At 43.2% G+C, this 72,089-nt stretch overlaps 1 protein-coding gene across 1 annotated transcript; it reads left to right on the forward strand.

Annotated features, from left to right (window-relative positions):
* Nucleotides 1-21,253: 21,253 nt before the first annotated feature.
* On the forward strand, nucleotides 21,254-50,169 carry LOC124802576 (protein tiptop). Its single transcript, XM_047263488.1, has 5 exons — nucleotides 21,254-21,293; nucleotides 27,155-27,263; nucleotides 37,772-38,036; nucleotides 39,593-40,017; nucleotides 45,772-50,169. The coding sequence occupies exons 1-5, from the start codon at nucleotides 21,254-21,256 to the stop codon at nucleotides 48,293-48,295; spliced, it is 3,363 nt and encodes a 1,120-aa protein (XP_047119444.1). The 3' UTR covers nucleotides 48,296-50,169.
* Nucleotides 50,170-72,089: the final 21,920 nt, after the last annotated feature.

Genomic DNA, 72,089 nt, shown 5'->3' on the forward strand with positions numbered 1-72,089 from the left:
ATAAAAATGCCGACCGGGGGAAAGGAATGTGGCGCCCGGATCCGACAACGTCGCCACAAGCGATGTCGGATGGTTTACCGTATCGATACGTGGAGGGGGTCCTGGGTCTCTAGCCTCGAGGGGAACGAACGTCGCCTAAAAAGGAGCAGAGGGAAGGAAAAGTGGTCCGCGTGTACAGTGGTGTGTGAGGCGGCGTGGTGTCGCGTTGACAAGCTAATCTCGCCGCGTCCATACATCACAGCACGCCGCCGCCCGGAAAATCGCAAGCACTACCCACTGCCTCATTGCGCGTGGAAGCCGAATGCCAACACACGCACACCGTCTACTGTGCAACCGCTTTCATCCCAGACTTGTCACGCCAGCTACTACGACGATGATACCACCCTCGTGCTGTGTCGAACCGTTCGTCTTTTCTCAGTAATCAACAGCCTGCAGCGATTGATTATTTGGGGGTGGGGTGAGGGGGATTATGCCGATATACCGAGGCACTATTCGTAGTCAACTCGAGACGGAATGAAAAAGCATTCCTTGCCCCCTTTTGATCAGCACCCAGTTGTCTCATTATTTCCGAAACTCAGTAATGCCAAAACGTTGGCATTGATACAGTGTTTTTTGTTCGCCTTTTGCGCAGTTGCTGGCTAAGCTTAGCATCGAAAGGCGGAAGAAGCAATACTTATGTTCTCAGTGTAACTCGTTTGCTAAGTTGATATTTGTTTACAGAGAAACGACGAGAATGTGTAACGTATTGATATTTTAATCTGATCAGATCTGTTTAGATCTCGATGCACAACATCATCAGCTTACGCTTTTACAATTCTAGACAGTTCGGAATGTTCAGCGACAGTATGGTGTGACATTTTTGCATCTTCCTACGATTAAATAAACGAATGAAGTCCTTAAATTTTGCGGTAGAATAATTCTGGACTAGTAACATTGTAAGCCAGTAACAATGGGATTTCGCGTTGTATATGACTGAAGGAATAACATCATCAGTTACAATGTGAGCATATTGACTTTCGATTGTCCGTGACTGTGCTTTATGTTTATAATCGCAACCATCACATAAAAGTATTAATTCATGTATGTTCAGTGTATATATAGGCTATCAGAACGTATTTCAGATTTTCGTCCATCATCTGGAGCCTTGTCTGCTTAGCTCAGGACACTTCTAGATGCTATAAAATAAAATAACACCAGTAGGTTGCAGCCGTAAACATATCCGTTTCGTAATTGATTGCTGTAAATATCATACCAGATAATCCAAAAAACAGTCGCTGTCTTCCATCTGCCCCAATGGATAAAGCCACATTTACAACAGCGTTTATGAGCCTGCTATGAAACGGATCGCAAAACAAATGTCGTGATATGGAACTTCTGTTAACGTCCTTCTAAATCAATGTTCTAAGAAAAGTTTTGTTATCCAATTTCATGCAAATGGCTAAGCTTCTGTAACAAGTCGTGGCGTAATGAATACAAATTAGAGACCCTACTAAGATTTATATGTTCAAACAGACGTAGACAGCTTGGTAGTCAAAAGTAAACACGTAAGAAACATTATTTCTGAAAATATAGCTTAGGTCTCTAGAAGAAAGGAAGGATGATTAATGTTTAAACGTATCGTCGTCAGGTGGCTCCAGGGAAGTGTGATAGGACCGCTATTATTTTCTGTATACATAATGATCTGTCAGCCATGGTGGGCAGCAACATATCGTTGTTTACTGATGATGCTGTGGGGTACGGGAAAGGCTGAGTGACTGTAGGAAGATACAAGATGACTTCGACAAATTTTCTAGTTTGTGTCACGAATGGCAGGTAGCTCAAAAAGTACAAAAATATAAGTTAATAAGTAAAACAAACTCGTAATATTTGGATGCTGCGTTAGTAGTTTGCTGCTTGAAAAAGTCACGTCGTTTAAATATCTGGGCGTAACGCTGAAAAGCAGTATGAAATGGAACCAGCGTGTGAGTATTATGGTGGGAAGGCGAACGGTGGACTTCGGTTTATTGTGAAAATTTTGGGAAAAAGTGTAGTTCGTCATCAAAGGAGACCACGTAAGGATGATACTGCGACCTGTTATTGAATGGAAGTCGAGTGTTTGGAGTCCGTGCCAAGTCGAAACAATTCAGATGCGAGTTGCTAATTTGTTACCTGTAGGTTCGTACAACATGCAAGTGTTACGAAGATGTTTCGGGAACTCAACTGGAAAACACCGGTGGGAAAGCGAAGTTCTTTTCGAGGAACACTACTAAGAAAATTTAGTGAACCGATATCTGAAGCCGAATGCAGAATGATCCCACTGCCGCCAACATACTCGTGTAATTCGCGTAAGTACCACGAAGATACGATATACGATACCGTAAAGAAATTATGGCTTATACGAGTGTAACAGGAAAGGAAATGGCTGGCACAGGGTACCCCCCGCCACGTACCATAAGGTGGATTGCGGAGATGTAGATGTAGGTGTAGATGCAGACAACGAGATCGTTAGAGACGGAGTACAAGTTCGGATTGTTTTAAGCATGAGGAAGGAAAGCTACTGTGCCCTTCCAAAGAACTGACCGGCATTTGCCTGAAGCGATTTACGGAAATCACGGAAAACATAAATATGGATGGTAGCATGGGGATGTGAACCGTTGTCTTCCCGAACGCGAGTCTAGTGTGCTAACCACTGCGCAACCTCGTTCTGTTTTAGCCGTCTAGAGGTTACATTTTTTGCTACGGATCACCTGGTACCATCAGATCGATATCAGTCGTCGTCGATTCGTTAATTAGCGCACTGCTTTATGTTGTCAAGACATATCATTGTACATCTCACGATTCATCCTCACAGCAGTTATTTGACCAGCGTTGTTTCGCCCATTAGGCTATTCGTTTCGTATATTTCTTAATTCTCCCGACAGCTGTTCCCTCCAACTCATTCAGCTGTTGACAGCTGGCACTGCAAGTTGAACACAAAACCCGACGTGGAACTCCATCAAGGCATGAAGGAAGGGAAACGTGTCTTGCCTTTAAAACTGGCAGTTTCTGCACGCTATGGGCCTTTACAAGGAGTCCGAAAGCCAGTACTGTGCATGTACTGAAAGAAATCACGACTCTCCGTCACGTATTACTCAGAGAACAGGGATAGCAAAGCGTGGGTGGCTTTTTGCAGTGTCTGGCGCTGTTGTGCGCTCACGGATCCTTTTTATCTCGTGTGGCGGCTGTCAGTCCGCTTACTGCTGCCGATACAAGAGGTTTATCCGCTGGGCCGAGGACGGGGGTACGCTCTTCACACCGCTGGCTCAAGTCATGAAAGCGCGGGTATCATTCGTCTTTCACACGCGTGTTATTTGCTAAACTTCCCTACCACGATCTTTTCCGAGCTGGTATCCTTTCCTTGTTGCTTATAGAGTTCTGAGCAAAAGATGAAAATAATATTTGATGTTAGATAAGTTCGGAATAATTATCTAGTTTACTAGAACAAATCTTGAATTAAAAATAGAGAACTCAGTTTTTCTATTTACTTTACAAAATGATCAAAGATACTGGATTTTATACTTGTTGCATTGCTAAATTGCGAATTGCATTATTTTGAATATCATGCGCGTTTTAGCCGGCCGCCGTGGCCAGGCGGATCTAGGCGCTTCAGTCTGGAACCGCGCGACTGCTACGGTCGCGGTTTCGAATCCTGCCTGGGGCATGGATGTGTGTGATGTCCTTAGGTTAGTTAGGTTTAAGTAGTTCTAAGTTCTAGGAGACAGATGACCTCAGATGTTAAGTCCCATAGGCTCAGAGCCATTTGAACTATGCGCGTTTAACTGATGGAAAACCGAATACGAGAGATGTAAGACAAAGACGTAGTCAGTGAAGTTTGGTTGAATGTGGAGAACTTGAGGTCAGTTATGATAGTAATGTCCTCTTTCATTCATTCATTCTTTTGTTCTTTCATTCTGCATATTGCCTCTGAGAGACTGAAATGGATAGGGACTGCTTACAATAGAACGCAGAACCAAAGATGTGTAAGAGATTTTTCTCCATTCTTAACATCAGGAAATACTGCTTGTAATAAGGAAAATAATTTAAGCCTTACTACGTAAGAGACAATTTATTTTTCCCTTACCATTAGATGCTTCAGCACTTGATATACTATCTTCAGTTCCTTTTTTCAAATTATCATTCTGCCTTTTGTTTCACCATCAGTTACTTTGTGCTGGTAGTATCGTGCAACATACTTTATACAGCGTGTCATAGCTTCTGGTGCTGGCATCTTGTTCACCGTTGTATTATACATATTATTTTTTTCACTATTTTATTACACGAGCTTTTTATTTTATTTCACCGTGATAACACATTGTTTCCGTTATCAGCTCATGTGTTATTATGCTACAACATGTAAGGATAAAGGAAAACTAAATTAAATGTGTCTTGTATAAACAGGAAATTCTTTTCAACGTTTCGTACCAAGCACGGAAACGAAGAAGTGCTTCAGTGCCGAGACAACGAATATGTGTTGTAATAATTTTACCTCAGTGCAATGGCTACTGGCATAGAAAGTTGCAAATGCGTAAGAGACATGGGTAACAATTTGGGTTCCATCTACATAGATAAGAAAAATTTGGAAATTTACTTGTTAACTGAGTTACGAAACTTCCATATGAAGCTGCTTGGTCCCTTATCGGCAGAAATATTGTCTGTTAACCACTGGCATCGAGTGACACATTTCACAAAATTTGAACTGTCTACCATTAATTGGTAATTAAAATTCTGAATAGTTGCCAGCCATCCTTCCTCTTCTTACCATGTACCTAATAGAAATTTCCATTTCGACTTGTATATATTGACGACTATATATTCGACGCAGGGGAAGCCGTGTTGTTCACGTAGCATCTCTGTATTGAAGAACCTGATTTATGAAGTCGCAGACCTTGTTCGGCGGGAAGTGGTGATTGAAAATTCTCAGCTCCTGATTTATTGGCGATTCCTGCAATCATAAACGAGAATACGGAGTAGTCACGAGTCGGCACTCCAAGGCTGCGGTTAATTGAAACGTGGAGCTCAGTGTTTCCTGCTGATGATTGCGGAGCTTTATTGAACAACGACCATCTCAGTATTTATTAATTCTGACAGGTAATGCTTTCAAGCTGGACAGCCATCGAAGCTAAGCATGCGTTATAGTCAACTGGCGAACAGCTGTGACCTGTATTGACGCCTGGGAAGTTCCTGAACTTTATGTCGCTGTGGTATATTTTTGAAGGATACTGTTTTTTTTACGTTAGCAGCTTGCTCAATTTATTTGATTTTCAGATCGCAGAGATGGCATATTGCACACTTCTGATAGAGGATATCAGTCCCTTTATTAATAGAAATTTTCATTCCAAACATATCATTAAAATTGTTGGTATAATATTAATAACGTGCGATGATTGACAGGACAACAATATTAGAAATGTTGTCTTAGAAATACTTCTAAGACAATATTTCTTATACAGATTGCTTTTTAGGTCATTAGAAGACACTGTTTACAATATTACGCGTAATATTCACGCATCTTCAGATTAAGGGGCTCCGGAAAGGCTCAAAATCATGAAAAGTTCAATTTTTACTTTTTTGCGTTTTCTGAATCTGCAGACTATTACCTTGTAATAGATGTATAATTTATTCAATTCCGAAGACTACAACTATTTTTAAATTTTTTTTGAAATGTGTTCTACATGGGTGTGACCCACTGTGGCGCTGTTAAACTGCTGTCAAATGGTGTTATTATTAACGTCCGTGTTCATCAGGTACATTTTAGTGATTTGAGATAAAGTATGTGTTGTGGCTAACCTGTGATGGTTCAATATATATATCGCTGGTGTGATTGTCGATTGTCTCATGTTTATTTACTCTGTCGTTATCTCGAAAATATTCGTAATTAATTCTGTTTCTTGAGTCTCTGTTTTGTTGAAGTATAATAATGAGTAAAAGTAAAGTTATTAGAAATCCTCTGAAGGCTTTTAAGAAAAGGAGAAATGTTGGAAAGCCAAAGGTATGTGTTATTACTGTAAACAATAAAGACGATAACCAAGTGAGTGAACCTAACCTCTCAAGTACACCTGCCCATAGCAGTCAAAGTGGGAAAGAAAATACTTCACAGAAGAAGCTTGGTTCAATGAGTGAAAACTATGAATGTTTTATGGGCGAATCGGATGTGAATGAAATATTTGATATGTCGGTTCTCAAAGGAATTTTTTCAAACTGTGTAAGATGTATTCATTGTAGTGAAGTTGGTCTGGAACTCTCCATAATAAAGCACGTAGGACTTGCTGATGAAATACAACTGAAATGTGACAAGTGTTCATACATGACCACCTTTTGGAACAGTGTTGCGGTAACTGCAACTGAAGAAAATGGTAGCAAAATCTACGAACACAACAACGAGCGATGCTTGCTTTAGACAAGGAGCGCCTTCGGGCTGCAGGCAGGGCTGTAAAGAGTCTAGAAATACAAGCAAGAGTAAACAGGAGGAGGAACAAGAGGAAGCTGGAGGAGGAGTTTGCAGAGGATGAAGATAACCCATCCTATGGACCTGGAATGCACTAAAAAGTTAATCCAATCTTTGTCGCTCGATTCCCAAAGCTTTTATTTTCTCATACTAATTACATGTTTTCTAAGGATCTTCCAAACATATTTGTTTCAAACTTTCAGTAAATGTTACACAGTACCTTCTGCATAATTTAACACAGCCTTTTTCCAAAAAACTGTATATTTTTGAATATATAAATGAAAAATTGCAAAAAAATGTTGTGAATTTTCATTACAATTGAAAAAAAATCATCTTTAATAACTGAACTAAAATTTTGTAAAATCCCTGTGTTAAGTTGTAGCCCATATTCCAATAAATAATCTGTAAAAAGTTCAACTTCCTACCTCAAATACTTTGTGAGGAAAGATGTTATTTATAAGCGTTATTTTAACATTGCAAGTATCGGGCGTTCCGGAGCCCCTTAAAGTAAAATCTACTAATAATAGCAAAATCGTCTTGTAAAGATCGTTAATGTATTCATTTATTAATGTGAATCGCACATGAATCATGATTTAGTCCATGATCTAACGATTATATTAAAATGTAGAATTTAGTTTCAAGTCCTACAGGTCATTTCAACCACTCTTTTATCGAAATTATGAAGAACTAGTCAGTTTACAGGATATGTACAAGTATGCATGCTTACTGTTAACATTTATGAAAACATTAACAGTTTTAGTCCTTCTTTTACTGGCTACCAATTTTTAAGTGTAAATTCGTCAATGGGTTAGAAGGAGTTGTGCAGGAGAAATGATTTTAAATTCGATTTAAAATCCGTTTCGCCGGCTATGAGACATATAAGTTATTGGGCAAATGATCAAAAATTTTTGTTGCTGCATATTGAACTACGTTCTGAGCCAGTGACTGCTTTAACAAAGGTAGTAAATATTGTTTTCTCCTCTAGTGTTGTAGGTATGAACATCATTGTCCTTCCTTAATTTCGTTAGCGAAAATATGTATTGTGACGGCGCATTTGAAGTGCCTAGCTTCTTGAAGAGGTTGCTACATGACGTCCGTGGATGAACACCACATATAACTCTTACTGCTCGCTTTTGCGCAGTCAGTACTTTCTTTCTAATTGATGAGTTACCACAGAAAAATGATGTTCATATTATTTTCTGTGAGTTGATGGTACGAATTCCCGTGTGCTGGAAATAGGTAAAATGCCGTTACTGTGCTCTTGCAGTATCAACTCAAAGCCTAAGGATTCCCTTATGTGAGTTTACGTGAAATATTTCTTAGCTTTTTTTGTGAGGCACATGCCCCCAACATACACCCAAATGTTTTGTGCGCACCCTGTGTATACTGTACCTACAAAGAAGAAGCTGATGTGACTTGGATCCATTTCTTCGATGTCCAACGGGCAGCCGACGTTTCCTTGGCCGCTGCCGGCCTCCTAGGAAATCAACGGAGCCGGCCACCAGTTAGGCCGTCAATTAAGCGATGCCCCAGGGTACGGGCCCAAAGAAGGCAGCACGCGTCACGGCCGGAACGGCAGCTGAATACTGCACGAGCGCTTTCTACCACACGTCGCCACGCGTTTTCGGGAAACAGCAGGAAGAGCTGCGGCTCTGTCGTCCACGTATACCAGATTTATATTCTCTCGCGCCAGTTTGCTCAGTGCTTTTTACGTTTTCTAGCATTCGAGTGATCACACCATGGACATGAATGTGGGAAAATGACTAGAACCTGCTCACAATTTCGACATTTCATTTACAGCACAAAGTGCTGAATTTTGCAATTATGCGTACGAAGTCCCAACTGTTTTCAAAAGTATTCGTCCACGTCGCTCAACCGTAGAGGGCTTGTTAGAACATTCCGGCAAATAATTCATTCAAATTTTGGTGAAGCAAACTGCAGTACGTGCTGGAGGTATACAAAAACAGCTGTTTATCTTTTAGTATCTGTTAAGGTTTGTATGTTTATCTGTCCACATTGTGCGCAGCAGATCAAACATTTTTATGCATGTTGGTAAAGATCAGTGAGGGCAGCGCTTGTAGCTCGACAGATATCTAAATGGCACTCCACTTCTAGCCGCATGTTCATAAGCACGACAGGTGTTGTGGCCTCTACTGCGACGTAGGTCCCATGTCTAAAATGTACCAGATCTCGAACCTTTGTCCTGTAAACAACGTCGCCGGCCGAAGTGGCCGTGCGGTTAAAGGCGCTGCAGTCTGGAACCGCAGGACCGCTAAGGTCGCAGGTTCGAATCCTGCCTCGGGCATGGATGTTTCTGATGTCCTTAGGTTAGTTAGGTTTAACTAGTTCTAAGTTCTAGGGGACTAATGACCTCAGCAGTTGAGTCCCATAGTGCTCAGAGCCATTTGAACCATTTTTTTTGGTAAACAACGTCCTTGGTAAGCCCTCACGAACTGAAATCCAAAAAAATGGTTCAAATGGCTCTGAGCACTATGGGACTTAACAGCTGTGGTCATCAGTCCCCTAGAACTTAGAACTACTTAAACCTAACTAACCTAAGGACATCACACACATCCATGCCCGAGGCAGGATTCGAACCTGCGACCGTAGCAGTCGAACTGAAATCCAGCGGAGTCAGATCGGGAGACGGAGGGGCCCAAGCAATAGGACTGCACCCCATTCCAATTCAACGCTCAGAATATGTCTCATGGAGAAATGCGCTATAAACGCTGTGGTAGAAGGAAGTTGGGAGGGGGCACCGTCCGCTGGAAAATGACGTCAGAAGGCGTCAGTGGAACTGCATAGTGAGCCAACGTGTCGTGACAGATACGCCCTGTCACTAGCGCCATGCGCCATGCCGCTCAGCGTTGTTCATTAAGTGGCGAGGATCAAATCTCGGAAAGTTTCTCTGCCGATTTCGTATGTGCTTAACAACATAAAACATCGAATCTTTTGTTATAAGAATTTGTCTGTGTATGTCTCTAGCCCGGACACGCTGCATTTTAATGTCAACTATACGCCCAGGATAGATGCGACAGCTTGTATTTTATGATAAGCTTATTGTGTGCCTATGTCTTACGTCTTTTCACGATCCTGTGGTTCGAAAGCTTGACTCTGTTCATAATCAGTCCGACATATGACACATTTAAATGTATTCTATGCGTTTTCAACCCCATTCTTCCCCATTTATACAATCTGTAATAGTAAGCATTTTACATGACACTGACAATTTTGGGTTGGGTTACCAGTGTCGGTAATTTAATGATAGCGAAGGAAAGCCTCCCAAACCATCGGCCACAGCAATTTTGTCGTTTTTCTGGATCCCAGACAAAAATGTGTGTGAGAGGGGAGAGGGGTTTGGCTAGGTGTACCCTGTTGTACTTATTTTTCTAATACCTTTTCTACCCTACTCCGTAGAGAACCGACCAACTGAAGAGCTCATTTCTTTCCAGCCAACCACCACTCGAGAAAGAGGCAAAGGGGCACCCAAATAGGATTACCTGGAAGGGGATTACCAGTTCCAGTATCTGCCTTACAACCAACGGCAACCTCGCATAAACCTTGGTAAGAATGAGGGGATGGGAATTAAATTTATTTCCGGTTAAATGCGCCCCAAATACAAAAATACAATGATTAGTGTCTCTTTGAGTATCTGTTACAGCACTCAGCGGAGTGAACTCGATGAGTTCCTCGACGTGTGCGGTGTGCCGCCGTCACATTGCATTTTTTGTACCTTCTAAGGAGAGCAGGGCGGGATACTGAACAACTTGGTTCAAAAATGTTTCAAATGGCTCTAAGCACTACGGGACTTAACATCTGAGGTGATCAGTCCCCTAGACATAGAACTACTTATACCTAACTAACCTAAGGACATCAGACACATCCATGCCCGAGACAGGATTCGAACCTGCAAGCGTAGCAGGAGCGCGGTTCCGGGTTGAAGCGCCTAGAACCGCTCGGCCACAGCGGCCGGCTACAGCTTGGTTGTTTCCAGTCCAGATATCTTGTTGTGACCTTAGACAGGTCATTGGCACACAAAATCCATCTCCAGAATGTGACCGTGAACATCAAAACACGAAAAAATAAGCTACAGAAGTCAACAGAAACCGCCTGGGGAGCCATTGCAACAGTCTTCAGATCGTCAACTTAAGCTGTATTATGCTCAGTTGCAGAATACTGTCGTTACACCTAACTAAACAATTCTCACACTGAAATAACTGACACTCAATGAAGTAACGCGCCTCATCGCAGAATGCATTCGTCCCACAAATACGCACAGGCTATCGGTTTTTAATGATATTCCACTATATCCATAAGAAGATCACAGTCATTGCTGGACACGTGGACAGCTCAGAATCACCGATCCATTCAGGATTTTCATTATTAGGCCCCCAGCGACCGAGGTCTACCAACAAAAACATCGTGGCCACGACAGCTAGCTTGCAGAACAGCCATTTCAACATGCAAGACGCCTGGAACAATAGCTGGCAAGAATAATCTTACTTGGTTCATCAACAACTAACTAAAACTCCTTGAGCGATAGCAGGTTTCCGTGTACCCCGACGACCCTCGTGCATACTGAATCGGATCAGAACTGACCGTGCCAGCATTGCAACACCATTGACAATGAAAGTCCTCTCCTCAACATGACTGTGGCGAAGAGCAGAAAACTGTTCATCTCTTCATCATATAGCATTTGCATGTTCCCTCAGAGCATTCAAAGGGGCAATGGGAGACCTACACAATTAGTCTGAAGGATCTTCTCACTGTATTTAAAAACTGGGCTTATGGTTATGAACCTATTACGGACCTCAGATTGTGTGTATCCGTGTTAAAATGTACATGTTTGTTATAGATAGTTGTTTATTATTTTCACCTGTCGTCATAAGATAAATAAATAAACCTAGCAGTGGGGCAGAGGAGTTCCCAATCGAAACATTTGGGAGGGGATACCCAGTCCCAGCATTCGTCTAGTGACGAAGGGAAACTTCCCGAAATCTTTATCAAAGTCGGCGGATTGGACCTCTTTTTAAGATATTCGTTTGACCAAGTTGTCCACTGCCGCATGCCTAGTTAAAACAAGGAAGAAGGGAAAAAATGCATGTGACTGTTTGTCAGATGGGAAAACGGCACTGAAGTTATTGCGAGTGAGAGAAGTTCATGTTCATTAGGTCAGTACATGATGTACACACTCTCAAGTGAGCGGGAAAAACTTACTCTACAGTGACAGCCAGGGCGTATTGTCCTGTGAGCTGCAATTTCATATTGTCAAGGCAGTTTAAAAAAAAATAAATAAATTTTGCAGACAGGATTTATCGATCTGAACAGAACCTAGGTGGAATACCAGTGATATGTAGCGATACGCTGATACAGAGAATAACAGACTCTGTGAATCAAATTAGCTGTTGAGACGATCTGGCATCTCAATCCGTGTACACGGTACCGGTGTTTACACCTAAAACATTGTGAAAAAGTTCATGACGAAGTCTTCGAGGGTTTTCTTTTTTTTTTCGAGAAGGCATGAGAGAGTGCGCAAAGTAGGGTACAGACAGCCGACCGCAGAGTCGAGTCAGACCGTATCGGCGCGGTAATAGGCAGCTAATGAAAGTAAAGCGAGCCCGCGATGGGTGGCGAGCAGCTGAATGAAGATGGAGTAGCTGCTCTTGATGGGCTTGTCAGTTAATAGAGCGCAGACTCAACTTCGCCTCCGTGAGGCGGCCGTGGAACTTTCCAATTGCGCCCTTGTCTTAACCGGCTGATTGCTCATTTGGATTTCAGCTCACGGGTTTACGGAACCATAGCTAATCTTTCACTCACTTGGTTGAATATTCGAAAATATACTGCGGAGCGTATGCCTGGGATAGCTGGAATTCCGTCAGCTGAGAGAGGAAGGAGAGTTTGTGTCAAGAATGGCTGTGACTAATGTTATGTGCTCATAACGCTCCTGTTGAGATTCCTTAGTGGCTCAGTTATGCACCGTCGGTCTATGTCGAACTGATAGGATCGACAAATGTTTTACAAGACTGAAGGTCCAATTAGGAGTATGCCGGAACGAAAAGGCAGGGGCCTGCTTTCTAATTTTCATGTAGAAAGTGTAGAAGGGAAGGTCCTACAGCCCAGAACGGATCTTTAATCTCTTGAGCCTTTTTGAACTGCACACTACTTCAGAACCACGCGTTATAAGCGCACGGCTCGACAGCCAAGAAGTTCAGAGCATGCTGCCCTATAATTAAAGGAATCTGAAGGGATACGAGCTTTCTGGTAATTACAAGGTCCCATCTCGCTGGTTTTCGTCGATAGGACAAGACGCCAAACGATTTCAGCTTTTAATGTGGATTTTGCGCGCCATGGCGACATGTTGTCCTTGTCTTCTCAAAGAAAACATTTCCGTTCTGTTTACACAGCAGGGCATTTACAAGACCTAAGAGATAAAACTTCCTAGCTGCAGAAGGCTGAGGATCGTATGGGGGAGGGGGGAAGTGGATACTGGGAAATGGGAAAGTACAGCTTCCCTGCGAAAGTATTCGTTTACCTAGTCGAAAAAGCAAAACTGCACTTATTAAGCGATGAATAAGATTTTTTCACAGATAACTAGCTCCCTTTCATCTATTTTTACAGCGCAGGCCCTCCAGATTGTCGCATACAATAGTCGTAAATCGATATTGAATTCCCTAACAATTTCCGAAATGGAATGTCCCATGCGTCTAGCTCCACTACCATTCGGCGTGCAAATTCTTTTGATTCCTCTCGTGCCTCCATAATTACGTCGGAAACCTTTTCACACGAATCACCTGATTGCAAATGACAGCTCCGCCAATCGCTCTTTTACACCATGCGTACGCGATACCATAGGCATCTGTATATGTGCATATCGCTATCCCATAACTTCTGCCACCTCACAGGTATATTTACGTTCTTGGTTTTGAATTTTTGTTCATAGTAGTTCAAGACAGGACCACATCGGGTTATTTATTATGTCTATTTTTTTCTGTGCTTGTAGGAAAATCGTGGAAAACATAACGTTGTTCTCGATGGTGAGTGTTCATAGGAGGTGAGGTTATCACCTGGAGTGCCCCAGGGAAGCGTGGTAGGTCCGCTGTTGTTTTCTATCTACATAAATGATCTTTTGGATAGGGTGGATAGCAATGTGCGGTTGTTTGCTGATGATGGTGTGGTGTACGAGAAGGTGCCGTCGTTGAGTGACTGTAGGAGGATACAAGATGACTTGGACAGGATTTGTGATTAGTGTAAAGAATGGCAGCTAACTCTAAATATAGATAAATGTAAATTAACGCAGACGAATAGGAGAAAGAATCCCGTAATGTTTGAATACTCCATTAGTAGTGTAGCGCTTGACACAGTCACGTCGATTAAATATTTGGGCGTAACATTGCAGAGCGATATGAGGTGGGACAAGCATGTAATGGCAGTTGTGGGGAAGGCGGATAGTCGTCTCCGGTTCATTGATAGAATTTTGGAAAGATGTGGTTCATCTGTAAAGGAGACCGCTTATAGAACGCTGTTGCGACCTATTCTTGAGTACTGCTCGAGCGTTTGGGATCCCTATCAGGTCGGACTGAGGGAGGATTCAGAGGCGGGCTGCTAGATTTGTTACTGGTAGGTTTGATCATCACGCGAGTGTTACGGAAATGCTTCAGGAACTCGGGTGGGAGTCTCTAGAGGAAAGGAGGCGTTCTGTCCGTGAATCGCTACTGAGGAAATTTAGAGAACCAGCATTTGAGGCTGACTGCACTACAATTTTACTGCCGCCAACTTATATTTCGCGGAAAGACCACAAAGATAAGATAAGAGAGATTAGGGCTCGTACAGAGGCATATAGGCAATCATTTTTCCCTCGTTCTGTTTGGGAGTGGAACAGGGAGAGAAGATGCTGGTTGTTCAAATGGTTCAAATGGCTCTGAGCACTATGGGACTTAACATCTATGGTCATCAGTCCCCTAGAACTTAGAACTACTTAAACCTAACTAACCTAAGGACGTCACACAACACCCAGTCATCACGAGGCAGAGAAAATCCCTGACCCCGCCGGGAATCGAAGCCATGCTAGTTGTGGTACGAGGTACCCTCCGCCACGCACCGTATGGTGGATTGCGGAGTATGTATGTAGATGCAGTGTAGACTGCGTGCTTGTCCTCTAGAATGCGACTTCAGCGTGTTACCAGCTCATCACCCCTTTCGTGTAACAGCATTCGAATCGACTCTCTTCGGAGCAGTAACAGCTGCACTAGAGTGTTTAGCATCTTACCAACGAGGTGGCCTGACGTAACAGGGGCTCCAATATTTCTTTGGCAGGCACATTCGCACGGCTCTTTTCTTTACCTCCGGGCAGGCGGGTGATTACGCCGGGCAGAGGTTACGCTCTTCTCGTTTATTTGTTACTCGATGCCTCGGGAACCCTGGGACGGACGGGATTAATAGAGAAGCGTCAGCCACCTGTAGCTGTCACGGCGTGAAAGAGAGCCTCACTTAAACAGCGCTGGGCCCTTCTGGAAGGCGCCGGCTGCAGGGGCCTCGTTAAGGTGTTTTGGCGGCAGCCGCTGCGCGTGTCCGCCTGCTCGCCGGCCACTTAGCCGCTCCTTTGAGCCGCGCCGGCCAGGGGTCAGCGTTAACGCGCCGATGCACTTTTTTACCCCCTTTTCCCCGGCTGCCAGAGCGCGCTTCTTGTCGCTAATTACCGCGAGGGTGTCGCGGCCGGATCCGCTGAATGGGGCGGCCGGGCAAAAAGCGAGCTTCCGCCTGTGTTTCGGCGGACGATTTGCCGCGCTCGCGGCCCCGTCTGGCCGCGTAGCGATGCCCTGCGGACGTGACAGCGCTATGCCGCAGTGGGTCGCTAACGCGCCGTGCCTGGCCAGCTCTCGCAGCGGGGGGCGCCTCCCGACTACGCCTCGCACCTGAGTACCCAGTACGAGAGTCGCCTACCTCATCGCGTCGGCCGCTGTGAACATACCATACCGGCCTCACTTTTTATCCAGATTTCACCTTCGAAAAGCTGCGGTGCGGCTTACATCCGCTACCACCTCTTTTTACATATCCTTGCTCTAAAACAAAGCCGGCCGGGATGGCCGATCGGTTCTAGGCGCTACAGTCTGGAGCCGCGCGACCGCTACGGCCGCAGGTTCGAATCATGCCTCGGGCATGGATGTGTGTGATGTCCTTAGGTTGGTTAGGTTTAAGTAATTCTAAGTTCTAGGGGACTGGTGACCTGAGAAGTTAAGTCCCATAGTGCTCAGAGCCATTTGAATTTCTAAAACAAATTGCGCTCATTAGAAAAAATTCAGTTAGCATCTGTAACCGAAACTGGCGGCAAGGGATTTTACTACGCAAAACTGCAAACTTTTACCGGTATTTTATTGGCGTAAATATTGTATGGGTCTACTAATATTGTTTCGTTACCCTGTAATCAGTTCCAGTTTGGTACTGGTACTGTTACTGATTTCTGCCGATATGAACGACAATTTAGAGTTAAAAGCATCAACGAACCAAGGAATTTGACGCAGATACGATGCAAGCTTCAAACATACGTTATACCAAAACCTCAATCTACAGAGAGGCCGAAGAAAGTATGGACTGGACGAATCTAAAGTGCGATTTTGGGCTGCTTCAGAGGAAAAACGGGCGAGGCATTGTCAACGAGAAAATCGTTCAGGGGACCGAAATGTGTCAAATGTCCGGACCTCGAAGCTAAGATTCTTTGCTCTGTGCAGGGTAAGAGGAAAGATGGGATGCGTATTCATCCGAAGGCCTTGGAAATCGCGAGTCTTGAACGTGCGACAAGGAGAACTTCGCGGGAGTATTTTGTTGGTGTCGTCAGTTTATGCGGACAAATGGTGTGTGTGTGAAATCTTATGGGACTTAACTGCTAAGGTCATCAGTCCCTAAGCTTACACATTACTTAACGTAAATTATCCTAAGGACAAACACACACACACACACACACACACATGCCCGAGGGAGGACTCGAACCTCCGCCCGGACCAGCCGCACAGTCGGACAAATGCACTTACTACCCGGTGAAGTACCATACTAGCATAGAGAATGCCAGCAGATTTCGAAATAAAACGTAAAACGTCACTCATACCCTTTGCAGTAGATTCACAATGCTGACGAAACGCCAGTATTTTTTGACTTGCAGAGCAAAACGACACTAGACCTGAAAGAAGGTACAAAGTATTCCAATAAGAGGAACCGGGAATGACAAAGTAAAATAAATGTGATATTTGCCGTTACAGCCATTGGGGGAAAGTTACTGCCCTTATGTCATACTGAAAACGAAAAGGAAATTTTTCCAAAGGCTTAGCGATTTGTTGCCGAGAAAAGAGCTGGCTGACAATGCAACTGATTGTCGACTGGCTGTCTACTGTTTTGAATGGCAGACGTGGAGCACTCCTTGATAAGAGAGTGAAGCTAGTGTTGGATGCTTTTAAGGAAAATGTAACTGCTCAACTAAAAGATAAAATTGTTGCACAAAAGACGAACCTCGTCCTAATATCCGGAGGAATAACTTCAAAGCTACAGGTGCTAGATGTGGCAATAAATGAGCCTTTCAAGGACAACCTCTGAAAAATTTATTCAGATTGGTTCCTGGAAGAAGATCCTGTCCTTACAGAGCCTGGTAAGTTTAAGAGGTCGTCATTCATCCTTCTGTGAGACTGGATTCTTGCTTCATGGTTCTCGATATCTTAAGTCGTCGATAAGATACTCAAGAAATGCTGCGTATCAAATGTGCTGGACGGTAGTGAGGATGGCTTACTGTGGCATACGAACGAAGAAAGTGATGGCAGTGAGTGATTAAGTTCATACCGATACTGCTTGTGATTAGAGTGCTGAGAGTGAATAAGACAAAATATGTTACCCATATTTTAGGTCCAACTGTGTTATATCATTCGTTAAAACAAATATCTGCGGTACATACTAACGTTTTACATTTAATTACAAGCAGTTTTCCGGTATTTTTCTCCTCTCAGTCGGTGTTCGGCTTATTTTCGCGCATTTTTTTTAAATATCTTCCTCAAACTTTAGGGTGCGGCTTATACGCGGTGGCGAATTACTATCGGATCAATAAGGTAACTGTCGTTCGCGAAACCGAAGAAGCTAAAACATCAGCCGTCTCATTGTCATTGTGGTAAGTGGGCCAAGCTATACAAACCGGCAAACTGCTGCGACCTATTCTCTTTTTGCCATTTACATCGTTGTCCAAAATCGAAGAATCAGATGAATGACAACAAGTACGCAGCGCGTTGATAAGAAGGTCATCTGTTATTAATGAGCCATAATCTTGAAGAGGTAAGTGGGTTTTGCTGCCTCGGAAATAGAGCAGATTAAGAAGGAACATTCACGAAAGGCGTAGTAGCAAGCACAGCGCAAGCATCGTTATTACGTACAAAGAATGGTGGTGACGCCTTTTTACCAGGAAAAAGTTCATGAAAAGCAGTGCTTGGGGGCACAGAATAAAGCATGAACAGTGGCGAAGACAGAAGTGAAACGATTAGAGTGATTTGAAATGTGGTGATAAAGAAGACTGCTAAAGATCACCTGACTTCATGGAGAAAGGAATAAAGACCTACTGATACGAGTCAACGAGAAAAAATTTAGTGATAAAAAACTAAATGAATCAGAAAGAGAGACTAGCGGGTTATATATTACATCCGTTACTACTGAAAATCATATTTACAGGCATGGTGGAAGGTAACAGTCATAGGGTGGGCTTAGATACGAGTACATAAGGGATCATTGATGATGTTGGATGCATGACTATGTTGAATAGACTAAGAAGCAAGCGACACGACCTGAGAACTGAATCAATAACTCCGTCGCTCTCTAAAAAAAATACACTTGGCATCGCTCTGTGACAATAATAGATACTATAGCTGGTATTCTAGGTAATTAAAGCGGAAGCTCAAATTCATCGAGAAACATGTGTGACACGATATCGTAAGAATTCTTTGAAATAGATTCTTCTTCTGGTAACGTTACCAAATACTACGCTGTATTTAGGATTCGGCGTGTACAGCTGTCGTTTCCCTGTTAGTTTTGTCTGCTTACAGTAATGCCTCAAATATTCTCGTCAGGCGTTGATGCCCAGAACAGTGTTGCTGGATATTTACAACCACAATAGTTATTGTTTCATGTAGTGTATCAAGGAGAAACTGGTGGATGCCTTTCTCGGCAGTGTTCGTTCGTCAGTTGCCTGATACTGACAATGCTTAGCAGTATACGCAACCCCCATTACAGTAAACTGCCATTGCACCTGTGGCGCTAAATGTCGTTGAGAGAAGGACAAAATAGCCGTATTGTTTTGTGAACTGATTTATGCACGTCCTTTTTTGGTATGTTTGTGTTCTGATATCGACTGCAATGAACTTACATATCTACATTTTCCGCGAAGACGAGAGCACTTTTTCAGTTTCGTACGAACGACTCCAGACTGATGCGGGACTGAGCGCCCAGTGAAATGCGATGCTACCGGATTTGTCGGATGTAGAGATGACAGAGAGGCGTTGCCTTACAGTGGGATTAGGAGCGTCAGGTCGCAGCGGATCCCGGCGTCGCAGATCGCCGCCTCAGATCTCCTTACCTCTGGGTGCGCCCGGTGACTCATCAGCGCCTTCATTCTGACGTCACTCGGTCTTTTCCCCGAGTCTTCGGCCGAGCGTTCATTAATCTTATTCATGTCTCTGAATGTTTCCTGATTCACCGTGTCCTTCTCCTGTCTGTCACGTAGAACTACGAAACTAATCATTTTGTAGCAAACTCAATGCGAATCTGTCAGATAGTTCTATGCAAAGTTCTTGAAGGAAGTTACTTTGCTACAAATGCTCCTCTCCGATAGCCTGATAGTACTCGAAGAACTGAAATTAGATAATTACTTATATTTTGAAGTAAAACATTTATTTCAAAATAAATAACTGCGTTCAAACGTTTCTTTTTATTTTATTTTCAGACGAAATTCGTTTTATGAATAACACCATTACTATCCACATCATCTTCATGTTGGACCATGCTGCCAGTTTCATTCAAATACGATATCTGAGGTCATTCGCCCATGTGTTCCCCAGCCACAATATCTTCGAAGAGTTAATTTTAGACGGAGTCCTTCTGTCAGCCCTTAGGTATGTGATTCATAAGAACTACTTGCAACAATTGCCTTTTTTCATTCTTGTATTTTTTCAGTTGTTTCGAGAATCTTAAGTTGCTGTCTCTTGTGTTCGTTTCGTATTTTACTCTGAGTAGATCCAGGCCTCCTAAGGAATTTCATTTCCACTGTTTCATTGTTATGTTGTGTTACTGAGACTGAAAACTGGTCTCCTGTTGCTCTCCACAATAATCTATACCGTGCAAGAATCTGCGAAAATTTTGCAACGCACATCCATTTGAGCCTGCTTACGGCAGTGTAATCTTGTCTCCCTCTTCAATACTTAGCCCGTTCCCCCTGTACTGCCCCCCATTAACTAATACTTGACGCCTCAAGACGTTTCCAAACAACGGATCCATAACATCTCTCCCCAGTTCGACTCAGGACTTCCTCATTAGCAATCCAATATACTCACATAATCTTCAGTATTCTTTTGCAGCGCCACATTTAGAAAGGTTGTGTCCTCTTCTACTCTGAACTGTTTATCGCTCACGTTTCACTTCCGTACAAGGCTACACGCCAGAGAAACATACATTTATATTCCACACTCATCAGAGTACACGGCTTCGCCCGTGTACGTATTTTTTCCAGTCTTCTATTAGCCCATCCCTCTGTATATTGTATACCTTGTACCTCACCCTCGCTATCTGACCATCTCCTCCCCCTTCTCTCTCCACGTTATCACGCTCAACCCACAGGAGTCTGTGCGGTTCTCAACACACGTAGTATTTCTTCCCAGGTCGTATTCTAATATGTGTACCAAAGTTGGTTGAAATCGTCCCAAGTGTTTTGGATGAGCCTTTTACCCATGCGAGTTTCGCCCTACAGTTTCATTTTTACACAGCTCAATGCTTATGACGTCATTCTTCCTTAGTTATGTTTCGTGCGATTATATATTTTTGTTGGTACATTCAACGAAATGTGTGGATATTGTCGGCGAAATGAGTTGCGAAGAGAGTTAGTAGTAAGAAAGTAATAATTTTTAACGTCAGCTTTATGATGCAGTTTTACAGCATTCGTGGTGCAGTTTTATTGCGTTAACAGCGAAAATGTAGTAAGCAGTAAACTCTTTTCCTTTCATTAGTTTATGGGAGTTGTCAGCGAGAAAGTGTTTCGTAAAGGTGTTCAATTATGTGTAAAGTTTGTTGCGAGATACTAAGCGCCCTCATTCTCAAATACTGGATGAAGAAATTATGGGTATTCATTCGTCATTGGCTACATTGCTTTTTCACCCCTACCCGCACCCCTTGGATAGTAGATGTTTCGTACTACCACGGCGTTTATTTAGAGACAGTAAGTAAGATGTGTATCACGTTGGGTTGAAATCGGTCAAGTAGTTTGGGAGTAGGTGTCGAACGTACATAAATACACGACAAGCATTTTTGTAGTGTGCATCGACTAAAAAAATTTCTCTTTTTCAGAAACGCTTACCTTCCTGTTACCCTTTCGCATTTGATATGCTCTCTACTCGGCCATCATCAGTTATTTTGCACCCCAATTAACAAAATTCTACTACTTTTAGTTTATTACTTTCCAATCAAGCGCCCTCAGCATCGCCTGATTTAATTCGACTGCATTCTACTCTTGCTTTACTCTTTTTGGTGTCCGTCCTGTAAATGGCAATATTAAGAGTAAAAATGCGTGATACACTTCCAGTTTTAGTGTTGTGTAGTGTTGGTAAGTACAGCGTGGCGCTCGAAATGTGTTACCACTTTGTTTTTGAATATAATCTTTATTGTCAATACAGTTTGAAAGGAACATATACTGCAATGAAGAGCCGTCCATGGACATTTGTTCTAACTCAGCACATGCTCAATATGTCCACCATTTCGTTTCCTAACTTCCTTCAAACGAACACTGAAGTTAGTGATTACCCTACGGCACATGTCTTCCGTAATTTCACTGCAAGCTAGAAGAATAATTCTTCTGAGCTCCATTAAATCACGTGGACGTTTCGGGATATTTTTTTTCCCTTAGGTACCCCCAAAGAAAAAAGTCACATGGATTAAGGTATGGACTATTGGGGGGGGGGGGGGGGGCAATTTTGCCCGTCATTGAAGCAACCTGGAAACCTGAGTGAGGTGATCCGCATGCCGAAATGCTCGTGTAAAAACTCCAACACAGTGTTTGCAGTATGTGGCCTTGCTCCACCTTGCATGAACGACTGCGTGTTGAAGGGCAAGGCAGTAGCAAGAAGCTGTGGAATTTAATGGAGCTCAGAAGACTTATTCCTCAAGCTTGCAGTGAAATTACGGAAGACATGTGCCGTAGGGTAATCACTAACTACAGTGTTCGTTTGAAGGAGGTTAGGAAACGAAACGGTGGACATATTGAGCATGTGCTGAGTTAGAACAAATCTCCATGGACGGCTCTTCATTGTAGTATATGTTCCTTTCAGATTGTATTGACAATAAAGTTTATATTCAAAAACAAAATGGTAACACATTTCGTGCGCCACGCTGTATATTGCTCTTAAGATGGTGTCTAGACTGTGGAAATCGGTATAAGACCACGTTTTGGGAAAAAAAGTTACGTTCTTCAACGTCTCGACGAGAGAATAACACGAAAGTACAGTTAAAACTGTCGTCACCGTGGCCACCGAAAGGGTAGCGAAACGGTCCAACGGCCGAGTATGTGGCGGAACGTACTCGCGCGTGACTTGCAGGTCCCTCCCAGATGAACACTCAGAAATCACAACTCATCACGTTTGATTACCTGCTCGCAGCTGGAGTCATAGTGTCTCCAGAGTGCGGGAGAAAAAGATGCGAAACCCCGGCTGGCTAATTTGCTGACAATGGCGCGCCCACGGAGCGGCCAGTGGCAGCCATCCATGAAGCGTGCACGCGGGGCTGTTTGCCGCGACAACTTGCCCGGAGCTGCCCGCTTTTTCCGACGCTCCACGGCCGCTGTAGAGACATCGGCGCCTCTGTTCGGCGACTGCGGAACGGCACTTTTTTTATGGTTCGGAAGAAACGCGCCACAGTATGCTCGCTAATGCTCGGACAACGGTAGCTGCAGCGCAGGCAATTTCTTTTCCCGTTTTATTCTCGCCGAGCTGCCACTGCATTCTGTACTTCGAGGACGTGCTGTTTGCGCGAAGGACAATGGGGCAGCATAAGCTGCTGTGTTTGCTCCATTTTCGCCTTTGATCACATGCAGTTCTAGCAGTAACATGTAAAGATAGAATTTTATCTGTGTACACAAAAAAGTAACACACAGTGTAAAAATAAAACAAGAAAACAATGGATGAACGGGAACCAGATGTGGGATTAATCTGATGCGTCCTGATTTGTGAATTCCACAACGTCTGGATTGCCATCTCTTCATCTGACTTTACTAATTATAGTTGAGACAGGTAGACTTTTTGTAATTATTAATAGCATCTTAATATGCACTCTTAGGCTGTAGGGCGCTGCCTGTAGATCCGATAAAAGTTCCTTGCATACCTACAATCTAGGTGGTAAACTCTGGTATCGCTTGCGAACGCTTATTGCCAAAAATTCGATCATGTGGGGTATCATCTAAAGTTTGTGAATTGATTTTTTTTTTGAGGGGGGGGGGGGGGGGGGTAGGTGGCAGCATGTTAATTCGGATGGAGAGTAATCGTCAAATGTAGAAGTAACTTCGGCTGTGCCCCAAGGAAGTGTGTTGGGACCATTGCTGTTCATGTTGTATGTTAATGACCTTGCGGACAGCACTAATAGTAACCTCATACTTTTTGCAGATGACGCAGTTACGTGTAATGAAGTACTGTCTGAAAGAAGCGGCTTAAATATTCAATCAGATCTTGATAAGATTTCAAAGTTGTGGAAAGACTGAAAATTTCCTCTAAATGTTCAGAAATGTAAACTTGTGCTCTTCACAAGACGAAAAATCTTTGTATCCTATGCCTACGGTACCAATGAGACACTGTTGGAATTGGCAAACTCGTACAAATGCCTAGACGTAACACTAGAATGATCACATACGAGATGTAGATGAACTTGTGCTCTCAAAACTATGCTTTCATCCATATACTTGTATTTTACGCACATCTGATCAGTCATAAATAAAGATTTGCTGCGGTTATTGTTTCTATCAGGGTCCCATTTTCTGTTTAGTCGTCCGAAGTACGGTGGTTTTGTTTTTCCCTCTGTTTACTGTCGTGCTCTTGAGAGATATTGTGGCAACTATAAGAGAAACCAGCGAAAAAATAACAAAATCGTCTTCATAAATAGGTGTCAAATTTATGCCACAAATGTATCCTACAATGACTATATGGTGTGGCTGTGACTGAAGGAGGCAAACGTAAATTAATTTCTTATTCCTTATCTCCCCATCATTTCGATTTGTATGGATCTCATACATTTCAACAGTATATAATGACAGGCTAAGCGTCAGTTGTGCAAGCAGTAACTTACGACAGTATACAACAGTTCTTCACCACATTTCTCACGAAAGCCTAGCTTTAACTCACTTGGGCTGCAATATTTTTATGACCATTCTACTTCACATTCTTTCACAGAATATACCGAAGAGTATTTCAACTGAAAGCCCGTAGAACCTATTAGCTAGTATACTTCTAGTTGTGCGTGGATGATTGCTTCTGTAGGACGACAATGGATTTTTGGCTGAGACCCTGAGTGAAAAGCGACTACGGGCTACTGAAATTTGTGTCTGAACAACCTAGAAACATCTTGCAGACAACCAAATCAAATACATGCCAGAAGATATAACGATAACGATGTTACAGTATACATGTGTGGCCTTTTACGGTACGAAATCCTGATGATTTAACATACATTCTTGTCTGTTCTGTCCAAAAGCGTGATGTTGCCCTTCCTGGAATCACTTCATATATCAGACTGTTCAACGCGATTTTTTATTTTACTCCACTCTGAAGCTCACTGTACATGTCGGAGATGTGGTGGTGTAGAGTTGTTTCCATTAGATTAGCAGTCCAGGGATGTTGGCGCTGTTGAAATACAGGGTGTACGGAAATTCCCGTTACGAACTGCTAGACTTGTAGAGGAGAGTGATTAGATACTATTTTGAACTGAAACCAATGTGCGGAACCCTTCCATTTTCGTGCTACAAACATTTGAAAGCATGTTGGTAACGTGATCACTTTTACAAGTAATTGATTATACGTGACCCATTACGTCATTTATTTTATAGTTCCACTCATTAATAGCCATATAAATCGCTCGTGTGTCCATGTACGCGAGGGACTCGGTCGTTGTGGAGAGCGATCTTGATGAAGGATCTTCCATTACCGTGAGCTTCGCCATTCAGAAGGATCACGCCTACGTATTCTGCAAACGTGTACTCAACTCTGACTCCTCTCACAGACAGGTGAACGAGAAACGAACGAGGTCAGAGAGGTAGGATGGACGTCAAATGACATCAGCCGACCCGATGTAACCATCCCCCACCACGACTACCGTGTTGCATACCTACCTAGCAACTGTGTTTTCAGATGGCTGCAACATGTAACCATTTCCTGATATGGGTTCCTGTTCAAAGTGTTGCGTACTCACTCCACTCTAAAAGTCCCAGAAGTCTGTAATGGAAATTTCCGAACACCCTGTGTAGTTAGTTACATGAGCTTTGGTCTTCCCCTGGCATTATAATTACCAAGAGCATTATATAACCAATCTAGGGAGCCGTATCTTGATGAAGGCAATGTGGACGGACTCGTACAGTAGTTCATACGTTGCTATGTCGTTGGATGCTAACAGGTTTTGGAGGCTGCTTGGGAACTGATGGCCAAGAGCCTGAAGATTACTGACATGAAAATTGATGTGACACGCTTTCCGAGGACATCGAACAAGTATGCAGCAATAACTTTAATGAATTGCACGCAGCTGCTTTTCAGCCCGTACTGGCGGTTGCTGCATCACAGAGTGCCCATATTTAGCATTTGTATTGCGTCCGCCCCTTGTAAGTGAATGGTAGCCCGGCACACAGTTTTGCCGGCACGGTAGCTCAGCGCGCTCGGTCAGAGGGTTAGCTACCCTCTCTAATAAAAAAAAAAACTGAGTGAATGGATCAACAAAGAGCCTGAACGGCTGTCATCGGACGTGCGCCACGAACATATTCATCGACCAATATAGAGCAAAATGAAATTAAAAAAAAAAAAAAAGAAACACTTGGTCAGCGCGACGGAATGTCGTACCTAACGGCCCGGGTTCGATTCCCGGCTGGTTAGTAGATTTTCTCCGCTCAGGGACTGGGTGTTGTGTTGTCCTTATCATCATCATATCATCCCCATCGACACGCAAGTCGCCGAAGCGGCGTCAACTCGAAAGACTTGTACCAGGCGAACGGTCTATCCGACGAGAGGCCCTAGCCACACGGCATTTCCATTTGTATTTCGAGTTAAAAACTTGGAGAGATGTTCTGTCCATTAATGTGTGTCTGTTTTCCGTATTCCTTATATTTTTCATGCTACCATATTCGTAAACCCCGAAGATACTTATGAATAATTATGTACACTAGGATCGAGAATGCTTAATCTGGCTATGAACTAAATTACTGACAAGGGAACCTCCCCATCGCACCCCCCTCATATTTAGTTATAAGCTGGCACAGTGGATAGGCCTCGAAAAACTGAACACAGATCAATCGAGAAAACAGGAAGAAGTTGTGTGGAACTATGAAAAAAATAAGCAAAATATACAAACTGAGTAGTCCATGAGCAAGATAGGCGACATCAAAGAGAGTGTGAGCTCAGGAGCGCCGTGGTCCCGTGGTTAGCGTGAGCAGCTGCGCAACGGGAGGTCCTTGGTTCAAATCTTCCCTCGAGTGAAAAGTTATGATCTGTCCGTTCATTGACGTCTCTGTTCACTGTAATAAGTTTAGTGTCTGTGTTTTGCGACCGCACCGCAAAACCGTGCGATTAATAGATGAAAGGACGTGCCTCTCGAATGGGAACCGAAAACATTTGATCGCAAGGTCATAGGTCAACCGATTCCTCCACAGGAAAACACGTCTGATATATTCTATACGACACTAGTGAGGGCATGTGCGTCACATGACAGGAATATGTTGTCGACCCACCTAACTTGTACACTTGGTGAATGAGTAAAAAGATTCTTCTACCTTGCCCGATTTAGTGATGAAAACATAACGGAGGGACAGATAATAATTGTCTGAAAATAAAAAATTAAACTCTTCACTCGAGGGAAGGCTTGAACCAAGGATCTCTCGTTCTACAGCTGCTCACGCTAACCACGGGACCATGGCGCTCCTGAGCTCACATACTCCTTGATATTTCCTATCTTACACATGGACTACTCAGTTTGTATATTTTGCTTATTTTTTTCATAGTTCCACACAACTTCTTCCTGTTTTCTCGATTGATCTGTGTTCAGTTCTTCAAGGCCTATGCACTATGCGAACTTATAACTAAATATGAGGGGGCTGCGATGGGGAGGTTCCCTTGTGAATACTAAAATGAGTGTACGTTGGAAATTAAAATAGCGATACTTGCCTCTGCGTTGACTGTGTCTCTCTGATATGGTGAATAATGCGTGTCTGTCGTTGTGCTGTTTCAGGGGAAGGCGGTGAGGGCGTGGTGGGAGGCGCGGGTGCGGCGGGCCCCGACAGCCCCGGAAGCAAGGCCGGCGGGGGCGGCGCCAGCTGCTCCGAGTCCGCGGGCTCCGCGTCGCCAGACCGCGACGCTGACGCCGCCTCCGACTGCTGCAGCCCCGAGCCGGAGGCAGACCAAGAGCCGGAGGCCGAGGTGGACGGCGACGCCGACGCCGACCAGGAGAGGGACTCTGAGCAGGGCGCCGACGCCGACGCCGAGGCGGACGCCGAGCACGAGGCCGACGCCGACGGCGACGGCGACGCCGCCTCGCCAGACCCGCTGCATCTCGCCACAGCGCACAGGTGAGCCTTATCCTCGCGCCATCAGTCTCCTGACTGGTTTGATACGGCCCGCCACGAATTTCTCTCCCGTGCCAATCTCTTCATCTCAGAATACCACCAACACACCAGCGTCGTCAGTTATTTATAGAACAAGTACCAATCTCTGTCGTCTTGCACAGTTTTTACACTAGTACCATGAAGGTACACGTTCCAGTCACACTAATGCGACCACCTGCTACAATGGACGTCCAAGTGCAATAACCACTCACAGGTGGCGGCACTAGCAGTGAAGGGTTCACAAAGTGTGTTGGGGGGACGCAGACGAAAGTGCACGCGTCCCAGTAAAGCGGGAAAAAAATGGTTCAAATGGCTCTGAGCACTATGGGACTCAACTGCTGTGGTCATAAGTCCCCTAGAACTTAGAACTACTTAAACCTAACTAACCTAAGGACATCACACACATCCATGCCCGAGGCAGGATTCGAACCTGCAACCGTAGCGGTCGTGCGGTTCCAGACTGTAGCGCCTTTAACCGCTCGGCCACTCCGGCCGGCGTAAAGCGGAAACTGAGTGATTTATCAGACGTATTAAAAAACTAAAAACCCGCCTCGATTGCGAAAAAAGCACCTAGTGTTAACCCAGGTTTCGGCGTAGATAACCACACCTACTTCAGATCAACAATAAAACCCACTAGTGCCTAAGAAGACCTTTGTCAATGATTAAAAGAACACCATAGCTATATACTTATAAACGAAAAAGAAAAGGAAAATACAAACAGTACATATGTACGAAATCAAAACCATTACTTAATAGTGTACGCTCCACCTCACACCCATTCGGGAGGACGACGGTTCAATCCCGTCTCCAGCCATCCTGATTTATGTTTCCCGTGATTTCCCTAAATCGTTTCAGTCAAATGCCGGGATGGTTCCTTTGAAAGGGCACGGCCGATTTCCTTCCCAATCTTTCCCTAACCCGAGCTTGCGCTCCATCTCTAATGACCTCGTTGTCGACGGGACGTTGAACACTAACCACCACCACCACTCCGCCTCACACCGGCCTATGTTCGATGGGCCATGACCCGCCATAAACTGCAGCTGGGGCTTGTAAGTGAGCGACCATTTGTAGCTGCAGTTTATGGCGGGTCATGGCCCATCGAGCATGGGCCAGTGTGAGGTGGAGCGTACACTATTAAGTAATGGTTTTGACTTCGTATATATGTACTGTTTGTGTTTTCCTTTTCTTTCTCGTTTATAAGTATATAGCTATGGTGTTCTTTTAATCATTGACAAAGGTCTTCTTAGGCAATAGTGGGTTTTATTGTTGTTCTGAAGTAGGTGTAGTTATCTACGCCGAAACCTGGGTTAACACTAGGTGCTTTTTTCGCAATCGAGGCGGGCTTTTAGTTTTTTAATATATTAACCAACGATTGCTGACGCGCTGCGATGTTGAAGGTTCTTAAATTTATCAGACGTCCAAAAGGGGATGGTCATTGTCTTTCGAGCCAAGGGTGGAAGCGTTTCCGAAACGGCTACGTTTGTAAGCTGCTCGCGTGCATGACAAGATGGCGCTATCCAAAACCAGCATCGAGGTAACTTTTGTGATGCCAAGGGTGAGTGACGGCAATAGTGATGTATACGAGAAAATAGACGTGTGACTGTTGAGCAGCTGACCACCCAGATGAACCATGTGGGTAGCAACACTGTCTGCTCAACGACCACTCAGCGAAGGTTGCTGCGCATGGGCCTTTTCGTGCATACAGGCTGACTGCTGTTCATCTACACTACCTGACATCCAGTGAGTGGCGGCAAGTGACCTTTTATAGATGAATCACGTTTTAGGCTCCATCGGACAGACGGCCTTGGGGGTGTACAGCATGAAACATCTGAAAGGAAACACTCTCCGACAATCATCGGACGTGTCCAGTCTGGGGCGGGAGAGCCATGGCCTGCGGAATCTTTTCGTGGCTTTCCTTGGGTGACGTCGTCGCTCCGGAAGGCACAATGGTTCAGTTGTGCTGTTACAGGGGAAGGCGGTGAGGGCGTGGTGGGAGGTGCGGGAGTGGCGGGGATTATGTCCGCCCCTACATGCACTTTATATTACCTCGGCACGAGGACAATGTAGGACTATCCGAAGTGTCACACAGCTCGCAGTGTACGTGCGTGTTTCGAAAATCATCAGGATACGTTTACCGTCCTCACGTGGCCAGCAGACTCCCCGGATTTAAACCCAGTCTAGAATCTGCAGGACCACTTCGATCGCACTGTTCTTGCCATGGATCCTCGACCGAGAATCCTAGCGCAACTGGAAACGATGCTGCAGTCGGCATGGCTCCACATCCTGGTCGGTATGTTTCAGAAACTCATTGACCCTCTTCCTCCACGTCCGCGCTGCCATAGGCGGTTATTCAGGTTTTTGGCAGGTGATCAAAAATGGCTCTGAGCACTATGGGACTTAACTTCTGAGGTCATCAGTCCCATAGAACTTAAACTACTTCAACCTAACTAACGTAAGGACATCACACACATCCATGCCCGAGGCAGGATTCGAACCTGCGACCGTAGAGGTCGCGCGGTTCCAGACTGAAGAGACTAGAACCGCTCGGCCACCTCGGTCGGCGACAGGTGATCACCTGATGCCTCCTCTTCTAATCAATATTTCCCACATATTCCTTTCTTCGCCGATTCTGCGGAGGGAATCGTCATTTCATACCATTTTCAGCATTTTTATGTAACATCGAACCTAAGACGCTTCAATTTCCTCAATTTCCAGATTTCCCACTGTGCATGACTCATCCTATACGACGTTTTGCTCCACACGTATATTTTTAAAAAATTCTTCCTCAAGTTAAAGGCCAATATTTGATTTACTAGACTTCTTTAATCAAAGAATTCCTTCTATTCCCGTGCTAGTGTGCTTCTTATATCATTTCTGATTCGTTCCTTATGCAAGGTACCAGGGTACCTTCACTTCTTCTAGTACCTGGTCCCAAATTTCGATATTAAGTTGATCGTTCGTATCATTTCTGCTACTGTTCATTACTTTCGTCTTTCTTTAGTTTACTCTCAACAAATATTTCGGGTTGATTAGACTGTTAGTTCTGCTCCACAGATTTGTAATTCTTCGTTACTTTTACTCAGGGTGAATATCAGAAACAGCTTGAAAGTAAGAATAAACTGAATAAATAAATGGGTTAGCTGGTTATCGGACGTTAGGATTAGTAAACACGAAATCAAATGTGGCGAGGAGAAGGGCAAACCACAATCACAGAATTAATACAAACTAAAAGTCGAGTATTGGAAGAATGAGTGCGATGATTTTTTATGGAGAAAAATAAATCGTAACCATGGCCGAATAATTGAAGGTTTAAAAATTGAAACTAGTGCAAATGGAAAAAAAAATTATTCAGAAAAGAAATGTGATGTCCTTAAATACTAAGATGAGATGCTGGAATAATATTAATAGGAGAAACATCGGTGGTTCCAAAAGTGGAAAACAGCAGACTGGTGGCTCACGAATGGATGCAGGGTAAGGATACTAAGAGCGTAAGGAGAACCAAATTGTGAAACAGAGAACACTTGTTTACGTCTTGTGATGGAGGTAATTTTGATGAAACGTGGGACGGGTGCTTCTGCCTTCAAGTATTCCTTACGCAACTGAACAGTCTGATTTAAGACTGCGTCGTATTTGCGTACGTCAGGTAAACGATCCCACAAATCTTTCTAACATATCCCGACTATTCTGTCACGGAACCACGAATACAAGCATACAAGCATGTTAAGAAGCGACTTCATAATCGCAGTGAAGCTCGACGATCTTTTGTGGGACAAAAGCATGTACACAAATCATCGAGGGCGTCCAACTAGATCGTTGGTTTTTCTCGTCAGTAGTGATAGCCCCCACTGAGGAGACTATAGAGAGACACGACCTGTTTCGTGCTTCCTATGAGTAACTTCAACTTTCGAACTAAACACAGCTTAAAGGCAGGAAGGAAACATTGGTTGCAGAATGTATCTCCTCAGTATTAGCTTTATTTCAGTCCCTAAGCGAATTCCGTCATCTATGTAGATGTAGAAGGGCTATTCGGAAAGTAAGTTCGCGAAATGGAAACCATTGTGAAAATCAAAAATGTTTTATTTCTAACGGTTAACTACTTCTTCGTTCCACTTCTGTACATGGTCGCCCCTCGAATTCAAACATTTGTTGTAGCATTGTACCAACTTTCCGATACCTTCTTCATATAAGGCAGCCGCGTGTGCTTTCCGTCAGTTCGCTACGCTGACCTTCAGTTGGGTGTTTGCACCAAAATGTTGTCTTCAGAGCCAGCAGTTCAGGTAAGCAGAGATGAAACTCAGTGAGAGTCACTTACGAGCTGTATTGTGGGTGATCAAACACTTCCCATTGAAAACGCTGCAGGAACGTCTTCGTTGCCCCTGCAGAGTGTGCTGGGAATTGCCATGAAGAAGGAAACTCATGACAGCTATGTTATGTGGGCTGCACGACATCAGGCGAAATCTCTCACCAGGCCCTCATACTTGGCGGAAGACACTATCTATCATGGCATCTATATGTGCTCACTGTGCGTTCAGAACTGAAAAGAGTGACATGACGCAACACTAGAGACGCTCCCCAACACATCTGTGCTGCAAAGTTTCATCGCATTTTGCCTGTGGTTTCCATTTCGTCCCCTATCGAATCTTACATTGAGATAGTCCTCATATTATCATACTGTTTCAGAATCGCAGCGGGACAAATTCATTGAAAGTATTTACAGCCTCTGTACTTGAAGCGTAAACTTCTGAGGACACTGAAATGTCTGACGTGTTTTCAATGACAGCAGCTTGCCCACAAGGTCCGACGATGGCGCAGCCCATCCGTCGCGTCAGAAACTCTTTCTGTGCTGGTCGCTCCCGCTTGCCTCGTTCCCTTCTTACCCGCGTGCGTCATCTGATTTATCGCCAGGTCGCCTGTAATTTACAAACCAGTCTGACGATTTTATTACGTCCCGCGACATCAGGCGCAAGTTTCTGTGCTTCCCGCGTATCCGAGACGAAACAGGTTTTGTAATACTCCGCGACAGTCCTCGTCGTCAACTAAGAATTCGCTTTCAAAGCCACCTTAGCTGGAATTTGATGTAAGTAAGTGCACTGTACAGCCATTTGCAGATTTTTTTCTCGCATGTTTACCTGTCTGCTTTGTTACACGATTTTACGGTAGAACAGCCATTGTAAAGCTACTGCAGTTTTCGTTGGAGATGTGGATGCCTAATGCAACATAGTGGTTGTGTTACAGGAGCATTCCAAGGAAGGCTTTGAATTCATATACTGAGTAATTCAGTCTTGTGTACTGGCTTGTCTTTTGAACTCTGACCCTGTCTCGTATTTTTTAAAAGTAGAAATACTGCCTGTAACTACTCACTCAAAGTACCGGAAAGAGTTTTTTCTTTAGTGGAAGTCATAGTTTTCCATGCCAACCTCTTCAAAGGACCGGCTTATTTCTAATTGCACAATTTCTTTGATCTACTTGGATACAGTAGCATCCTTGCTTACGAACGAGGAAGGTTAGAGTGTTATTTAGAATGAGGATTCAGGACGTGTGCGTAATCAGAAGGCAGATATAACCATGGGCAACAGAACTGAGTCTAAAACCGCACTCTACAAATCTGTTATGGCTTCAAAGGAAAGATCAGAGGAATCGTGAAACGCGCATATTGTTTAGTTTACCGTCTAAAATACACAAATGAAGTCTGGGATATGGAATTGCGACTTATTCGCCTGTGTTTTCGTTGTGTACAAACCAGTGACAGGTAGTAGTATTATATATGGAGAATTATCATCATTTATTTTCTCTTGCCTCATTTTCTTTCACTTCGGTGTACTCCTCCTCTTCCTAAGGCCGACTGGTCTCTCTTTCGTGTCATCTTTGACCTGAAGTGTTTTCCTCCAATTTTACTAGCTAAGGGTGAATTATACTTCGTCGAACAGATGCTATGATATTCGACTTATGTTGCTACACTTGATAAATTTGTTACTTAAATGCTTTATGGAATGGCTTTCAGATCCTTGACGTTCGTGAAGCTAGCGGAAAAAAATTGGACGTACTCTCGCTAGCGGGTTCATTTACGATTACTTAAAAACTGATATACCATAGGGAAAGACATAAGCTGTCACCTCTTCTATATGTGTTAATACTGATGCTAAATCGCTTTACTATCAAATTCCTTTACTACCTTTCCCACATTTGCTCTTGTCATGTCATTTTTTTTCATTGTTGTTATTATATACTATTAGATTCTTTTAGTAACACAAGTTTTTGCGTAGTTTTCAAGGACAACTTACTAGTCTTTAATTAAGTTCCATTACTCTCCCAACATAAACAAGTGCAGAACAACGCGCTCTGTCGAGACGATCGTGAAACGGCGGCCGACTGGATGACATTAATACAACGGGTACTATAAGAAATAATAACAAAAATGTATATACATTATGCACAACTTAATTTTAGAAAGTTGTCTATAAAAACCTATGGTACGTTTTGGTTACGTATATGATGGGCATTGAATTGAGATAAATGAGTTAATAAAAAAATGAAATATTTTTCACTAAGTACGCAAATTTGTACTAGAAACGGTGATTTTATAATCAGTACACGATTCTACTTCATTAATGTTTTAGTGTCGATATCCAGTTTCCACGACGCGTTTCGGCAGCATGGTGTGACCGTCACATGCCCGTCTAGTAATTACACATTATTTTTCCATATGTGCGATGTTTTTGCTATTGGTATGTGTTCGAATGACGTTACGTGGCGAACTAGCGTAGGTTCTTCGCACCTCCACCTCATTTCATTGGCTCACGCAATCTAACACCAAAAATGTCGCGTGTGTTCCAAGTGTAATTGTACGAAATTTATTGTACGAAATACTGTATAGTTAATACACGAGCATTTGATAATTGCAGCATACTATCGTACTGAACTAACGTGATTGAGGCAGATAAATGTGTTGCTTATAAGACTCGACAGACTGTCCAAGAGTCATGCAGTTCGATATGACATAAGTTTAGTCGTTTATTTAAGTGTCCGGCAACAGCGACGTAGCAATCTGCTGTCAGGTGCTGTGTTTACAAATTGGGAGTCATCGATACAGGAAGGGGGTTGTAATGCATTCGTTAATGGCACGGCGCTATTCCCGACAGGATTTTGCCCAGGTTTCCTATGGACTTGAGATCTTGCGGGAGGTAGTCATTAAGTAATAATTATTACCTCTAAAAATAAAGTTACGTAATTTCTTTTTATTTGTTAGCAGGTACGCGCCTGCACTCGTGGTACACATTGGAAACCTCGCACTACAGCGCCATAGCTCGCCACTAGATGAACCCTAAAGAATGGGCTGCACCATTTGGTTTAGCTCCTCTAGGGGTAAAAGTGTTTAAAACAGGGAGGTAGTCTTTCGTCCCTACTGTTCAATCTGTTCATCGAAAAAACAAAGTCGGAAGTAACAGAAAGGTTCAAGAGTGAAATTAAAATTGGAGGTGAAGGGATATTGATGATAAGATTCACTGATGAAAATTCTAAAATTCTATCCTCAGTGAAAGTGAAGAAGAATTACAGTGTCTGTTGAACGGAATGAGCAGTCTAATGAACACAGAATATAGATTAACAGCAAATCGAAGCAAGCCCAAAGTAATGATGAGTAACAGAAATGGCAAGAAACTTAATATCAGGATTGGTGATAACGAAGCAGATAAAATTGAGGAATTCTGCTACCTATGCGGGAAAATAAACCATGACAGATGGAGCAAGGAAGACATAAAAGCAGACTAGCACTGGCAGAAAGGGCATTTCTGTGCAAGAGAAGTCTAATACTATAAAACATAGACATTAATTTGAGGACGAAATTTCTGAAATTGTACGTTTGGACCACAGCATTGTATGGCACGGTATTGCAGTGTCTGTGTTATTATGAATTACGAAGCAAAGTATCTTTGGACATGCATGCACGTGCAAAGGAACTTAGCATCGTAATTCAGAATAACAGAGACAATGCAATGTTGTATTTATTCACCGACACCGGGTAAGCGAGTTTGACGTAAAATGTCTCACCTGTACGGGAATATACATAATGTACGAGTGCAGGTTGTAGAAGCCTTGTTGATGGCATGTGGAAGTTCGGGTCTGGTCGTGAGGTGTGCACGGATAGCCAAATGGTAAGGCGACCGCTTGCGGGTTCGAGTCCCGCTCCAACACAAGTTTTCATTGCCATCACTCCATTTTACAGCTTATGGTTGTCCATATTCGCAATTGCGCTTACATTTAATGCACTCTGTGGTAGTGAAACATGGACTCTGGGAAAACCAGAACAGAAGAGAATCGAAGCATTTGAGATAGTGCTACAGGAGAATGTTGAAACTTACATGGACTGATAAGGTAAGGAATAAGGAGATACTCAGGAGAAGCGACAAAGAAAGGAATATGTGGGAAACATTGACTAGAAGAAGGGACGAGATGTTAGGTCATCTGTTAAGACAACATGGAATGACTTCGATGGTATAAGAGGGAGCTATGGCGGGTAAAAAGTGTAGGGAAATACAGAGATTTGAATAGTCAACAAATAATTGAGGACGTAGGCTGCAAGAGCTACTCTGAAATGAAGAGATCGGCACAGAAAGGTGTTGTAAGTAGGCTGTTTAGGTTTTTATATTGGTAACTCCATGTAGCGTTCTATATGAAAATCACTGACTGTGCTGTGTGAAGTCTGTGGCTGGTTTGCATTGTTCGAATATTTGCTATTGTAGTGTTGGGCAGTTGGATGTGAACAGCGCATAGCGTTGCGCAGTTGGAGGTGAGCTGCCAGCAGTGGTGGATGTGGGGAGAGAAATGGCAGAATTTTGAGATCGGACAATCTGGACGTGTGTCCACCAGAAAGAGTAAATTTGTAATACTGTATGTCATGAACTGATATATGTATATATATGATGACTTCTGAATATTATTAAGGTAGATACATTGTTCGTTCTATAACAAAATCTTTCATTTGCTAACTATGCCTATCAGTAGTTAGAATTCATTAAGGGGACATTTCATATAGATCCTGGCAGGGTCGCCATATGAAACGTCCCCTTTGAAAAATTAATGAATTACTGTGCTGATAAACCTCTCACGTTATTTGATTTTCAAACAGCTGATCAAAACTGAATGTTCTCTGACATTTCTCTCTTTACTTATTCTGATCATCACTAAACTGACACACAATATTTTTTTAGCGCAACACAATCTGACTTTTAATAATCCCTACAAAATGATGGCCCTGACTAACAATAACCTATATCTTTGATGAATCACTTACCTCACAAAAATCTTCATTACTCAAACTACTGCAATACAGTGAGCGCCAATACTGCCAGCTAAATAAAAGATTCTAACCACTGAAGGCTCTAACTACTGATAGGCATAGCTAGCAAATGAAAGATTTTGATAGAGAACAAACAATGTATTTACCTTAATAATATTCAAAAGTCATCATATATGTATACATATAACTTCATGACATACAGCATTACAAATTTACTCTTTCTGATGGACATGCATCCAGATCATCCTCTCTCAAAATTCCGCCATCTCTCTCCCCACATCCACCACTGCTGGCGGCTCACCTCCAACTGCGCAACGCTACGCGCTGTACACATCCAACTGCCCAACACTACAATAGCAAATATTCCAACAATGCAAACCAGCCACAGACTTCACACAGCACAGTCAATGATTTTCATATAGAGCGCTATGTGGCTTTATCAAGATAAAAACCTAAACAGCCTACTTACAGTGTGTGTGTAACGGTGCTGTTGTGCGAGACTTTCAGTGTATACTGGGACTGCAAGCGTGAATCGGTTAACAGACAGAAAAAAATTACGTACATTTAAATTTAGAGGTAATAATTAAAAATTCGTGGCTACCCCACGGAGGACGTTTTGCTGTAGCTGTAAGGCGAAGTGCTGGTAATGGACGGAGGTGAGCAGTGTTTTGCGTGCCCGCAGGGAGCCGTCTCCGCGGTGCGAGTCACGCGACTCCCGCGCCTCCTCGGGGCCGCCGCGCTGCGCGTCGCGGGATTCGCTATGCTCGGAGCCGCGCGCGGCAGCCGCCGCTGCAGCCGCCGCGGCCGCGGCCGCCGCCTTCCTGCCGGGCGTGCTGCCCGTGCCGCTGGCCGGCGTGCTCCCCGTGCCGCTGGGGCTGCCGCTGCACCACCACCACCACCTGCAGCACCAGCACCACCAGCCGCTGCACCAGGCGCCGCCCGCCGCCAGCTCGCCGCCGCCCGTCCTCGACTTCAGCACCAAGTCGCGCGGCCCCTCGGCGCTCGACGAGTCGCCGGTGCTCAACCTGAGCAAGCCCGCGACGCCGGAGCTGGCGGCGGGCGCCGGTGCGGCCAGCGCGTCGCAGCCGCTCGACCTGTCCGTGGGCCGCAAGCGCGCCAGCATCGACCGCGACTCTTCGCCCTCCAGGTCGCCGCTGCCGCCCTGCAGCCCGCACCCGCCACCGCGCAAGAACTCCAGGATAGACTATTCACAGGTACGCCACATACGTAGATGAAAAATTGAGTTTCCACGAACACATAAGCCTAACAGGGGCAACGGCCTTGCCGCAGTGGATACGCCGGTTCCCGTGAAATCACCGAAATTAAGCGCTGTCGGGCGTGGCCGGTACTTGGATGGGTGACCGTCCAGCCGCCATGCGCTGTTGCCATTTTTCGGGGTGAACTCAGCCTTCGTGATGCCAATTGAGGAGCTACTCGACCGAATAGTGGTGGCTTCGGTCACGAATACCATCATAACGACCGGGAGAGCGGTGTGCTGACCCCACGCCCCTCGTATCCGCATCCTCCTCTGATGATGACACGGCGGTCGGATGGTCCCGGTAGGCCACACGTGGCCTGAAGACGGACTGCTTTACATAAGGCTAACAAGAGATAAAGCAGAAACAGAAAAATATTAGACAAACTGGCGAGGCTAAATTCAAAACAATACAGACTACCTTTACCAGTCATATGCACATACCACAGTGCGCTCTTCGAATCAGTACTCAGCTTCACAACTAGCACATTGGCACACAGACTGAGCCTAGTCACCAACAAAGCATCGGTCAATCGAGGGCTGAGAAGTACCCTACTTAGGCTATCTGGAGTCTTCAGCAACACCTCAGTGGATGCACTGCGTGTGGTGCTCGGAATATTCTCGATAGATATCACGATCAAATAGAGCTGCAAGGTACTGGTTAAAGATGGGAAGGCTGGGTAAGGTACACACAATAACTAGTGTTCCGATAGAGACGATACGTCACCTTCAAAGTTATGGTTTGGATATACGGCAAGGTCAGTGGCATGTAAGTGATAAGGGACGTAAACTGCACTGCTTCTTCCCACAATTAAACATATTGACAAACAGTAGCGGGCCGGTGTGGCCGAGTGGTTCTAGGCGCTTCATTCTGGAACCGCGCGACCGCTACGGTCCCACGTTCGAATCCTGCCTCGGGCATGGATGTGTGTGATGTTCTTAGGTTAGTTAGGTTTAAGTAGTTCTAACTTCTAGGGGACTGATGACCTCAGATGTTAAGTTCCATAGTGCTCAGAGCCATTTGAACCATTTGAACAGCACATTGTGAGAAACATTTTGATCGGCTACCTACATCCAGTTAATATTCTCTCTTGTTTGGAAAAAAAATGGCTCTGAGCACTATGGGTCATCAGTCCCCTACACTTAGAACTACTTAAACCTAACTAACCTAAGGACAACACACAGATCCATTCCCGAGGCAGGATTCGAACCTGCGACCGTAGCAGCAGCGCGGTTCCGGACTGAAGCGCCTAGAACCGCTCGTCCACAGCGGACGGCTCCTCTTGTTCACTTCGCATGATTCATCAAGGTAACTTTACAGACAGCAGCACACAACTGAAAGGTAGCAGACACCATTAGGACAATTTTACATAGTAATTTGTAGTTTCAGTTGGAATGCGTAACGGTCACGAATTAACCTAACCTGAAATACCCAAATTTGAAACTACATTTGGAGCGTGCGCTGCGCCAGAGAGGTGAGTGCTGTGTTAACGTCGCGCTGTGCTGTGTCGCCAGGCTAAGCCGCCGTCGGTGGTGTCTCCGTGGACGTCGCCGGTGATGGCGCCCCACTTCCCGTATTTCGCGGCGGCCGTGTCTGCCAGCCTGTCGCCCAAGCAGCAGTCGCAGTCGCAGCCGCTGGCGGACGCCGCCAGCGCCACGGTGGCGGCCGCCGCGGCCGTCGCGCTCTGGAACGGCAAGCTGAAGCAGGCGCAGGCGGCGGCCGGCTTCGGGCCCACGCCGTCGCCCAGCGACGCCACCAAGGCGCTCGAGAAGATGAGCGAGCTCTCCAAGCTGGGCGGCGACGAGCTGTTCCGGCCGCAGGGCCAGGCCGCCAACGGCGCCGCCGTCGCCGCCGCCGGCGCCAACCGACACAGCGCCTGGCAGTCCCACTGGCTCAACAAGGGCGCCGACCAGGCCAAGGACGTTCTCAAGTGCGTCTGGTAAGCCTTACTGCTACTGCACTTCTGACGCCTCTCTCTCGCTTCCCATATATTTACTGGGTGCTGTAGTGAGTCCGGACTACTATATCGGGCAGTAACAAGTACGAGGCGTGTTTTTTTAGGTAAGTTGTTGTTGTTGTGGTCTTCAGTCCTGAGACTGGTTTGATGCAGCTCTCCATGCTACTCTATCCTGTGCAAGCTTCTTCACCTCCCAGTACCTACTGCAACCTACATCCTTCTGAATCTGCTTAGTGTATTCATCTCTTGGTCTCCCTCTACGATTTTTACCCTCCACGCTGCCCCCCAATACTAAATTGGTGATCCCTTGATGCCTCAGAACATGTCCTACCAACCGGTCCCTTCTTCTAGTCAAGTTGTGCCACAAACTTCTCTTCTCCCCAATCCTATTCAATACCTTCTCATTAGTTATATGATCTACCCATCTAATCTTCAGCATTCTTCTGTAGCACCACATTTCGAAAGCTTCTATTCTCTTCTTGTCCAAACTAGTTATCGTCCATGTTTCACTTCCATACATGGCTACACTCCATACAAATACTTTCAGACACGACTTCTTTACACTTTAATCCATACTCGATGTTAACAAATTTCTCTTCTTCACAAAACGCTTTCCTTGCCATTGCCAGTTTACATTTTATATCCTCTCTACTTCGACCATCATCAGTTATTTTTCTCCCCAAATAACAAAACTCCTTTACTACTTTAAGTGTCTCATTTCCTAATCTAATTCCCTCAGCATCACCCGAGTTAATTCGACTACATTCCATTATCCTCGTTTTGCTTTTGTTGATGTTCATCTTACATTCTCCTTTCAAGACACTGTCCATTCCGTTCAACTGCTCTTCCAAGTCCTTTGCTGTCTCTGACAGTATTACAATGTCATCGGCGAACCTCAAATTTTTTTTTTCTTCTCCATGGATTTTAATACCTACTCCGAACTTTTCTTTCATTTCCTTTAATGCTTGCTCAAGATACAGATTGAACAGCATCGGAGAGATGCTACAACCCTGTCTCACTCCCTTCCCAACCACTGCTTCCCTTTCATGCCCCTCGACTCTTAAAACTGCCACCTCGTTTCTATACAAATTGTAAATAGCCTTTCGCTCCCTGTATTTTACCCCTGCCACATTCAGAATTTGAAAGAGAGTGTTCCAGTCAACATTGTCAAAAGCTTCTCTAAGTCTACAAATGCTAGAAACGTAGGTTTGCCTTTCCTTAATCTAGCTTCTAAGATGAGTCCTGGGGTCAGTATTGCCTCACGTGTTCCTATATTTCTACGGAATCCAAACTGATCTTCCCCGAGGTCGGCTTCTACCAATTTTTACATTCGTCTGTAAAGAATTCGCGTTGGTATTTTGCATCTGTGACTTATTAAACTGATTGTTCGGTAATTTTCACATCTGTTTACGTAAGTAATTACCATTTTGAAATTAAAATAAGACGTGCTAAGATATCTCAATAATTTTATTTTTACATGAAAGCCTGTACCTTAATCTACTTTTCTACATAATTTCCGTCAATATTGTGACACTTGTCACAACGTTGTCCCAGTTTTTGAATACTCTCCTCATAGAAGTCTGCCGCCTGACTTGTGAACCACTGCATCACCACTGTTTTCACTTCGTCATCGTCTTGCAGACGCTGACCGCCCAGGTGTTTCTTCTAGTGCACGAACAGATGGTAGTCACTGGGCGCAAGATCGGGTCTGTACGGAGGATGATCTAGAGTTTCCCATCGAAAATATGTGATAAGATCTTTGGTCTGATTCGCCACGTGCGGACGGGCTTTGTCTTCCAGCAAAACGATGCCCTTGCTCAACTTCCATGGACTGTTGCTTTGATTCTGGTGTGACGTAGGCCACCCATGTTTCATCGCCCGCAACAATTTGGCTTAAGAAATCATCACCGTCGTCGTGGTACCGCTCAAGGGAAGTCAATGCACTGTGTAAACGTTTGGTTTTGTGCACATCCGTCAACATTTTCGGTACCCAACGTGCGCACAATTTTCGGTAATTCAAGTGCTCGGTCTCAATGCTATACAAAACACTACGAGAAACATTAGGAAAGTAATCCCGCAAGGAGGAAATCGTAAAGCGTCTTTTTCTCTCACATTATTGTCCACTTCCTGCACCAAACTTTCATTAACGACCGAAGGACGCCCACTCCGTTGTTCATCATGCACATTTGTGCGGCCATCTTTAAATGCTATCACCCACTTTCTTACTATTTCATCACTCATAATGTTTTCTCCGTAAACTGCACAGATCTCACGATGAACATCGATCGCTTTTAGGCCTTCAGCACTAAGATATCTTATAACATCCCGTACTTCACAGTCGGCGGGACTCACGATTATCGGAGGCATCTCAAACACTAAGTACACAACTTAAACAAGGAAGAATCAGACTGTAATGGCGTCAGTGCGTAGATTAAGGTACAGGCTTTCAGGTAAAAATAAAATTATTGAGATACCTTAGCACGTATTTTTTTTAAATTTCAAAACGGTACTTACTTAAAAAACACGCCTCGTATATTGAGTTATATGCGACTGCAGGCTTTCTCGTTGTATTTCAGCTATCAAATCTTCACGGGTTATCAGCAGAGTAGCGTCGTCTTCTAGTCGCAACGTTTCAGTGGACTGCGTATCCATCATCTTCAGGCGAAGTTGATGGATACGCAATCCATTGAAACGTTGCGACTACAAGACGACGCCACTCGGCTGATAACCCGCGAAGATTTCATAGCTCAAGTATATTGAGTTCTTACGACGAGACGGTCCACGATTTTACAATAGACACGGAGGGAACAAGGTCAGTGCTATAGAAGTGTCGCACTGGATCTCTTACTCGAAGCACGTTACTGTTCTGGAGAATTTGAAACATCTTTATTGTGTCTGTACTTAAATTGAAGAATGACTGAGAAGATGAAACTTCTATGTTATATGATTCTGAAACAGCTGAGTAAAACTTAACGTACTGAGCCTACTTTCTCTTTACTTTTTCTTAGGATACCAGCACTGGCCCACAATATTCTAGCGCAACGCATTCTGACTGCTCGAAAAAGTTACAACCTGACTTCAAATAATTAATTCAAAAGAATGGCCCTGACTGAAACGAAATCTTAACAATAACCTATAAATTTCATTAAGCACTTACCTCACAAAAATCTTCATTACGCGAACTACTGCAATACAGGCGAGCGTCAATACTGTCAGCTAAATAAAAGATTCTAACTATTAAAGCCACTACTACTAATAGGCATGTGGTTAGCAAAGGAAAGATTTTGTTTCAAACCAAATAATGTATTTTTTTTACCTTAATAATGTGACATCCAGTTCAGACACGAATGTAAATCATCATTGACATTTAGTACAAAGGTATATAATCATGAATAATATTCAATCTCCAAGTCGAACATGTACAGATCGTTAGCCTACGCTAACACTTCAGACTTCTACCCTCCATCAATGCTAATTTGTCACATTTAACATCCATCACTGCTGGGGACTAACTTCCAACTGCCCAACACTACTGACGATTAACTCCCAACGAGTCCAACCATCCACAGCCTCTCTTACAAAGAAAGCGCAGTCAGAGATCCAATGCAGAGCGCTGCCAATGCAGAAGCAGCGCACCGATTTCGATTTCGATTGCTATAAGTATACTAAAGTATACTAAAATAAAAGCCGTAACTGTGTTAGCAAGGCACTGAGGTGTCAAATACACCTGACAGAGCACATCAATTGCTGCCACATGTGTGTATGTTGATAACCAACTTCGTACTGTGTAAGTAGATACCAACTGGTTGTCAACACGCGCACATCTGACAGTAACTGACGTGCTGTATCCGATGTATTTAACACGTCAGTGGCTTGCTAATACAGCTACAGCTTTTGTTTTAGTATACTTAGTGATGCGTGGATGTGTCTTTTTCTATGAGTTTGTCTCCGTGTTTTCAATGATCGGATGGCAATGTGTCACATGTACAATGCCACGTGGTCACTGTGTAAAGTTTAGTTTCGGTTTCATAGCTGCAAGCTTGTTGCTCATGATTCTGATGTGATTCTGCGCTTACTTCGGAAATTAAATTATTTGTTCTTCACAAGTGCCCAGTTTTGAATGTAGAGGCACCGGCAGGTACATGGCTTTAATAATTGCAAAGACGTTCTTTCAATGAGGCATTTACGAGAGGGTGCTGATAATTCCTTGACTTTATAAATAAAAATTGTCGGTGTTGGTTTAAAAGCATCTCAACAGGTGTTGCTTTCTGGGCACATCATTATTGGAACTTTTATTCTAGTTTTGACCGACACTACCTCCTGTAACAGTACGTGATATTTCTTTCAAACACCCTGTATAAAGAGTAAACAAATTGTACACTTGTAAATGGTTATATGGTACATTGGTGGACTTAACAGTTGCTTGAAAGGAAGAGGGTTGTTATTATACGTTCTGCCGATATGTATGCAATTAGAGAAGAGGGTTTAATTCATAGTCACAACAGCGAAGGCTGGCAGTGAAAGTGGACATCACAGTTTTGTATCCATCGCAGTATTCGACTACAGAGTTTTAGGGAAACTAGTGAAAACCCACGTCCGTTGAGTGCCCGGGGTAATAGAGAGTATATACTGTGTGCTGGGAAAAAAGACTGTTTAATCACAAATTGAATATAAAAATAACATTTGTTAATTTTTAAGACACTGTACGAAAGTACACAATGAAATCTACTTGTCCTTTACCAGCGTATTCGTGCCATATTACATAATATTCTCTGCTGTGTACGACGCTGAAATGGAGGCTGATGTTTGCATTATTCAAATGAAGCATAGAAAGTTCTTTTCCTATAGTTTCAATAATAATCAACTCTGTGCAGCTAAATTTCAATAACTGATACCTCTAACGATTAAGCAGCTTGGATGCGTCGCGAACATGACCTTCCTTGCTGTTGTTTTTAGTTCTTTCGCTTAACTCCATTGCGAAATTAACCATTCCTTGATGCCTGAGTATGTGTTCCGTCAACAATATCTCCTTTCAGTGAAATACACTGTATTGCCACATCTGTAAACCCTCTGTTGGCTGTGCTATCTATTGTCCACATTTCACTTTCTTCTAAGGCTACACTCCCGACAAATAGTTTCAGCAAATGAAACTTCCCTGGCAGATTAAAACTGTCTGGCGGACCGAGACTCGAACTCGGGACCTTTGCCTTTCGCGGGCACACACAGTTTCAATCTGCCAGGAAAGTTTTATATCAGCGCACACTCCGCTGCAGAGTGAAAATCTCATTCTGGAAACATCCTCCAGGCTGTGGCTAAGCCATGTCTGCGCAATATCCTGTCTTTCAGGAGTGCTAGTTCTGCAAGGTTCGCAGGAGAGTTTCTGTAAAGTTTGGAAGGTAGGAGACGGGGTACTGGCAGAAGGACGGGCGTGAGTCGTACTTGGGTAGCTCAGATGGTAGAGCCCTTGCCGGCAAAAGGCAAAGGTCTCGAGTTCGAGTCTCGGTCCGGCAAACAGTTTTAATCTGCCAGGAAAGTTTCATATCAGCACACACTCCGCTGCAGAGTGAAAATCTCATTCTAGGTTCAGCACATGGTTCTAGTACGTTAGGAAAAGTTTCGTGCGGATATTCTTTGTGACACCTCACCATTTGGTACTCCACCTCAGCACGTAATTTTTAGATGTCTTCCCCAACACCACGTTGCACACTACAGTTAGCGATGTTGTTTTGCTGACAGGTGCAAGCAGAGTTTCCCGAGCCTGGCAGCCATGACGGCGCACATGAAAGAGGCCAAGCACTGCGGCGTGAACGTGCCCGCGCCGCCGCCTCCGCCCCCACCGCCCCCTACGACGCCACAACAGCCGCCGACGCCGCAGCCGACCACACCGACGTCCAACTCGAGCACGCCCAACTCGTCGTCTGGCGGCAAGCCGACGGCGGCGGACCTCAACCTGCTGATTAAGGAGACGATGCCGCTACCTCGCAAGCTGGTGCGCGGCCAGGACGTCTGGCTCGGCAAGGGCGCCGAGCAGACGCGACAGATTCTCAAGTGCATGTGGTGCGGCCAGAGCTTCCGCTCCCTCGCCGAGATGACGAGCCACATGCAGCAGACGCAGCACTACACCAACATCATCTCGCAGGAGCAGATCATCTCGTGGAAGTCTGCCGACGAGAGCAAAGGCACCGGCGCCGCCAACGCAGGCGGAGGCGCGGGTGCCGCTTCCGGCGCCGGCAACGCCGTCTCCGGCGGCGGGGGTGGCGCGGGCGGCGGCGGAGGCGGCGGCGCCAGTTCGCACGTCAGCGCCGTCCTCACGTGCAAAGTGTGCGACCAGGCCTTCAGCTCGCTCAAGGAGCTCAGCAACCACATGGTGAAGAACTCGCACTACAAGGAGCACATCATGCGCTCGATAACGGAGAGCGGCCGCAGCCGGCGCGCGCCGAGAGAGAAGCGCAAGAAGTCGCTGCCGGTGAGGAAGCTGCTCGAACTGGAGAGGGCGCAGCACGAGCTCAAGAACGGCGAGAAGCTGTCGCTGCCCCGGGACGCCGTGACAGGAGGCAGGATCACATGCGAGAAGTGCGGCGACAAAATCGAAACGGCGCTCTTCGTCGACCACATCCGCCAGTGCATCGGCGGAGGCGCGGCGGCCGCCAATCACGAAAGGAATCTACTGAAGAACCGGTTGCTGTCGACGGGACTCGTGGACGGTCACGATACCTTGATCAAGGACAACGGACGCCACCACAGGCCACCGTCCGGAGGCAGCCTAACCGCCACCGATCTCTCCAAAGATGGAGCACACAACTCTGTCACAACACCTTCACCAGCCGGCAGTGGTGACGTGTCCTCGCCGTCGGTGCTCAACGCCATCGAGAAGCTGATTGAGAAGAGCTTCGACTCCCGGGCGAGGCACGGCGCGGGGATGGCCGGATACGGCGGTGCCGCCGGCGCCGCTCCGATGGGATCGTCGATCCTGAAGAGGCTCGGAATCGACGAGAGCGTCGATTACACCAAACCTCTGGTCGACGCGCAGACCATGAACTTGCTTCGGAGCTACCATCACCATCACCACCAACAGCAAGGCTACATGCACCAGCGCAGCAGAGAGCGGTCGGGCAGCGAATCCAGCTCGGTGTCGGGCCGTGTGACTCCGGCGAATGCGGCGACGACGCCGAGGACGACGCCGGAGAAGCGCGTCCAGACGCCGCCGACCAGCGTCAAGTCGGAACCGCCGTCCACTCCAGTGGCTGCGGACGAGGAGCCACTGCCCGCCGCGCCGCCCGTTAAGAAGGAGGCGCCTCCTACGCCGAACGAGGAAGACCACTCGACGTCGCCGGCCCCGACGATAGTTGTTAAGAAGGAAGCTTCCGAGCCGGAGGAGGAGCAGGAGGAGGATCGGCAGCAGAGAGAGAGGAGGTCTGAGGATCGCGAGGAGGAGAATGTGGCGCGGTCTCCGGGGACTGCGAGCAGTCCCTGCCGGAGCAGCCCCGCCAGCAGCGAGCGTTCCAACACACCGCACAAGAAGTCCAGCCTCGGCGCGCTGTCTTCCATGTTCGACAGCCTGAGCGGCGGCGGTGGCCCCGGAGGGTCAGCGGGGGCGGACGGCCCCGGCTCGGCGGGCTCCAGCGCTGGTGGCGGCAGCCGAACGTCGAGCAGTCATCCTCTGGCGGCGCTGCAGAAGCTGTGCGACAAGACTGAGCGCCACGGCGGGGGCCGCAGCAGCAGCAGCGGCAGCAGCAGCGCCGCGGGGATTCCCCCCGGGCCTGCGGGCGCCGCTGTGCCCAACTCCACCCCGGGCGCCATCCTCGCCTTCAGCTGGGCGTGCAATGACGCCGTCGTCACCGCCGACTCCATCATGAAGTGCGCCTTCTGTGATACGCCCTTCATCTCCAAGGGCGCCTACCGGCACCACCTGTCCAAAATGCACTTCGTCAAGGACGGCGTCATCCCGGACCCGGTGGCGCTCAAGGCGGCGCAGCAGCAGGCGGCGGCCGCGGCCGGTGCGGCCTCCGGCGCGGGCCCGGCTTCGACGCCCGGCGCGGGGGCTTCCGGCGCGCCCACAGTCGTCAAAGGATCTCCATCCGGCAGCTCTGCGAGTGGCGTCAACAGCGGCGGCGGCTCCTCCACGCCGTCCGGCAGCGGAGGCAACGGCGGCAGCGGCGCCAAGAGCCCGCAGACTCCGTCTAGTTTTGAAGAGAGCCCCCACTCCAAGTTTCTCAAGTATACCGAGCTCGCCAAGCAGTTGTCTAGTAAATACGTATAGTCAGCGACGCGGGACTCTTGTTTGGTTATTCGTGCGGCACGGCCGATAGCCTGTTTGTACATAGTGTAAGTGATGGAAGGCGAAGTTCGGTCGGCCGTGCTCCTCCGGGACAGGCGCGCAGTTACACGTTTACGACAGCCCTGGGTACTACTTGTAGCCCCTGCCTCACATTACCCCTTTCTTTCCGTAAAGTCGTCATTCCAATGCCCACTGTTCTTAGTAGAATACGTAAAATGATGGAAAATTAGAAAAAAAAGAAACTTGTCCTCTTCCTGTACTCGCTGTTGGTGTTTTAAAAGAAGTAACGAGAGAAGAAATAATAATTTATGAATCTATTAGTATTAAAACTGCGTGGACGATTCTGTTGCCTAGCGACGTATTTTTGTCCGCGCCGAGTACAATGTGATGCTACCATATCCTACAGAGGTGAAAGAGTTCTTTAAAATGTAACAATATTGTCCTAGAGTAGAGTAAGAAACTGTATCTGATGAATTTAAGAAAAAAAAAGAGGAACATACATTTTTCTTCGATGCCACTGGGTTGTATACACCACAAAGAGAAGCATACGAACGAAAGATATCAGAAATGTGGTACCTTCCCGTCGCAACTAACATTCAAATGCCTCCGGAATTCGACGCAGTCTGTTATACGAGATCACAGGAACGATTATACTTACCTGTATTAACGTGATACGCCACAGCTGGGACTTTGAATCTGGCGATTAGTCGTGCTGACCGGAAGTGGGGCTGCAGTCTCAAGTTTTTGAGTTTAACAGGTACTGTGATTTTACGTAATAATTCGGTGTAACTTGCTTCCTGCTCATGTTACTGGCCAGGATTCCTCGTTAGGCTTACTACTGACAACTAGCGGCCGTACAATTACTTAGCGCCCCCCATCTCAACCATCTCCGATTAGAGAGAAATCATTCCTCTAAATCTTGGTATAGCCTACTGAAAAAACACACCGGTTTCGTCATTTCTCAGGTGTCCTCGGTTACATCGTCTTACATATAGCGATTTGTTTTTGTGAGTTAATTTTTCCTTTTCGAATGTAAAGTAAAATTAAACCACATAATTCATGTTTCGCGTAATTATTACCTGGATGAATAATGGTTTATTCTGTGTTACAAATTGCGAAACCACTGGAAGCGGCGGGCATCATGATATGGAAGCAAGTCGAACTTGCCCGTTTCTGTGCACGTGCTCAACGCCTCACTTTCTGGCGTTTTTTGTATGTAAGTTTTTTCCGTCTGAATAAAAGCGGCCCTCAACCTTCAGTAACTTCTTTCAAGCCCATGTTCTTCCTTGATATACAGGCTGGCTCCTACGATCTGAACACGAAGCGAATGATAAAATATTTGGAGATCCAGTTGACTTTATTTTCATTATTCTATTGGTATGGGCTTGGAAAAGTGAGAAGAATACAACGAATGAATTTACACCTTTATGTTTAGTTCTACGATCTTCCTTCAGCATTCAAGTTGGTATACAGATCCAGAAAGTAATAGCATAAAAAATACATTCGTATACGTATCTTAAAATATCCAATTCTTCCTCTTCTGAATAAATGCACTTATTTAATCAGCAACTATGTAAATATTAAGGAGTATTTGCATAAAACAAATGTATACGCTAGCTCGAATAATCAAGCTGAAACTTAATGTACTTCCCCCAACCTTTATTTTGTTAAGACATGTTCTTTTTTTACATAATTAGTTTATTTTGTGTAACAGAATTCGTTGGACTTACGTTGATACATGGTCAGATTCAATATTTGAACATCATGCCTTTTCAGCCTTAAATGCAGAAAACTTTGTAATGGTCACTCTTTATTTATTACGTATAACGTATTCTGTGAATTTGCGCTAATTTAATAAAACGAAATCTCTTTTCTTGTCATTGTATTGTTATTAGTTTTACCTCATCTATCTCCATTCCTTGTCTCACACCCAGTGCAGTCTCTTAAGAATATTACATGAGGAAGTTGAGGACTCATAATTACTGGAAACACTATAGTTCAAAATGAATTTGTATAAATTGTTGTATATTGGAAATCTGTGCGCTTTTTGACCAAATCTGAACTATATATTTTATTTTTGTGCTGGAAGACATTAGAATTTTGCGATGAGCGAGAAATGGTGATTTTGTTGTGAGATGATGCACGAAAAACTATGAAACAAGACACATACATTGTACTAAGACCACACTCCTCGAAACACATAGTGACACTGGCAAAACTTTCTCGCTAATCCTATGAAATATGAAGTAGCACTAAGTAATGTGGAATACATTTAATGAAAGAACACTGCATTCATTTACGCTGAGCTTTTTCGACTAAATTACTAAGAACTTTGATAACGTAAGTAACATGCATGCCAAATCACACAGAAAGTATCAGAAACATAATATTACGCTGACGGAAGCTTGTTTAAGATACGTGTCACGGAAATGCATTATATATGAAACACCCATAGAGTCAGCTGCCATTATGCATAAGACTCTCACCTTCACGGTTCTCTTCCTAGCTCCAAACAAACATTTTCAGGATGTTGTAACATACTTTTTTCTGTTCGCATGTGCAAGAGCGTAAGCTCTGGTATGTGAAGGGAATAATGGAGCACATACAACAAACAAATACACCACAGGAATGGAGAGAACATCCTAAACCGACGCTCGATTTTAACCTGTCGCGTGTCACGTATAAATGGTATGAACGCCACGCTCTTCGAAACATGTAAGAACACTGACGAAACGTTCTCGCCAAGCCTATGAAATCTGAAGAGGAAAGAAGGAATATGGAAGACGTTTAATGAAAGAAGACTACATTCATTTACGCTGAACTTTTTTGACCAAATTACTAAGAATTTTGATAACACAAATAACATTCATGTGAAATCACACAAAGTATTACAAAAATAACGTTTACGCTGACGGAATATTGCTCAAGAGATCGTGTCTCGGAAAATTGTTGTACATAAAACACTCATGAAATCAGCTATCACTTATGCCTAACACTCTCAGATTCTACACAAATATTTTCAAAATTCATCAACAAGCTCAAATGCTATAACCTAGCACTTTGTATTCGTATGTGTAAGCCTCTGGCATATGAAATGAGTCGGGGAACACACACAACAGGCAAACATGCCACAGGTATAAACAATGGAGAGCATCGCACAGAGGCAAGAGTCTGGACACTTAGTTTTAACTTGTATCGTGTAAACATTAAAGGTAAGTACTATGAGGCAGAGCATTCTGTGATGCCAAAAAACATGCAAACATTGCTAATTGCGGGTAGAAGTAAGCAGTATAACTGAAAGATATGTGCCTTCAATAACTTTTCAAAATTTTATAAATTTTCACAATGACACCAATCAACGTTTTATAATACAATCCTTGTGCAACAGCAAAAACTTGACAAAACAGGAAAATTACTAATTGCGCTCGTTATAAATTTCTGATTAATATCCTCTTCGGATGTACTGCTAAAGTTCCTGAAGGTTACGCGTGAAAAGCCAGTTTTTAACTGAAGTGGTCACTTCGCGAACGGCAACTCGTATTTAATATATTTTGATGGATGCAATATGTCATTATCTGGATTCTTACACATTTAGGCGGACAGGTCAATGTTTCATGTACGCTCTCGCAAGTTAGCTGTCAATGAAATAGCAGTCTAATCTGTTAACTGTACTCACTTTTATTGTAGCATACAGCTAGTCACGCTGTTAATAGAGAAATTTTCACAATACTTAGCTGGAGTCACGCTACTGTTGCCGACAATAACATTATTACATCTATTCAGCAGCACGAAGTAACCAAGCAAACTCACATTTAACTTCTGACACTATATTCATTACAGAATGTACAAAATTTCATACGAGGCAACAACGATGAATACGGAGTGAACGGAACAGAAACGTCTCGTTGATCACAAGTTACAGTGGTGATTAAAGGTATGCATTCTCTTATTACAAATTATCTCAGTATCGACACATGCCTTCCTTGATAGCACACATATTGAAATGACAAAATTTTATTCATAACCAATTTGCACAAAAGACATTGATTTCTGATTTAATAAACAGGATTCTGTACGATATTCCTTCAGATTTATTGAAATTGTTGGACGAACCTGGTGTGGAAGATGTATGACAGAGGGGAAAGACACTCAGCATTCCTACTCCAAGAAAACAGGTATTGACAGGAGTGAATATTACCAAGCATCAGTTTCATAAGTTATGCTCTCAAAATTCTGACACAAATTATTTACAGAAGAATGGCATAAAACCGCAGAAGCCAATCTCGGGAAGATCTGTTAGGGTTGTGGGGGTGCTTTTAAATAGTTTTGTATTTAATGAAATTGCTTAATAACGTCTCTCAATTTTGTCGCTTAATTCTCTGTTCCCCTAAAGTGTGCCATGTATTTTGACTAACTTTCGACAAGGCCACAATAAGGATCATTCACACTTGTACTAATTTTGTTGATCAGGCTGTGGGTAATGACGTAGGTTAGTGATTACAAACAATTTGTGATGGATAAATGATGTATTGTTGCACTAAAAGACCTGTTCCTACTCGGATACACCTAACTTTTCGACTCCGTGAATGTAGAAGAGGGTATCAGTGATCATAAGTCAGTGGTTGCATCAATGACTACAAGTGTAATAAGAAATGCCAAGAAAGGAAGGAAAATATATTTGCTTAACAAAAGTGATAGGGCACAAATCGCAGAATATCTGAGTGACCACCATCAAACGTTCATTTCTGAGGAAGAGGATGTGGAACAAAAATGGAAAAAATTCAGAAACATCGTCCAGTACGCCTTAGATAAGTTCGTACCGACTAAGGTCCAAAGCGAGGGGAAAGATCCACCGTGGTATAACAATCATGTACGAAAGGTACTACGGAAACAAAGAAAGCTTCATCATAGGTTTAAGAGTAGTCGAATCATAGCTGATAAGGAAAAGCTGAACGAAGCGAAAAAGAGCGTAAAGAGAGCAATGAGAGAAGCATTCAACGAATTCGAACATAAAACATTGGCAAACAATCTAAACAAGAACCCTAAAAAGTTTTGGTCATATGTAAAATCGGTAAGCGGATCTAAATCCCCTATTCAGTCACTCGTTGACCACGATGGCACCGAAACAGAGGACGACCGAAGAAAGGCAGAAATACTGAATTCAGTGTTCCGAAACTGTTTCACTGCGGAAAATCGTAACACGGTCCCTGACTTCAGCCGTCGCACGGACGCCAAAATGGAAAATATTGAAATAAACGATATCGGAATTGAAAAACAACTGCTATCACTTAGTAGCGGAAAAGCATCCGGACCAGACGAGATACCCTTAAGATTCTACAGTGATTATGCTAAAGAACTTGCCCCCTTTCTATCAGCAATTTATCGTAGATCGCTGGAAGAACGTAAAGTACCTAGCGACTGGAAGAAAGCGCAGGTCGTTCCCATTTTCAAGAAGGGTCATAAATCAGATGCGAATAATTATAGGCCTATTTCGCTTACGTCAATCTGTTGTAGAATAATGGAACATGTTTTGTGTTCTCGTATTATGACGTTCTTAGATAATACAAATCTCCTTCATCATAACCAACGTGGATTCCGCAAACAGAGATCATGTGAAACTCAGCTCGCCCTATTTGCCCAAGAAATTCACAGTGCCGTAGACACTGGCGAGCAGATTGATGCCGTATTCCTGGACTTCAGGAAGGCATTTGATACGGTTCCGCACTTACGTTTAGTGAAAAAAATACGAGCTTACGGAATATCGGACCAGGTTTGTGATTGGATTCAGGATTTCCTAGAAGAAAGAACACAACATGTCATTCTTAACGGTTCAAAATCTGCAGATGTAGAGGTAATTTCGGGAGTACCGCAGGGAAGCGTGATAGGACCTTTATTGTTTACAATATACATAAATGACTTAGTTGACAACATCGGTAGCTCCGTGAGGCTATTTGCAGATGACACGGTTGTCTACAAGAAAGTAGCAACATCAGAAGACTCGTACGTACTCCAGGAGGACCTGCAGAGGATTAATGCATGGTGCGACAGCTGGCAGCTTTCCCTAAACGTAGATAAATGTAATATAATGCGCATACATAGGGGCAGAAATCCATTCCAGTACGATTATGCCATAGGTGGTAAATCATTGGAAGCGGTAACGACCGTAAAATACTTAGGAGTTACTATCCGGAGCGATCTGAAGTGGAATGATCACATAAAACAAATAGTGGGAAAAGCAGGCGCCAGGTTGAGATTCATAGGAAGAATTCTAAGAAAATGTGACTCATCGACGAAAGAAGTAGCTTACAAAACGCTTGTTCGTCCGATTCTTGAGTATTGCTCATCAGTATGGGACCCTTACCAGGTCGGATTAATAGAAGAGATAGACATGATCCAGCGAAAAGCAGCGCGATTCGTCATGGGGACATTTAGTCAGCGCGAGAGCGTTACGGAGATGCTGAACAAGCTCCAGTGGCGGACACTTCAAGAAAGGCGTTACGCAATACGGAGAGGTTTATTATCGAAATTACGAGAGAGCACATTCCGGGAAGAGATGGGCAACATATTACTACCGCCCACATATAACTCGCGTAATGATCACAACGAAAAGATCCGAGAAATTAGAGCAAATACGGAGACTTACAAGCAGTCGTTCTTCCCACGCACAATTCGTGAATGGAACAGGGAAGGGGGGATCAGATAGTGGTACAATAAGTACCCTCCGCCACACACCGTAAGGTGGCTCGCGGAGTGTAGATGTAGATGTAGATGTAATAGACAGTTGTCAAAATTCGAACATACCATCAAGCTAAAAGAATGAAAATTAATAAGAGTTCATAAAATGTTTGCTCGCCATAAAACACTAACAACGATCGTAACTGTCCGAAATACATTAGTGTTGCAAAGCAGTTTTTATAGCACGGAATGGAATACATGCGAAAACGTTCTGATTGCCACACACGGATAATTCATTCAAAACTATTTAAAGTCCCGAATCGATGTAATAGCAGAAAATCCAGCGATTAAAATTATCAACGTAGTTTGCGCTCCAAGTTACTGAGTGTCTCCACAGTGCCACCCTCCAAAAACGAAATTCGGAAAGGGTTTCAAATTTTTGAAGTTCTTTCTCTACACATCATCTCTGTGCCAAAAATATTCTAAGTCGGCAATTTTGTCACTTGGTATGAATCAGAAAATCGAGCGACATGAATTCGGCGTAGCTGTAATGCCTAGTAACTCTCCGGCCTTGGGCCCAGCACCTTATACAACGCAAGGGGAGCGGACCTCGTATAGAAAGCTTGTTAATTTTCCCTGCATACACAGACCCTGAAATGCGGCAAACGTTCTCTTAATGAAACATTTAACAACTCCCCACTATCCCATATCGACCCTTTGAATTTTTCCTCAAAAGGAGATCCTTAGCTTTCTCCTCAATGCTCAGCGTATCTTCCGGAGTATAAAACAGTGAGATTCGGAATTTTTCTACCTGACGAACTATTTGCTTTAGGACATTTGTCCTGGAAAATTCCTAATCTCCGCAAATGTTCATCATTTAAACTGACTTACATAATCCTGTTAGTAATTTTGACCCTCGACTAAAATTGATATTAAATTGTCTATTGTCATATTACTAACAGCGGAAACAAACAAATTTCTCATAAACTACTACTCCTAGCACAACATGGCAGTAACCCAATGAAAAAAAAAATGTAACTCAACACTCACACATACTTTGGTGCTAGTAGCTTTAATCTATAGCTAAACTCAGTTTCAATCAAACATCGATAAAATGCTAATAGATTACGAACTACTCCTCACAAGGGAACGAAACTCCAGCTCCTGTGGTACTTGTACATTCTGAACACAAATTCGTAATCAAAATATTAGGTCATAAAGGAACGTAGTTGCAATAATTGAAATATTTTTAACAATGGTACTCAAGTTAACTACTCGCTGCTCGACTATGGCGACGGGCAGTCCGTACAAAAGATTGAATAGACCTCGAATCCCCACAGATTGCGCAGAAATGTAGTAAAATACGAGGTAATGCTGATTCTACGACTTGTCTTAGACTGGGGAAAGGCTACATTTATTGCATTTGTAGATTTAGAGAAAGCTTTTAACAGTGTTGAATGAAATGCACTCTTTAGTGTTCTGAAGTCAGTAGCGATAAAATACTGCGAACGAAAGGTTAAGTCAGTAGCGATAAAATACTGCGAACGAAAGGTTATCTACAATACGAGAAGATTTTCCAATGATCGCTACCAGTTCACGGATTATTTGACTTACTTCAATTGTTAAATGAAGCACTCTTCAGACTGCAATGACGATACAAAAACGTTTAACAAATCACACAATTACAGTGGTGCCAGGAGCTGCGGTCATCCGGCGGAGAAAACGAAGGAAAACGTGATATGAGGAAATATTCACGTCGTTTGTCGGTCTGCTGTTCACATAAAGAACTGCAAATAAATCCACACTTTGTTCGTATGACATGGTTGTCCCTTCATATTTTGAAATTCACGATCGATTAACAGTCAATATTATTTTGAAGTCGGTGATCTAAGAAGACCTTTACAGACACCATACTACAGTTAGGAGAATTGAAGGCCATGAAAGGAATGCAGTAGCTGAGAAAGAAGTGAGACAGAATTGTGGTCCATCCCCGATGTTACTCAATCTTTAAATTAAGAAAGCAGTAAGGGAAACCAAGGAGAAATTTGGAATAGGAGTTAAACTTCAGGAATAAAAATACTTAGATATGTCCACGACACTGCAGTTCCGTCAAAGACGCCAAAGCACTTGAAATACCATTTGAACGGGTGGATAATATTCTGAAAAGAGGTTATAAGATGTACATCAAAGAATGCAAAACAACAGTCATGGAATGTAGTGGAATGAAACCAGGCAATGATAAGCGTATTTTCTTAGGTGATTTTTGTTATTTGGGTAGAAAAATTACTGACGATGGCTGGAGTAGAGAGGATTAAAAATACAGTCTGGCATAACAAAGGATATATTCCCCTCATTTTGTCATCTTTATGCAGTTTTCGACGCTAGACAACTAAAAAGTTTGTTATGTGGAAGAGCAGAATTCAGACATAACACACATAGAATCGCCGCTTTTCCCGCCTGTTCGACCTTCTCGTTATCAATGATTCCATAAACGAATTCTGATGATTTATTGTTTATTGCAGTTTATACATTTTGTTAACTCCTATAGAAGTTACTAACAGAGTAATTCCCTTCCTTGGTCAAGTTTCTGAATCAAGAGGTTTCAATACAGAGACAGTGTCTGTCACTCTGAAACAATTTACCTTCTGATCAGCATGCACATTAGTACTGACTTTCATCACTTGTTTATTACACAAATTGTGATGTAGTTTGACCGACTATGTTGTACTGTGGAAGAAAATTTTAACGTATAAAGTGCCGTATGGGAAATTCTGGAGCTTCCACTATATCAATAGAAACAGGAGATGTTGATCCAAAATGACAACTCTTAAGTACAAGAGCAGAGCCGAGCAATCGATGCAACGCCATGAAAATCAGAAAATTACTAAGAGCGCTGATTGTTGTAGTCATAAAACAAGGCGAAACGTGAAGTAGCTATTTAAAAAAGAAAGAAAAAGGAAAGAAAAGAAAGAGCGCCATGTTTCTTTCCCTCGAACATTGCTAATACCTAACACATGTGAGCGAACCACGTACACCTAAACAACGAATTAAAATCAACAGAGAGAACGGATTCTGAAGCGCTTGTATCGCAAGAAAATCCATTTCTTCCCACTGCTCGTGATTAAAATCACAACCGGATGTTGCGTAGATTTGGCAGTGTATTAAATAATATATTCACTCCGTCTTACGTTTTCAATTAAGTTAATAGTAATAACGGAATTAATACGCAAGCCTCAACAGTGTTGTTAATAATGATGTTAATGCTTTCACTTTAGAGCGCTCAATAGAGTGACCACCAAACTACAATGATAATATGCGACAGCTATATACTCATGCCCGTAGGTTCTAAGATGGGATCCACGAAATACAGAGACGCACAGCTAAGACTTAATCATTTAAAAGTACTGTGCAAACGTTATGGGCTGTAACAGGCAACGGATTAATACCAGGATACACACAGACACACACACACACACACACACACACACACACACACAGTCTATGGTGTTTTCCCACGATCAACAACTTTTTCTAAAGGCAGAATTTTTATTTTAGTCTGAAATATGTTACCTAATTGAATACATAGGCAATGCCATTAAAAAATTTCAGTATAAAAATCAAATAAAAATCCTATACTAACAAGTTTTCACTATTTTTTCCAAACAGTAACAGATGAACAACAAATGGAACTCATGTGACATTTTTAGCTGTTAGTAACGCGTATAAGATGACGTCACTCATAAATGCAGTAGGTTTTAAATGTTACATGGTAGAATACACCGAAAACGAGGCAGCAAGACAGAAACAGGATACAAGAGCGGCACATTACAAAGTAATGAATAACTCCATAATACTATACAAGAATGAATACTGGATATTGACTATGAACAATAAACGAAGAATTCACTCAGACTAAATGGAACTTTTGGAGACAATAGAGCAATGTGCGAGTACGTTCAGAGATAAGTTACAAAGCAATATTATTCGAGAGTAATTTATTACCTACTATTTTAATGGAAAAATCGAACAAATACGTGCGTATATAACGGAAACGGCAAATCACCACCATGGGGAAAGACAGGCTGGTTAACAAGTAACCAGTAACAAAACAGTAGGAAAGAGAGGCAGAAGTAGGTCACCTAAGACACAGACGGTTTCAATGAAGACGGAGCAGGCCTTATGAATACTACACTAAAACGTGAGGAAGATGTAACGAAGCTGGGGACGGACATTGTTTCAGTATGTGGAGAAACAAGTATGAAGAAGAGCACTCCTATCTCGTCGTTATGGTTCGTCTCCTAATCAGACATTATTACATAACTGTTTCTGGAAACATTGCAAATGGTGTCATGAAATGATCCATTTAATGAATGTTGGAATCTATTAGGACGTATCGTTCGAGACAGTGCTACAGACCAATCATTTGCACTGTACATAATCTGTTATGTACAACAGTTTGCGGGAGGGACAGGTACTTTTACAAATGCTAGTTGTTCTCCCTGCCTTTAACTGATACCAAAGATACTGAATTTTGCTTGCATAACTAAAATTATGCACTCACAGCAAACATCACTTCCACAAAAACTTAACTCAGTTTTCGGTGTCAATTAGTGTTCCCACACTATTATGTCAGAAACATAATTATTGTTGTGTTATACGATTGCATCTCAAACATCCGTTCCCACCAACATATAGACGCAACTACAAAAATTCCATTGCTATATGCTTTTGAAACGTAAGTTGGACATCCGCTGCGAACTGACAATGTAAATGATTTCACTGCCGCCGTATGATCACATAGTTTCAAGAACGCCACATATCTTTAAAAATTTGCTACACACCCGGCGCTTAGCAAAACTCTGTAATTATATTCTTGCAACAACTAAACCGCTGCGAGAATCACTTGTTTTCAACAGATAACGTAATGGCACGTTCCACGGAACTGAAATCTCTTGGCACTGGAATTTTAACAATTCTGTCTTCATTTTAGTCATGTCCATAAAGCTCCTGAGAAGCGTTCAGTATAGAATAATTGTGTACTGAAAGTTATCTGTCACATATGCTTTAGCTTAGAGATTGTGCAGTAAACAAGCGACGGTTTTGTTACCTCTTTTATGAACGATGGCAGACGAATGATGATCTTTGCTCCAGATGATCTGTGTGAATCTTTGTGTTCATCACTGCGAGGGCTAAAATTTTTAATTATCTACAGTGGAACAGTTAGATTTGCTGCACATTCCAGCCAGATTCAGGCAACACATATATTCACTGAAATGGTAAGATAAATGTATGAGTATTGTACCAATCTAATTAGTAAGTTAAACATAATTCACATCCTACAGCTCAATTCTGGGAAGTTCTCAGACGCTCCGTATAAGCTGCGAATGCTACGATGTATATCGTTACATTTACCACCAGAAATTCAGCATTTGCCGAGTTGGAATTAAGCTATCCTATTTTAAACAAATCTCACCTTTCTCACTGTTTTTCCCGTGTCACAAAATTTTCCTCCGTCGAAACAATCGAACGACTATTGATCCTAATAAGTAGTAAACCTTTCTTCTTCCTTGAAAATATTCGTGCCTATTACACTCCCTTATTTTTATCAGAGCACAATTCTTATTAGCAGTCATATGCTGGCGCGTTGCACTACTGAAATTCCACTCCATTCTTTTTCTGTATTTCGAAATTTCGCGCTAACGCAAGTGCTTATAACCTCTCTCTGTCTCTTTTTCATTTGTCTCATAGATAACAACTTTTGCAGTCCTATTACATCTTATGTTTAAGAAGAAAGACACTTCTCCTTAATTACACACATCAAAAAAATTTTGCATCACCTCGGTTTCGAGAGTTACGCAACCTGTAGAGAAAATTGGAATAGAGATCAACATAAACATCATTTCCGCCCCTTTTATTGCTCATGAAAAGCACACATTGCATGTTGTACCACCATACAGCGAGACCTTCAGAGGTGGTGGTCAGTGGCGGATTTAAAAATTTTGCGCCCCTAGGCACACCATATTATATGCGCCCCCCTACAAAAAAAAAAAAATTGAGTATTAACTATTACCCGATCACATCGCAATTGCCGTTTTTGAGTGGGAGCCCTGTGAGCATACTCTGCTACTCGTTGTTCCGATGGACGTGTCAGCAGTCTAGTCGCTCTCAATCAAAATGTAATATGGTTCCTGAACTGTACTTGGCATATGGCAGCTGATAAAATAAACTTAAATTGCATTGTGTTAACACAGTCTTCTGTCGAAAGACAACAGAAACGATCACAAGGGAAATAAAATTATACATTTACTTTTAATATGTTCCTTTACACGAAATCGTTAAAAATGAAAATAAAAAAGTTATGTTACGGTCAAAAAATTGAAGCGAACGTGTCATACATTAGAAATTAATACGCACTTTGCAGAGATGCGCTCAAAATTAAAATTAAACTGTCGTTTTACGATCTAATAACTTGAATGTATAGCATATAAAAAGCACGTTCCGTATTAATACTTTAATCTATAGGAAAGTGTAAGAAATGAAAATGAAATAGAGATTTCGGTGCGCGAACTAATAACTAAATACAGACGAAGAAACACAGAACTGGATTTGCTATTACATAATTTTACAGTCAAGTGTGGAATAATGAAATTTGTTTTATAATCTAACAGTTAACGTGTAAAGCATTAGGGTCTGTGTAGCTAGATGCTGCACAATTAGTGTACACGGTACCTTTAATCCATGTAAGGGCTGAACAGTTTTGTACTGCAGCTACTGCTCTCATCATAGCTCTTTCTGACAGTATTAGAAAGCTTTTATGTATTTAGCGACAGAACTGAACTACGTTATTTATTAACACTTTTTCATCTGAGCGTACTCTCCGATAACGTATATTTCCCCGATAACTATACATTTCAGCAGACGCAAAGAATACGCATAAATTTTACTATACTATAGTATGACTTGACTGTACAGCGCCGAGAGGTCATTGGGGTATTGTCTAGTACTGTCGGACGCCTTCTTTCATGTCTGCACGTAAACGAGGATTAGTTCCTCGCTCTGCCATTGGCAGTTGTAGAATAAACAGGTAATACGTAGTTTGTAAATCCAGTTAATGTGCTCTAAGTTACAACAAAAATCACATTATGATCTTACATTTTTAAAACTAATATGAATAAATAAATAAACTCACCAGTGAGCAAAGTTTTCGTCTGGCTTTGACGGCAGAAAACTAGTTATCATATCTTCATAGTTCAGACGTTATCAGTTAGGAGGTCGGCCTCGATGTGAAGAATGGACAAGGCGTTCAATCTCTCCTCAGACAACGTAGAACGTAGGTACGATTTTAGTCTTTCAAGTACAGAAAACTAGCGTTCTGCTCAACAATTTGTAAGTGCCATACACAGAAATATTCTAAGAGCAATGCCAACATTCGGAAACACGGATTGTAACCTCTCTTTTCGTATAAATTTACTCATTTCGACTGGCACATCACTAATCTCAGAAAATTTCAAAAATTCCTTGAAATGTACACATCTACTAGGGAAGTAAGGTTCTAAATCTGTGTCATATGACGCTGCACATTCATCTGTATCGTCAGGTGAACAGTTCTTAAGGTTACTGAAAACTGTGAAGGAGTCCAACAGTGTTCTATAGCTCTCTTTCCTCTTCGCTAATTCGCCGTACAAGTTGTTGAGTACTGGGAGAAGCGTTTCGACTCTAAATTTTTCCCTTCCTGTCAGAAAAACTTCTTCAGAGTCCGCTTCTTCGTCATCATGAAGTTTGCGTTTTCGTGATCTTTTATAGGTGCATTCATAGTCTATATCAGCCACAATCTCCATGGATTTATTTCCGTAATAATCGAACATGCCACGAATGGATGCAATAAATCCTACAAGTGATTCATATAATTCACGCACTATTTCCGCATCAATATTTAGACTTTGCTATTTCAGATTTACACTATTAAGCCACAGGAGTATGTCCTTCCAAGCTTTCGTCATAAATACTGTTTCTAGTCTGCTGAGTTGATTTAATAAAGCTGAAGCCTCATTTCACAGAAGTGGTTTTTCAAACGTATTATTGGCGATATGTGTGAAGGCCTTGATAACGCCCTCCCAGTTTTTGTGTAGACTTACACGCGCTTCCTCTCTTGTTGACCAACGTGTTTACCGTTTCGCATCCTGGTTTCAAGAAAGAAAGAAGTTTTATCCCAGCGCTGTGTAGAAGCAGCGAAAAAATTATAAAAGTTTTGCGCTACACTAAAAAATGAACATGCTTCCCGACAACAGCTTGCAGCACTAGTGCCGACTAAATTCAAAGAATATGCTGCACAAGGCACATAACGGGCTTTCGGAATTCGTTCTTTAGTGTGAGCCAGCAAACCAGTGTAGGTTTCTGACATATTGCTTGCGTTGTCGTATGACTGGCCTCTACAGTCAGTAATATCAATGGAATTTGTAGACAGGACCTTTATTACGGCCTCAGCTAAGTTTTCGGACTTGTTTACCGGGTTTGGTGAAAATAGGAGCGAACGTTCAACAGGTTCACCATTCACGTATCTTAATATGAAAGATAATTGATCAATATGTGAAATGTCCGCAGTAGAATCTACTATTATACAGCAAAAATTTGGCCTGTTTTATTTCACTTATGATAATTCTTTTTATTTGTTCAGAAAGAAGTTCTATTTCTTCATGACAGATTTTTGAAGAAAGATAACTTATATGTCCCTGCCCTAGATTTCCATATGGTCCAATGAGCTCTGCGAGAAAAGGATCAAACTCAGCTATAAGTTCAAGATACGTAATAAATTGACCATTATGAAATGAATGGAATCTTTTAACGTGTCCACGTACTCGAAGTCCACGACTTGTTAGCTTCTTCACTACTGCAAACACCATTTTCAACACACTGCACCAGTACATTTTTTCTGTCTCAATATATGTCTCGAAATGGTTACCTAGTGTTCCAAGTGACTTCTTTCTTGTTAAGAGTGATAGTTCAGAATTTTTGTGTTCAAGTGAATTTTCATGATGAGATAAAACATTAGAAATATTTTTCCAATCTACAATGCCACTTGTAGCAATCGCTACAATTTACATGGTGCACAAAAAACAGCACCGGTGCTACAGGAGTATACTAGAAAATTAGGCAAAGTTGATTCACCATTTAAAAGTTTACGGTAAAATACATTTTTTGTTCAAATATCTGGTTTTATCGCCTATTGATCTTCTTGAATTAGATAAATGACCGTTACAATTTTGATTAACGCCACGTTGTAAAAGAATGTTGATTCATTCACACACCATTCTGCAGTATCATCATCAACGAGCTTATTTCTTTTCGTGAAAGTCGAAATCAAGAACTATATGCTTTTCTTCATTTTTAACTTTTGTTTCGTCTGTATTTACTTCATTTACAAAATCTGCAGTGCCAGAATATCATCTGCACTAATTGAATTCGAAATCGAACCAGCGACATTTGTTGCGTAAGATTTATCTACTCTACCAAGCGTTTTTAGAACATTGGCTTCTCGTTCTCGCCTTTCCTTCGATAATTTCCGAAATGCCGCCCCACTTAATTTCAGACGTTTGCTTTTTTCACTGTTATTCATGTTTAGGCACATACAAAACTGTCAACCAACAGTCAAAACAAAAGAAAAAAATTAGTAAAAGGAAAGAAAGAAAGACGGTATTCAGTTTCAATGGTGCTACACCGCACATGAGCACAAAGCTTTTCACTTTAAACACGGCACATAAGCACAAAGATTTTTCCTTTAAACACGGAGCGATGAACTGACCAACTCGGATTACTCGACGTGACTGTGCTATGAAAGAACAACAATGCAGCATAATTTAATTTCATTGGCACCTGTTTCTCTGTTGTCAGTGAACAGTAGAAGCACACCTGCCGGCTGGAATTTGTCTCTAAAAGAAAATGGGACAGTCCCTTTTTTGGTTTCTGTTTCCCGCGTCGCCGGAATTTTGGCTGGGACGCAAATATGTTCTGAATGTTTTTGACACGGTCTTTCTAATTTAGAAAAGCAAATAATTTTTGCAGTTTCTTGCAGTGAGGTGTGCTGGATCGACTCTTATCTCACTTATTCTTACAACACTTTATCGGTTTCTGTAGGCAGAGAAGACAGACTACATAGTTTAAGTAGTTGTTGGCAAATGATGTGATGTGTGAACACTGCTGTTGTGTCTACACGTAAATGCACCTTTTGTTCCAACACAAAATAAAAATAGCCTTTCCCCGAAGAAAAAAATCTCAGTTAAGAAGTTTAATACAAAATTTGCAATGCCACGTACTATTCGATTGCACAGAATCGTGCTGGTTGCAGCACAATAAATGAGACAAACGGAAGTTGGTTTCTTCTTCTCTTTTTCCAAAAAAAGTAACTAAGTAAATAAATAAATAAAATTCTTAAATTGTTGTGTAGTGTATTTCACACATTATTAGATATTCTACTTATGTTCTTTTCGTAAAAACATGTGTTTAAAAATGTAAAACATTCCCAGTATCAACATATTTTGTTAAAAGGTGTCATTAAATCTAAGCTCAGATATTACATATTGAAGACCACAAACCCTTCACATTAATTATACTAATGGAGGGTTGCCTTGATACTCCTCTGTAATTTCTACAAGAAATTTAAGTAGAGTCGGGTTTTACATACTGAGGCCCAAACAGTGTTTAAGAAACTGCTGAGTAGTTTATCACAGCTTTTCAGGGTGTCCTGGTATTTTCACGGGGTAAATATGGTAGGGTTAAGTAGAAGCTGACAACGTTCTCGGAATAATCATGAAGATGATACCAGACAGAAATCCAATGTTAAATTTCCATTTAGTCACCAAGTAAACAACTTATATTTGCAAGCTTGTATTGTCGACTTTCGTTATTAAGGCTTATTTAAACTAATAAATTGTTTAACAATATTTAAGAATTTGTCGTTTGTAAGCGCAGTTATTTTAAAACGTAAAATGTTAAAATGAGTACAAAACAAAAAATGCCGCTCCCCCCGCCCCCCCCCTCAAGGTGCACCCCTAGGCCAGTGCCTAGTGGACATATCAATATACAGGGTGTCCCAGCTATCTTGCCAGTGCCTAGTGGACATATCAATATACAGGGTGTCCCAGCTATCTTGTCCACCCAAAATATCTCTGGAACAATAACAGCTATTGGAAAACGACTTTCACCGGTATCAATGAAGGGCTGGGGCCCATGTATGTACATATTTGGAAACATTCTAAAACGAAAGCATATGCGTTTTTTAACACAAACTTATGTTTTTGTAAATGGACCTCCTATATTTTTTCTTCAGCAATCCATAGCATGACAAAGCACATACACAATGGCGATGATTGCATCGCAACATTCCCATTACATCCCGAGAAATTGAGACGCGAAGTTGACGCCATGCTGCCCGTAATCGCGTTGTGATTGACATGTGTAATCACACCACCATTCTTATCAAGAGGTTCGAAAAGAATAATACGGTCTGCTGCCATCAACTCTCATAAGCACATAATGGTTTCCCTCTTGCACGTTTTACGTATCTACGTACACAATATGAACCAGTACCGATCGGTGTACACCCGTCAGGTTGTCTTATGTATCCTGCACACCCAAAATAAGGTTTATCTAATGCGTTATATGACCCATTGTGCCTGTCACGCAGGGCCTGGCTCTACCTAGTCAAGTGTCCAACGTAGTTCCCACTACTGCCACAGTTACCACTTCGCCTTGTTTATGATTGGCGACCCATGCAAAATCCTATACTCCACCACCCTCCGAGCATCCCATTTGTTGTTGCTTTGGCGTGCAGTACACCGCTTGCCAGTGTAGTCGTGCATCAGAGTAATCTAGTGACGGCACAGAGGTAGACACATTGTGAATAAACGTTGTGTTGTGGAACTTATACTGTACAGTATAATGTACCCACATGAAGATATGGTAGAAATGCTGCTGATCTATGGAGAATGTACGTTGACGGGAAATACGTTATGAGATTGCTTGTTTGTTGATAGTACTGTTAGCGAACATTATGATTATTAAGTTAATATGTCTGTTTTCTACCCTACTCTACATACCTGTACTGTACCCTGTTGTAGGTGGACGAAAGGCTGTTCAGGCAGAACGACTGTACAGAAGACGATTCCCTGACAAGCCATCGCCTTCGCGCCGGATGTTTGGTCGTCTCACATCTCGTCTACGTGAAACGGGAAGCTTAAATCCAAGACCTCGACATCGTTCTAGACCACGTACAGATGAACGTGCTGAAGTTTCTGTGCTCGCTACCATAGCTGTGAATCATCAAATCAGCACACCTCAAATTGAACGTGAAGTTGGTGTGTCGAAATCAAGTGCACAGCGTATTCTTAAACGTTATAAATTTCATCCTTACCATGTTCATTTACACCAGGATCTTCATGGAAATGACTTCCGCAATAGGGTAACATTGCTCAGCAAAAACTTCTGACTAATCCAAATTTTTTTGCAGATGTTCTCTTTACCGACGAGGCATCATTCTCCAACAAAGGAATTGTCAATATGAGGAATAGGCATTATTGGTCCGCAGACAATCAAAAATGACTCCGTCAGGTAGAGCATCAACTTCCGTGGAAAGTTAATGTTTGGTGTGGGATTATTGGAGATACCATTATCGGACCTTTCTTTATAAATGGCATCCAAAATGGCAGACAATACTCCAGATTTATACGACACAGTCTTCCTGTTCTCTTGGACACCGTACCTCTGAACCAGAGAATGGTCATGTGGTATCAGCATGACGGATGCCCTGCACATAACGCCTTACGAGCACGACGAAGTCTGAACCGTAAGTTCCCTGGTAGGTGGATTGGATGAGGTGGCCCAGTTAGGTGACCTGCCCGATCTCCGGACCTTACACCGCTGGATTATTTTCTTTGGGGAGCAGTGAAGGATGCTGTTTACCAACATGAACCAACAACACCAGAGGACATGAAGCAACGCATTATTGATGCTTGTACAGCCATCAAAGAGGAAACAGTAGCACGAAGTAGGGCATCCTCCACCCGCAGAGTGACCCTATGTATGCAAGCCAATGGGCATCACTTTGAGCATGAGATGTGAACGCTATGTTTAGTATGTAGTGCTGGTATCACAGTGGAAGTTTCTACAAAGGGCCATTTTACCCAGTGATCTTAAGAAACATTTGTTTGCAACAATTTGTCATTTAACGCATTAGATAAACATAACATTGATAATTATGTGATAATAAAACTAATTGGTTAAACATGTTTACATTCATCTTCTACGTCCTACCTGAACTTCCCAAATCAAAACATTTTTACCTAAACAACGGTAAAACTATTAGTCCACTTGCTCGTTTCACTAAAACCATCAATATGAATTTTACTATTACGAGTGAATGATTAACTGGCACTTGCGCTAGATCTACAGTAAAGTAAAGTTTTAACGTTGAACGGCATTACCTTTTTAGTAACGGATTATCGATAAGCGAAGTTAACTTTGTGACTAACGTTGCGGTACACAGATATGTTACAGAACCGCATCACCCCTAGCCAATGGGATAAATACCTGCAGGAATGTACGACGTTAATGCAGGATGGCAGCAGACCGTATTATTCGTTTCGGACCTCTTGATAAGTATGGAAGTGTGATTACGCATGTCAATCACATCGCGATTACGGGCAGCATGGGGTTCACGCCTGAGCCTCAGGACGTGCCCTAGCAGCGCATGTCGGGTGTTTCAAGCGTCAACTTCGTGTCTCAATATCTCGGGATGTAATGGGAATATTGCGATGAAATCAACGCCATTGTGTATGTGCTTTGTCATGCTATGGATTGCTGAAGAAAAAATATAGGAGGTCCATTTACAAAAACATAAGTTTGTGTTAAAAAACGCATATGCTTTCGTTTTAGAATGTTTCCAAATATGTACATTCATGGGCCCCAGCCCTACATTGATACCGGTGAAAGTCGTTTTCCAATAGCTGTTATTGTTCCAGAGATATTTTGGGTGGACAAGATAGCTGGGACACCCTGTATATAAAAATCCACCACTGGTGGTGATCCAGATTGTTGTACAAACCGGTACCTCTAATACCCAGTAGCACGTCCTCTTGCATTGATGCATGCCTGTATTCCACACATTAAAAAAGTTTTGCATCACCCCAGTTCCCATAACTCCTGAAGATAGATAATGACTGTGGGTATTGTATCACAGACACAGTCCCTTTGACTGTTCAGAGATGTCACTAAACCCGCCTAAAGACGTAAACAGCCATGTATGAGCAGCGCCTATTAGAGTGGGTCCGACAGCTGATCAATTCCACTCATTCCACCAGAAGGAGGTACGCGGTTCGTATTGTCTGTAGTTCAATCATGACTAGACGGTCAACACCGCGTTTCGATCGCGTCCGCATTGTTACTTTTTGCCAGGAAGGGCTCTCAACAAGGGACGTGTACAGGCATCTCGGAATGAACCAAAGCGATGTTGTTCGGACATGGATGAGATACAGAGAGACAGGAACTGTCGATTACATGCATCGCTCAGGCCGCCCAAGGGCTACTACTACAGTGGACGACCGCTACCTACTGATTATGGCTCGGAGGAACCATGACAGCAACCCCACCATGTTGAATAATGCTTTTCGTGCAGCCAAAGGACATCACGTTACGACTCAAACTGTGCGCAATAGGCTGCATTATGCGCAACTTCACTCCCAGCGTCCATGGTGAGATCAATCTTTGCAACCACGACACCATGCAGGGTGGTACAGATGGGTCCAACAACATGCTGAATGGAACGCTCAGGATTGGCATCACGTTCTCTTCACCGACGAGTTCGTATATGCCTTCAACCAGACAATCGTTGGAGACGTGTTTGGAGGCAACCTGGTCAGGCTGAACGCCTTAAACACTCTGTCCAGCGAATGCAGCAAGGTGGCGGTTCCCTGCTGTTTTGGGGTGGCATTATGTGGGGCCGACGTACGCCGCTTATGCTCATGGAAGGCGCCGTAACGGCTGTTCGATACGCGAACTCCATCCTCCGACCGATAGTGCAACCTTATGGGCAGCATATGGGCGAGGCATCCGTCTTCATGGACGACAGTTCGCGCCCCCATCGTGCACGTATTGTGAATGACGTCCTTCAGGATAACGACATCGCTCAACTAGAGTGGCCAGCATGTTCTCCAGACATGAACCCTATCGTACAGGCCTGGGATAGATTGAAAAGTGCTGTTTATGGACGACGTGACCCACCAATCACTATGAGGGATATACGCGGAATGGCTTTTGAGGAATGGGAAAATCTGGGCCAACAGTGTCTTGAACTTGTGGATAGTATACCACGACGAATACAGGCATGCATCAATACAAGAGGACGTTCTACTGGCTGTTAGAGGTACCGGTTTGTACAGCAATCTGGACTACCACCTCTGAAGGTCTCCTATATGGTGGTACAAATGCATTGTGCGGTTTTCATGAGCAATAAAAAGGACGGAAATGATGTTTATTTTGATCTGTATTCCCATTTTCTCTACAGGTTCTGGAACTCGAGGAACCAAGGTGATGCAAAACTTATTTTTTTTTGATGTGTGTATATTTGTATACCTATGAAAAGTAACTGGTCCTCTCTTCATGTATTTCTCTTTACATCACAGCAACGATAATTCTGCACCATAGCTGTTACTAAAACTCAAACGTCCAGAAATGTATGTAAGACAAGGCGACTAGGTGTAATATGCAATTTTTACTATTACCACAAACTGTAGACAAGCAGCGTCATCCCAAAATCACGAGACTAGTTCGATTTGGTGTTGGAAACATGTGCAGTAGACTACGCTCACTGCATAGCTCTACATTTTCTATGTTTAATTTTCGTCATAGATCTTACTCTCCTTCACGAGTTATGTCGTTGAACAATAGAGTTGATTTAATGCTTGTTATGTCTCATCTGATAAATATTTTGTTGTTTAAACTTTGTAGCCTGCCTCTTTCGTCTTGTTATTTTTCCTGCTGCAGTATTCTGCAACACATGTGTCAGCCTGATGGTCAGTACACAGTTCTGTGGGTTTATTCACGACTGAAATTCCAAATTCTACTCCACCACGTCGCGTACAACACATATCATCGATCGAAGATCGAAGATCAGTCGAAGCTGCTACAAAACGCTGGATTACCAGACAACATGTGTATCCCGCATGACCAGAACTGATGATGGAACGTCTAGTTAAGATATCATGTCAATAATCAGAATCAACATAGGTAAGCAGTGAAGATTCTCTATCAAAGAGAATACCAGACTTCACTGTCCCTTTTTAGTTTCAGAAAAATGCATTTCACGATTTAGGCGATGGGTACCATTGGTTTATTACTAAATCAGCTTGTGCAGTTAATATCAAAACTGATGTCGGGGCCAGACATTGTTTTATGGCACCACATGCTCCCTAAGGCTTTCCGTTAAGGTTTAGGTTTTTTCGATGACTTATTGTTTACAGTTTTTCTTCATATGTCTCCCTTCCACGTCCAGAGAAGGTAGCTATTAAATTTCAACTATTAAACTTGAAAAGTGTTACGATTTCCTCTGTTAACATAAAATTTAAATGTAAGTGAAGCTTCGACTACAAACACTACAGAGTTTTAAAATTTGTGTTATAGGAGATGGCTGAAATAAACATGCGCGTGTCAGACAACATGAGGAGATACTGAATAGACACGAGGATAGAAAGTCTTTAGGCGAAACTTGTATACAATGATAGGGTGACAGAGCACAACCTGAGGCATCAGGAATAATTAATTTGGTGATAAAGTGTGGTAGGTAAAAACTGCAATGGGAGATCAGGGTTTGAGTATAGTAAGCTTGTTCAAGTGGATGTAGATTGTAGCAGCTGTTTAGATATGAAGCCACTTGTGCAATGGAAACTAGTGTGAGGCATCAAAAGTACTTGTGTGCACATTATCCTGTTGAAGTGCCGTAACATGCATTTATACTCGGCTACTTGTATGTGATGTAAATAATTTATCAGTAGCTGGTAATTGATATTTTAGAAGGAAATATAATACATCCGCTCTAATATTAGTCTTGCATCAC

The sequence above is a fragment of the Schistocerca piceifrons genome, chromosome 1, assembly GCF_021461385.2.
Source record: "Schistocerca piceifrons isolate TAMUIC-IGC-003096 chromosome 1, iqSchPice1.1, whole genome shotgun sequence".
NCBI classification, from domain to species: Eukaryota; Metazoa; Arthropoda; class Insecta; order Orthoptera; family Acrididae; genus Schistocerca; species Schistocerca piceifrons.

Excerpts from the sequence above, each read along its gene's own strand:
- LOC124802576 (XM_047263488.1), top strand. The coding sequence starts at position 21,254 with ATGCGTGATACACTTCCAGTTTTAGTGTTGTGTAGTGTTG. Across the intron at positions 38,037-39,592 it reads CCAGGATAGACTATTCACAG|GCTAAGCCGCCGTCGGTGGT; the intron begins GTACGCCACATA and ends CTGTGTCGCCAG. Across the intron at positions 40,018-45,771 it reads GACGTTCTCAAGTGCGTCTG|GTGCAAGCAGAGTTTCCCGA; the intron begins GTAAGCCTTACT and ends TTTTGCTGACAG.